Source organism: Helianthus annuus, chromosome 11, assembly GCF_002127325.2.
Source record: "Helianthus annuus cultivar XRQ/B chromosome 11, HanXRQr2.0-SUNRISE, whole genome shotgun sequence".
In the NCBI taxonomy this organism is placed as follows: Eukaryota; Viridiplantae; Streptophyta; class Magnoliopsida; order Asterales; family Asteraceae; genus Helianthus; species Helianthus annuus.
Genome location: NC_035443.2, coordinates 3,895,593 through 3,965,140, shown reverse-complemented (window position 1 = coordinate 3,965,140; position 69,548 = coordinate 3,895,593). Strand labels below are relative to the sequence as shown.

Here is a 69,548-nt window from a genome sequence, read left to right as displayed (position 1 = left end):
AATAATTTATTAACTTGAAATACAAGAACAATAACAGAATTACAACTGAAAAGAAATACAAGTACAACTGAAAAAGGGAAAAACAAAGACAGAAAACTCGAACAGACGAAACTGTTCTTGGCTGAGGATCGTGTTAGACACGGGTCCCTTAAAACAAATTTCGTGTCTCCCAGGAGAACACGTTTGTTTCCAGGATACAACAGCCTCAAGCAGTTGCACTGCCGGTCTTGACTTCAACCCGAACAAGTACCTTGCGCTGTGACACCCCGTACTCTCGATCCCAATCATCGAGAGGAGAATATTCGAGTTTATTATTATTACTACTATTATTACTATTGAGATTATTATTATTATTTACTAAAATAATAATTTGGATTACTGATATGTTATTTTTAAATAACCGAGCCAGTATGATTGAGCAAGACGCGTAGTTGTTTAAACGGGTTTATGCACTTGGGCTAGGCCCAGCCCAACTAACCTAAATCTAAACCCTACCCTTTATATTAAAACACCCCCACCTCCCTCATAATTTGGAAAACCTCGAAACCCTAAACCCCTTTTGCAAGATTTCAGCCACACACCCCTCTTTTCTCTCTTGTGCGATCAGAGGAGTCCGGTGACCAGAACCGTTCTCCGGCAACCTCTCCGGCGTCCACACCTCCACACCACTCCTCCTTCTTGTATCTCCCTCGCATCACCTCATCTTTACACAAATGAAAACCACTAAATCCAAACACCCCCTCACCCGCTACTCCCTCTCTCTCATAATGCCCTGAGCTGACGATGATCGGTGCCGGTTAACCGGTGAGCCGACGACACACCCACATCAGTGAAGCCCCCCCAATCCTACGTACACCTCAGCCGCACAACCCCTTCTCTCCCTCGTTTAGATCTCCGGCGACGTCACAGGCAACAAACACCGCTCACGACGGCGACTGTTCAGGCGACGACGCTGGCTTGGAGGGTTCTCCGATGAACCCACTCATGGCAGAGGATAAAGATGTTGACGGTAATGGCAGTCGGCGGCGACTGTGGAGCAGAGGTGGTGGTGGAGCCGACAACAGCGGCGGCTGCCGGAGCTCCGGTTCGTGCACAGCAGCCGTGGCATCAAGAAGTCTCCTCTTATCTCGAAGTCTCTATGGTCAGTGAGTGTTATCTATGAAAATCTTGTCTGTCTTGAAAAGCTTTATTTCTTTTATGTTGATGAACTTGGTTTTAGCAGGTTATATATATACTTGAATATAGATGAGTTGTTAGTTGAAAAATGTTGGTATGAACCATTTGGAGAATTATGCTGTTTGTTTGATAAATGGTGGATGCACTGTTTGGTATTGCCGTGTTCTCTCGTGCTTCACATTAGACACACATAGGGATTTATTAGTATGATCTTTATAATATATGTGGCTAATTGTTTTGATAGAAACTGTAAATTGTAGTGCTCGGCCATTTTGTTTGTGAGTTTTGAATCGAGTCACTTTTGGTTGCTATTTCTGTGATGGATGATCTGTGAGCATAACCTAAATCTGTTTTGATGATGATATTGGAAACCCCAATGATGAACTGATTGAAGATCTTGAAATATTTGAAATTTGTTGTGTTTGATCTAATTTTGTAAATGTACGGAGTGCAAAACATGTTAGTGAAATATGATTGGATAGCACTATTTGGATAAGGATTCTAGAAGCATCTCCATAGTTTGCGAGTCGACACCTTACAGTTGCGACTCGAGACCGTTATGATGACAACTCGAAACCAGGCACTTCACATGTAAGGACTCGAGACCGGCACGGTTGCGACTCGAGATCTCATGATCTCGACTCAGGCCGGACTGGAGACCTCATAGGTTGCGACTCAAAAGTGCACCACTCGAGACCCCCTGCATGCGACTCGAAACCACTTGGTTGCGACCCGAGACTTCATGATCTCGAGTCGAGACCATCCGGTTTCGACTGGACTGCCTGGCTTAGTTATTGGGCCGCTTAAGCTAATGCTGTGAACTTTGTGCTATCGTAAATATTTAACTGTTACTGATTATCTGTTATATGCTCGTATGGGCCCAATAGCATGTATGCTGGTATGATACGTATTACCGTTACCATTTCTGAACATTATGCAACGTATGTGTATTACATGAAATGTGGATTTACGTGCTACGTGTTAGATACATGTAGGACTATACGTGACTACGTGACACTACTTGCATACGAACCTAATAAATATTTAATAACCATAATAGGGTATGGTTGACCAACGTAACACAAGTAAATGTCAACCGAGCAAAGCAAAGGTGAGTTCACTACTTTTTACTTAAAGCATGCATTCCCGGTGGTTGGGAAACGGAACGAAACAACTTTTCCTGGTTGGAATTGCTTACTATCTCCTTATGAGGGATGCGGTATTTCTATCTCCTTGTGTGGGATACAGGTAACAACATTATCCCCGGTGAGGGATACGAACTTACTTTTCTTCCCTTGTTACTGGGAACTTTTAGTTAATTACTGTTTATACGGAAATGCAACGAGCAACACTAAACGAAACTCTATCACTCAAGTCCCTACTACATAATACCGATTAGTCGCCGGGGCCAGGCGAACGGGTTATTAGTTGATAGCGCTATTTAGGTTTTACCAACCTCACACCGTGCCATGGTATGGGATCGGTCGTGAACTAATGTACTCAGGCATCCGTCAATGATGATAGAACATTGACATCGGGGCATCCTGCGGAAACGCAAACGGTTACCTAGTGTTCGGTATTGGAAAAACAGTTTAGTCGCTTACTTATGGGGTAGCTCCCCATGGCATGTATAAACGGGTAAATTGACTGGTTAAAACAAGTTTTTGGAATTAAAACTGGAAAACTGCAAACACGTGAACTCGCCAACGTTATGTTGACACTCTACTGCATGCTTTGCAGGTTGCTCGATGCAGCTTTGGACGGACGTTGCAATCGGATGGAGTGCGTGGTTCGTAAGTAGCATGTTAATAAACTTGTGGTTTCAATTATGATGCGTTTTCTTCCCCTTTCCGCTGTAAACTTAAACTATGTTTTGAAAAATTTAAATTAGGTCACTAATTATGCTAATGTTTATAACAATAACTAACCCGTTCAAAATAATTAGTGGCTAAGATCCTGGTCGTCACACGCCTCGCGGTAATATTCCGCGTGTGGATTTTGAGGGTGTGACATGCGCCTTGAGAGAAGATGATAAATTCTGTAGAGAGAAGATTGTATGAAGCTTGTGTAATACGGTGTCCTGAATCTGCCATAGGAACCCCCTATTTATACTGCAGGTCTCGAAGAAACTGAAAAACGAATTAAATGGGTGAATTAAACGTCTTTAATGCACTTTAATTCGTCCACTTGGCTCAAGTCCATGCGCGCGTGCGCCACGTCACCTGTGAGCCTATACGAGCACGCCACACAGTCGCGCCGTATTGGCTCACTCTGGTGCGCCGCGCACGACACAGCAGGACCCATGCACCATGCGCGCAACCGCGCCATGTGTACTCGCGCGCGCATGACTGCCACGTCATGCGCCGCATCACCGACCACTTGGTCCTTGCAACCCTTGTGCTCCACCACGCGCGCGCGGTCAAAAATACAAAGGCGGCTCTCAAGCGGCTCGCGGCGATGCGAGCGTGCGAAGTGCAAAGTGCAAAGTGCAAAGTGCAAAGTGCGCCACATTGCGCCTCATCGCCCACGCCACGCGCGCGCACGCGAGCGTGTGCGCGTGCGAGTGCGAGTTAGGGTGCTCTACACCCTTCGCGAGGACACTAGAGTGTGCTTCCATGAAACAATAAGGATGGAAAGATCCTACTTAAATACCCCTTTAAGTTCCATCTCTCATCCTATGTGGGACAAGGTGCCACTTTCCCACTTATTTCAACATTCAAGTTTCAAACACCAAACTTTGAGCATCGATATCTCATTCATCTTAGCTCCGTTTTGGACGTGGTTTAGTTCGTTGCGAAGCCCTTCCAACGTAGAACACAAACCCACAAATAAATACATAAAACCCGCTCATTTTATTATATTTATTTTTAGTCCAAAATTAGGAAAAAATCGTTTTCCTAACAAAATTTCCAACAATCCCCCACATGAATAGAAATCGATCTATCAAGTTTCAACGATACACGTTCAACAGTTGAGCATTGCAAGATAGGTAGGTGTAACCTTTGAACCTCCTTTTGTGAAGCATACTTAGCCTCCTAGGGTCTTGTAGACGCGGTGTCCTTGAACAATCCCCCATTTATGTAGGCGACAATATACATTCACACAATACTCTCCCTAGTCGAGTCAAGACCTCATGGTTGTGTCCGTTTATGGTCATGGAACACGTTCCTGGTTCTGCGAGAGCTCTAGGATTTGTGCCTCCCCACAAATCCATTCGAAGCGACCCCACTTCTCTCTAACATAGGTGATTCCTCTGAATCATTAAAAGCATCATGGTTAATTTGGATTTCCTCAAAATCCTTAACCTCAACATGCTTAACCTTTCCTTCATGTCACTGATTAGAATGGACTAGGAAGTATACAAACTCCCTTTATTGATTTTTGGGGCACCCCCCACAGTGACTCCCTTTGGGTTTATGATTAAGTTTGCCTATTGAACCTAGATCTTGGGATCTCCAGTCAACTAGGTTAGGTTTCCCTCATATTCCCTTCATCTATGGGCTTTAGTCCCATTCCTCTTGACAACCTATACACCTTATCTGTGCTTAAGCCTTTTGTTAACGGGTCCGCAATGTTCTCATTTGACCTCACATAGTCAACTGAGATAACACCCGTTGAGATAAGTTGTCGTACCGTGTTGTGTCTACGTCGAATGTGCCTTGATCTGCCATTGTACATCATGCTTTGTGCTCTAGCAAGAGCAGACTGATTGTCACAATGTATGCAAATCGGCGTCAATGGTTTTGGCCATCTTGGAATATCTTCCACAAATTGACGTAGCCACTCCGCTTCTTCCCCGCTTTTATCTAAAGCGACGAATTCGGATTCCATCGTAGATCTAGCTATAACCGTTTGCTTGGAAGACTTCCAAGCTATAGCTGCGCCAGCAAGTGTAAACACATATCCACTTGTCGATCTATGATCTTTTATATCCGATATCCAGTTCGCGTCAGTGTATCCTTCGATCACTGCTGGATCACGGGTATAACGCAATCCATAGTCTCTCGTGTATCTTATGTATCTGAGCACCCTCGTGATAGCTTTCCAATGATCCTCGCTCGGATTACTGGTGTATCTACTTAGCCTGCTCACAGCATACGCTAAGTCGGGTCTAGTACATGTCATTAGATACATTAGACTACCAATGATCCTTGAGTACTCTAACTGAGAAACACTCTCGCCTCTATTCTTCCTTAGGCGTTGGGTATTATCAATTGGGGATCGAGCTACACTCGTATCATCCGAATTGAATTTCCCAAGGATCTTGTCCACGTAGTGAGATTGACTCAACACAAGACCATTTTGGGTTCTAGTGATTTTAACTCCAAGAATCACATCCGCGAGACCCATGTCTTTCATGTCAAACCTCGCTTTCAACATGTCTTTCGTTGAGTTGATCATCTTATCATCACTCCCAATGATAAGCATATCATCTACATAAAGACATAAAATCACATAACCTCTTGGTGTGTCTTTAAAATAAACACACTTGTCGCACTCATTTATTTTGAAACCATTGTCAATCATGACATGATCAAACTTTTGGTGCCATTGTTTTGGAGCTTGCTTCAAGCCGTACAAAGACTTGACCAATTTACATACTTTACCCTTGTTTCCAGGGTCGGAAAAACCCTCAGGTTGTTCTATGTAAATTTCTTCTTCTAAATCGCCATTTAGAAATGCGGTCTTTACATCCATTTGGTGAACTTCCAAATTTCTTAGAGCCGCAATTGCAAGAACCAATCGTATAGAGGTTATTCGCGTCACAGGCGAGTAAGTATCAAAGTAGTCTAGACCCTCCTTTTGTCTAAATCCTTTGATTACTAACCTTGCCTTGTATTTATCAATACTTCCGTCAGCTTTCATCTTCCTTTTGAATATCCAACGATATCCAAGTGGTTTACAACCAGGTGGAAGATCTACTAACTCCCAAGTATGATTTTGCAATATAGAATCAATTTCATTCTTAATTGCTTCTTGCCATTGAGGTCCTTCTGCGGAGGTAACCACCTCGCGATAGGTATTGGGCTCACCCTCAACCATGTAGCTCATGAAGTCAGGACCAAAGGATTTTTCAACCCTTCGTTTACTTCGTCTAAGCTCACCCTCCTCGACCTCAGGTCGTTCATGAGTTTCATCTAACCTCGTAGACGAACTCGGAACTGCCTCATCTACCCATGTAGATGAACTTGGACCTGGTTCATCTAACCATGTAGACGAACTTGGACCTACTTCATCAGCCGCTGCTGATGAAGTCCCTTGTGTTTGACCTAACATAGGAAACACATTTTCAAAATATGAGACGATATTAGAATTTGCCTCCATGATAGTGTGTTTGTGTACCCATCAAAGCGCCACATTGCGCCTCATCGCCCACGCCACGCGCGCGCGCGAGCGTGTGCGAGTGCGAGTGCGAGTGCGAGTTAGGGTGCCGCACCCTTCGCGAGGACACTAGAGTATGCTTCCATGAAACAATAAGGATGGAGAGATCCTACTTAAATACCCCTTTAAGTTCCATCTCTCATCCTATGTGGGACAAGGTGCCACTTTCCCACTTATTTCAGCATTCAAGTTTCAAACACCAAACTTTGAGCATCGATATCTCATTCATCTTAGCTCCGTTTTGGACGTGGTTTAGTTCGTTGCGAAGCCCTTCCAACGTAGAACACAAACCCACAAATAAATACATAAAACCCGCTCATTTTATTATATTTATTTTTAGTCCAAAATTAGGAAAAAATCATTTTCCTAACAAAATTTCCAACACAATTCTCGACACCAAAGAACCAGAGTTTTGTTTTTTTTATAAAATTGGATTTAATATTCAGAAGGGGTTGTGATACAATTTGTTACTCGTTTACCTCTATTGTTATGTAATTTCCTTGATGTACAAAATAATAGAGTTTTTTTTTTTTTTGGTTTTGATAATCACATTTGATCAAATATATATTTTGATGATTTTCTTGATATTTTTATTTCATGTGTTTATTGATGGTGAGTAACATGTCAATATGGTCCAACATGTCCACATCTTCATCATTATCAAAGCCCCAAAATGGTAATTTCCGTTCTTTCCACCTCAAAACCATACATATTCGTACAAGTCCTACATATATATTTTTTGTCCGACAACTTTTATAATTGTTCTTTTCTATAATATAATGTTAGTTAAATTATTTTTTGAATACATATATTTTAGCGGTTTTAACTATTTGAGTCTAAATCAAAATGTTTAATATCCTTAGTCTCTAGACGCATTTTTTATAACATTTTGAGTCCTTTTGAGACCATTTTTTTTAACCTTTTGAGTCCAATTTTTTTAATAAAAATGGACTCAAAACGTTATAAAATTAACAAAATTGGACTCAAAACGTTATAAAATGAATGGTCAGGTACTCAGGGTGTTAAACTTTTTTATTTTGGACTCAAGTGGTTAAAACCACCAAAACCCAGGGACTCAAAAAGTAAATTACTCAACTTTTTTCGGGCTTCAATTTTTTTTGGAACACGAATTTCTTGTGTTAGGTCACTGCACTCTCTAGATTGGAGAGCTCTGTTGCCCCACCTCCACATAAACTCCATCTCGTCACATTCCTCTTCCCCTTCAACAAGAAATGGTTTCCAAGTATAAAGAATTATGTTATCCTAAATTAGTCATTATTACATAATATCATTTCAAAATAAATAAAGAAATTCATAATTTGAGTGTAAGATTAAATATGTTACGTATTAATATTTAATCTATAGCCATCATAATCATTTACATTATAGAGATCAAAATATATTAGAACCTATTATTTAATTAGTTGGTAATTGTTGATGGACCATATTACCCTTAGTAACTAATTAGGTTTCCTCCTGGGTGCTTATATAAGGAGAATTATGTGGAGGTTTAAGGGTTACTCAGTTACACAATTCACACACCCCATTAGCCATAACATCATCATGTCGACCTCCTCTCCTAACCGATACCCTTTTCGGTTTCTAAGTCCCCATCATCAGTTAGCACCCTAAGGAGGAACCAGATCACCTTGACAAAGATGTCGAACTCCATGTCGTCTTCTCTCGCTGGATTCTCCACTGCCCTGTCGGCCATAACAGGTATATGTTTACTGTTTTCCTTCATACACAAACAGAACTGAACCAACATGTGGTATCAGAGCATATGTTGATTAGTCAGTTCTGTTTTCGTATCCATAATTCTGGGATTAAAACTTGGAAAACGGATTTTGTAACTTTAAAACCTTAACAGCCGTTTTCGAGTCATGAATATCGACTCGAGATCATTGTTTTCGGAAAAGATCAATCATATGTTTATTCGAAATTAACTGGATTATAATTTTTTAGCCGAAATCTGTTTAGAAGTCTTAAAAGTTTCAGGTTTCGGATTCCAGAATTTTATTTTTATGATTAGGGTTCATCGCATGTTCTTATGAAAATTCGAAAATTCTATTATGTTTTGGAATATGATTCGGATTATTAAGTGTTTTTCCTGTTTTGATCTGTTTTTGTCCTCTAAAGATTTTAGAAAACTTTTATTAGATAGACGGTTACAATCTTTTCGAAATATGTTGATAAAATTAGATCACTTTAAAACAGGAAATAATATCTCATAATCCCTTAGATTTCGAATTTTCAGTTATGTTATCACAATAAACAGCTGTAACAGGAAGTTTCGAGATCATTAGTTTGCGACTAGAGACCATAAGGTCTCGACTCGAAATCATAAGGGAGCAAAAGGTCTCGACTCGAGACCATAACGTCATAACTCGAGACCGTGGTTGCGACTCGAGACCATAACGTCATAACTCGAGACTGTGGTTGCGACTCGAAACCTCATTATTTTAGGCTGTTTAAATGTGAACTAAAGAAAAATAGCTTGCTATTAAATAATTGGTTTTGTAATTTTTTAGTTAAATAATCAGAATCAGATAATGTAATGTTTTGCAAAACCAAAATAGCTTAACTTGAATGAGCTTCTGATGCATCATTTCTGGCCAAAGCTGACTTGATACATCTACTTATCGTTCAAGTATTACGAAAGCTATGTTAAGTGTGCATCATAAGCATGAATGTTTTAATATCTGGCCCAAGCTGATTTAATTCTTTCATAGATGGCATACTTAACAAGTGCATAACTAAAGTGATTGTTTCAATTTCTGGCCAAAGCTGATTTGTTACAACCACTTTGCACATATGCTTAAATGATTACATTCTGGCCAAAGCTGTTTTGTCTTCATTTAAGTAGAATTTTAACTAAGTCTATTATTTTGATGTTAGTAATAGACATTATCACAGCTTCATTATGTAAAATGGTCATTATTTTGCCTGCCTTAGTTTAACGTGCCCTTAGATCACCTTAGGACTTCTTCCTTAGTATCATAATTTTTGCTCATCTTTTTCCCACTATCAGCGCCCAATCAGGGAATTCCATCTTTGACTGGTGATAACTTTGCTGCATGGAAGGATGCTCTCATGCTTACGCTTGGGCTGCTGGATTTCGATTATGCTCTAAGGGAGAATAAGCCAGCGGACCTTACCACTCAGAGTACTGCAGCTGAGCAGATACTTCATGAAAAGTGGACTAGGTGCAACCGCATGTGTCTCATGTTTATGAAGCAGTCCATAAGCAATGCTATCAGGGGAGCTATTCCTGATTCTGAAGATGCTAAAACCTACTTGGCTTCTGTGGAGGCGCAGTTCAAGGGGACGTCTAAAGCACACGCTAGTACCCTTATTCTCAAGCTGGTGACAACTAAGTATGATGGGAGGAGCGACATTCGCGAACACATCATGATGATGAATGACATGGCCAATAAGCTGAAGGGGCTGGAAATGGAAATCAGTGATTGTTTCCTTGTTCATTTTATCATCACTTCGCTTCCTTCGTCTTTTGAAGCATTTAAGATCAACTACAACACTCAGAAGGAAAAATGGACGATGAGTGAGCTGGTCGCCATGTGCGTACAGGAGGAAGAGCGTATGAGGATGGATCGCACTACTGTTGTTGCCAACTTCACTACCTCCAATTCTAAGAAAAGGAAGAACAATTATCAGAGGAAGGATGCTTCAAAAGTCCAAAGGCCTAATCCTAACTCTAATACAAGTGCACCTTCCAGCTCTAAGAACTCCTTAGGCAGTATCCGCTGCAAGTTCTGTAAAAAGACAGGACACATGCAGAAGGAATGCCCTGACTTTAAGGAGTGGCTGGCTAAGAAAGGTAACGATTATTTTATGATACTTGAGTCCTATAATTTAAGTGTTCCTGCTAATTCTTGGTGGTTTGATTCTGGTTCTATGGTTCATGTTACCAATTCTACTCAGGGATTCCTTTCAATCCGGAAGCTGGAAAGAAACCAAAGAACGCTTAAGGTTGGGGATGATCGAGAATTAGAAGTGAAGGCTATTGGAACATTACAATTAGTTATGAAAACTGGTTTATGTATTAAACTTTATGATACCTTATATGTTCCTGAGGTAACTCGGAACCTTGTATCAGGACCAAAGTTAGACATGGACGGTTTTATTGTTTCCCATGGTCATCGCAAACTCTCTATCCTCTATGATTCTGTTCTTTATGGTACTGGTATTCTGGATGGTGGTCTCTATAGATTAGAACTAGAAGATAACTTTTCCAAATCTTTGTTGTCATATAACATTAATGAATCACTCACAAAGATGGAAGAGAAACGAGACTTAGAGACTTCATCCATGTTGTGGCATCAGCGTTTAGGCCACATTTCAAAAGAACGATTAAATGTCTCGTAAAGGATGAAGTCTTACCTCCTCTCGATTTCTCTGACTTTGGAACATGTGTCAAATGTCTTAAAGGTAAAATGACATTAGCGAATAAGAAAGGTGCCACTAGGAGTTCTAATTTATTAGAACTTATTCACACTGACATTAGTGGTCCCTACCAAATCGCTGGCATAACAGGACATACTTCATTTATCACTTTTATTGACGATTATTCTCGTTACATGTACTTGTATCTTATTAAGGAGAAATCTGAATCTCTAACAACTTTTAAAGATTATAAGGCTGAAGTTGAAAAGCAATTAGATCGTCAGATTAAAGTTGTGAGATCAGATAGAGGCGGTGAATATTATGGAAGACATACTGATGTGGGTCAAGCTCCTGGTCCATTTTATGAGTTTTGTAAGGGCCAGGGGATTGTGAACCAATACACCATGCCTGGTACACCTCAGCAGAACGATGTCGCTGAAAGAAGAAACCGTACCCTTATGAACATGGTGCGCAGTATGTTAGCCAACACTAATTTACCATTATTCCTCTGGACTGAAGCGTTAAAAGCAGTTGTTCATATACTCAATAGAGTTCCTTCTAAGTCTGTCCCTAAAACTCCTTATGAACTTTGGACAGGAAGGAAACCGAGTCTTAAATATATGAAAGTATGGGGCTGCATTGCTGAAGCAAAACTTTACAATCCTTTCATAAGGAAACTTGACCCTAAAACAGTTACCTGTTTCTTTATCGGGTATCCTGAGAACTCTAAGGGTTATCGTTTCTATTGTCCTTCCCATGTCACCCGTATTGTTGAAACCAAGCGTGCCGCGTTCCTGGAGGATTTCAAGGTCAGTGGGAGCAGTACCAACCCTTACGAAGAATTGCAAGAAGTACAAGACGCGGGGGGGAGAGACTCGTCGGTTACCATTACTCCGATTACTCCTCTTGTACCCAATGCAACTACTGTACCTGAAGCTACTGCACCAACTCCAAATTCACCTCCACAATCAGAACCCATTATACCTCATGACAAAGGCACATCAAACGCTCAAAACCAAGACAACGCTGTACCCGATAATCCACTCAGGAGGTCATCCAGGCAAAGAAGGCCTCCTAATTGGGATGAATATGTTACCTACCTGACTGAAATGGATCCCGGAAAGCTCAATGATCCTATCTCTTACAATGAAGCCGTTAGCAGTGATCAGTCTTCTGAATGGAATAAAGCAATGATTGATGAGCTTGAATCCATGAAGAAAAATGACGTTTGGGATTTGGTAGAATTACCCAACGGAGTCAAACCCGTAGGATGCAAATGGGTGTTCAAAACAAAACTGGATCTGAATGGGAACGTTGAACGCTACAAAGCGAGATTGGTTGCAAAGGGCTACACTCAGAAAGAGGGAATTGATTATCAAGAGACGTTTTCACCTGTCTCTCGTAAAGATTCATTAAGGATCATCATGGCCCTAGTAGCTCATTTTGATTTAGAGCTGCATCAGATGGACGTTAAAACCGCTTTCCTTAACGGAGATTTGGACGAAGATGTTTACATGAAACAACCTGAAGGCTTTAAACCTGAAGGTCAGGAGCATCTAGTCTGTAAGTTGAAGAAATCCATTAACGGGTTGAAACAAGCATCACGTCAGTGGTACCTCAAGTTTGATGAAGTCATGAAGAGGCAAGGTTTTATGAAGAATCAAGTGGATCAATGCACCTACCTCAAGATGAGTGGGAGTAACTTTACTATACTTGTCCTTTACGTAGATGATATTCTATTGGCAAGTAATAGTTTAGACATGTTGCATGAGTCGAAGCGGTTACTTTCGCATAACTTCGACATGAAGGATCTCGGAGATGCTTCTTACGTCATTGGCATCGAAAATCACCGAGATAGACACAAAGGGATTTTAGGATTGTCCCAAAGGGCCTACATAGATCGTGTCCTCACACGTTACAACATGCAACAGTGCAAACCCTCCGTCGCTCCAGTAGTTAAGGGAGATGTTTTCGGTTCATTCCAGTGTCCGACAACAGAGGTTGAGAAGGAGCAAATGAGCCAGATACCTTACGCGTCAGTAGTCGGGAGCTTGATGTATGCTCAAGTCTGTACTCGTCCAGATATAGCTTATATTGCTGGAATGCTAGGCCGTTATCAGACTAATCCTGGCCTAGATCACTGGAAAGCAGCTAAGAAGGTACTTCGATATCTGCAAGGGACGAAAGACTATAAACTGACTTATAGAAGAAGTGATCATTTAGAAGTGGTGGGCTATTCTGATTCTGACTTTGCCAAATGCAAAGATGACAAGAAATCCACTTCGGGCTATATCTTTATTGTCACACCCCCAAAATCCACCTGCGGATAACACCCGCTTCGAGGGCGTGACTGACCAGGATCCAGCCACCAATTATACTGAATAATTAAATTGATAGCAAAAGTGATACTTACTAACCATAAGATTAGCAAATATTAAGTTCAGAGTTTAAGGTTTCAAGTTCAAACAGTAAATAAGTAGCGGAAGCATAAGTAAACAGTTTTAAACAATGTTCATGAGGTAAGCATGATAAATGCCCAACACACGGGCAGACGACCACTACACATCCCCAAGCGGCTGCTCCAGTCACTGGCCACCTGCAAAGCATGCAGTAAGGGGGGTCAACAATAATGCTGAGTGAGTTCACTAGTTGTCCAGTTTTAATTACCAAAAACTCGTTTCACCAGTTAATTTATCCGTTTATACATGCCATGGGGAGCTACCCCAAAAGTTAGCGACTAAACTGTTTTTCCAATACCGAACACTAGGTAACCGTTTGCGTTTCCGCAGGATGCCCCGATGTCAATGTTCTATCATCATTGACGGATGCCTGAGTACATTAGTTCACGACCGATCCCATACCATGGCACGGTGTGAGGTTGGTAAAACCTAAATAGCGCTATCAACTAATAACCCGTTCGCCTGGCCCCGGCGACTAATCGGTATTATGTAGTAGGGACTTGAGTGATAGAGTTGCGTTTAGTGCCGTTTGGTTGCATTCCGTATAAACAGTAATTAACTAAAAGGTTTCCCAATGACAAGGGAAGGAAAAGTAAGTTTGTTCCCAATAACTAGGGAAGGAATGTAAATGGTATCCCCTTTACAAGGGGATAGGGTTGTTTTAGTCTCGTGTCCCAAACCACCGGGACGCATGCTTTTAAGTTGTGAACTCACCTTGGGTTGCTCGGTAGATATTTTTACCCGGTCAAGTATGTTGGTCACCACGTCCTAGCATGGTTACCAAGGATGGGTCAAGTCGGGTACCAGTAATACATAGCGAACACGTATAGCAAACACATATAGCAAACACGTATAACATGCGAATACACAAACAGTTGGGTTATTGGGTCAGCCCTAACATACAATCACATAGCCCAGTCAACAGAAAGTCCAATCAGTCAAAGCCCAATAACACCAAAGTAGTCCAGTCGAGACAAGGGTGGTTACGACTCGCAACCGAGGTTACGACTCGCAACCGAGGTCTCGGTTCATCACGTTTTGGTTACGAGTCGCAACCAGAGGTTACGACTCGCAACTAGCGGTTCCGACTTAGCAGCAGTGGTTACGACTCGCAACCGGATTCGACTCGTGTTGATTGCGACTCGCAACTGGGAGGTCTCGACAAAGCTTGATGTGGTCTCGAGTAGCAACCAAAGGTTGCGACTCGCAACCGTGATTACGTGCACTGAGGATCTTCTAGAACCTGAGCAGATGTACTATCCACTAACATTGCATTTTCATGAAATATTGTACTAACCAATGAAATTGCATAAACATGTTTTGTTGTCTAACCTTTGTCTAAAACAGATCAAACTCACCAATTTTGAATATTCAAGCAACCTTCAAACTGTTCATCTTTAATCATAAATTGTTCATCATGTTTTAGACTTTTATATCCAACCCGAAACATGCATACCCAGCCCTTCATTCGCAATCTTGGAAGTATTTTTGTTGCTAAGTATCATCATTAATCCAAAACATCCGAAACATGTTAATCACTCAGCTAGATCACACAATATTCACCCTTCTATTTTTAGCATGTTACAAACAAGAACATTCAAACACATAGTCATCACAATTTCGGCTAAAGCTTTTATAATGTGCATAAAACTTAATCAAGCACTAACCAATAACAATGCTATCTAACATACCACTAATAATCAACCGAGAACCATATTAACCAACAAAACACTAACCGGTTGATGTTGAGGGTGTGAAGATCCGATGAACCGACTTTCGGGTGGTGATCTTGAGCTCGATCCGGGGGTCTTGGTGTCTCCGGTTGGTTCCGAGTAGGAAGAGGAGATGAAAGGAGGTTGATGATCTTAGGGTTTTAGGGTTTAGTGAGAGGAGATGAGGGTGAAAAATGGAAAAAGGGTGTGAGGGTTGGGTTATATAGGATCTCGAGTTGGGGCTAGGGGGTTCCGGGTTGGGTTCTCGGTCACAAGGCCCTAACCGGCCCAAACCGGTCCACGTTCATTGTTCACTCGAGACCACTCCGGGTCTCGAGTCGGGTTGAGGTTTCGGCTCATATATAACTCACACATATATATATATATATATATATATATATATATATATATATATATATATATATATATATATATATCTATACGTACACATAGGCACCCAACACGTAATAACAAGCAATTCATAATTTTTCACTTAATAGTTTACGTACACACATGTTACATCGAAAGGTTGTCCGGGAAAATCCGAAGTGTCACATTTATGTTAGCAGGCGGCCCTATCTCTTGGAAGAGTCATAAACAACAGTTGACCACAACTTCCACAATGATGGCAGAGTACATTGCTGTTTATAACGCAACCTGTCATGGAATGTTGCTTAGAAACCTGGTCACTGGACTCAAAATCGTTAATTCCATTTCTAGACCATTGAAGCTTTACTGTGATAATTCAGCTGCCGTTAGTTTCTCGAACAGTAACAGTTCGACTGGAGCTGGTTTATATCTCGATACGAAATATCTATTTGTACGTGAACGAGTTGAGGAAAATAATCTTTGTATCGAGTATATTAGTACTAAGGATATGCTTGCGGATCCGATGACTAAAGGTCTCCCTCCTAAGGTTTACGAAGAACATGTTCGGAATATGGGATTTAGTAAAGACCTTATTTGAGCATATTGTACTAGCTTATGTTTTATGATTAATGAAATTTCCTCAAGTTTGATTTTGTATGTCTGTTAGAATATGTTCAACCGGTATAATGGCATATAGACAAATAAAAGTTACAAATCAAACAAAGGGCTTACGCGTATTTTGATCATGACGATTAGGTTTTAAATTAAGGCTATAGTATGATTAATGGGGGTCCTGAGTCGCATAATGATTCAACGGCTGTATTTTTCTGCTATAGTACTTGTTTAAGGCTAAAATGAGTGTTAACTCCTGATCAGGCTTATCTAATACTCATAGTAAATGATTACTCGGCTAAGTGGGAGAATGTAAGATTAAATATGTTACGTATTAATATTTAATCTATAGCCATCATAATCATTTACATTATAGAGATCAAAATATATTAGAACCTATTATTTAATTAGTTGGTAATTGTTGATGGACCATATTACCCTTAGTAACTAATTAGGTTTCCTCCTGGGTGCTTATATAAGGAGAATTATGTGGAGGTTTAAGGGTTACTCAGTTACACAATTCACACACCCCATTAGCCATAACATCATCACGTCGACCTCCTCTCCTAACCGATACCCTTTTCGGTTTCTAAGTCCCCATCATCAGTTAGCACCCTAAGGAGGAACCAGATCACCTTGACAAAGATGTCGAACTCCATGTCGTCTTCTCTCACTGGATTCTCCACTGCCCTGTCGGCCATAACAGGTATGTTTACTGTTTTCCTTCATACACAAACAGAACTGAACCAACATTGAGAAACAATTAAAACAACTATATAGCTTCTTCTGTAGTTTAACATACAAGTATGAGATAACGGTGGGGATAGGATAGGATGGTACTAAATTAGTATTGTTGGACTTGTTTTGTATATTAAAAGCAACCTTTGATTGTGGCTTTATTAGTATTGCTGGACTTGTTTTGTATATTAAAAGCAACCTTTGATTGTGGCCTGAAAAAGGCAATTGCTTCACTCGTCTCTCGCTTTCTCTTTCTATATAGGATTCGACTGTTAAAAACCATCTTAAGTTGTAAGAAATTCTATTTCTCGTGTGAGTTTTGTCAACAACTTTTACATAAATATAGATGAACATGTAACAAACGCATTTGTAAAAAAATTTGCCAAGCCGGTAGTTATTCACCATTTAAACTGATGTAAATTTGTTTTATAAAATTGATGATGTCACATAACTTTTTTTACGGTGATGTAAATTTTCAGAGACGACTTTTTTTTTTCTGAACCAGTTTTTTCTGCAAAGTTATGGACCGGTATAAAATAAATCAAGGTAGGACCGAATGGTTTTGGGGCAGTGGCAACAACCTGTCGAGTGCAGAGCTGGAGAATGAATGGGACGAGTGTATTACAGCCGTAAACAATGTCAGCCTTCAACCGAGATCAGACGTATGGTTATGGAAGATGGGTTTAGAGAACGTTGAATTTCTTGTCAGCAATGTAAGGGCGGAGCTAGATCAGATCAACACAATAAATGAAACAAAGGTACTCAACTTGCTACACTGGATTCCTAAAAAAATGAACTGTTTTCTTTGGCGTGGCGTACTTGATCGTATAGACGAAAGAAGCACTCCAGATTCGACGTATTCAATTACCTTCCACGAATTGTGTTCTCTGCAATAATGCGAGGGAATCGGTCAACCACCTTCTTATCACTTGTGATTCGGCTCAACAGGTATGGATTTTGATCTTTCAATGGCTGAAAATACCTTTACCGCGTTACATTCTGAGGGTGGTGCAACTGCTGGAATTCATTGACTCATACAAATGCGAGAAGAAAATAAAAAGGTCAGTGTATATAGTAGTGGCGGCAACTTGCTTGATCATTTGGTTAACGAGGAATTAAGTCATATTCAAGCAAAAATCTCCCATAATCGCAAAATTGATTGGAGACATTAAAGCAATCTCGTACACTTGGGTCAAGAATCGAGCGGGGCTCTCGGAAATAGTTTGGGAGAAATGGAGAAGTTTTAGCTTTTTAGTGTAATTGTAATGTCTCATTGTACCATCTCTTTTTCTTCTTTGTACTCTTCTTGAGCACCTTGCTTAAGGTTTTATAAAATTCCCGCCCTTTTTCAATTTTTTTTAAATTGGGAGTTTTTTTGTGAAACCCTTTTATTGCCTAGTTCTGACAACTCAAGTTGGTTCTAATTTTATTCTTTCCCTTGCTTGAGAACTAAATGAACCAATGTGCATCATTGATTAAAGTGATCAAAGAATTTAAATGAATGACAACATTAATATAAAAACATGTGCACCGTTACTATATCAGTAGTCTCTCTTCGGCTCCTGCCTCGGTACTTGTCAACGGGTCACCAACCACGGAATTCAATATGCAAAGGGGGGGGTTGCCAATGCGACCCACTTTCACCTCTTCTAACCATACTCGAGTATAGTACACGGTATCCAAACCCCAAACAATGGGCCGGTGGTTTCCCACCTCCTTTACGCAGATGACGTCCTCTTTATTGGGGATTGGTCGACTGTAAATTCCCAAAATCTTGCAAGGATCCTAAGGTGCTTTTACCTATCTTCTAGACAGGTAGGGATTATGATGGATTAATATCTCTATATCTCTATACAAGGAATAACTTTCGTTTAATAATTTCAAGTCTAACATATTATTTGTGTGGGTAGGGATATGGTAAAAAGTGTCTAAAATGTAAGAAGGGTAAGAAGTGTTTTAAACCATTGGATATTTGATCTAATGGTTGAGATCAATAGGGTATAAAAATGTAAATTGTGTTTTAATTAGAGGGACCTTATGTAAAATTGAAGGGCAATAGTGTCTTTTTCAATGTTTGAAATATGGTAACCATATCATACACGACCAAAAACTCCTACATTCACTCCTTTTTCCTTAAATATAGGAATTAATGATTCACCTTAATTGTAGGAGGTCTTTGGTTACATATTCGTCATACATTATCATAAAGAGAACTGTAATCAGATTCATGGCGTGGTGTTTTAAAACAACTGGATAAAATTGACTATGATTCAAGTCATGGTGTTTTATCTGGAGACATTGTTCATGGCGTGGTGTTTTAAAACATCTATAATTCAAGTCATGGTGTTTTATCTGGAGACATTGTTCATGGCGTGGTGTTTTAAACATCTATAATTCAAGTCATGGCGTTTTATCTGGAGACATTGTTCATGGCGTGGTGTTTTATCAATACAAAACATTCCCAGATTTTAAAACACCATGACTATGATTCAAGTCATGGTGTTTTATCTGGAGACATTGTTCATGTTGTGGTGTTTTAAACATCTATGATTCAAGTCATAGATAAAACACCACGCCATGAACAATGTCTCCAGATAAAACACCATGACTTGAATCATAGTCAATGTCTCCAGTTTTTTAAAACACCAAGCCATGAACAATGTATGATTCAAGTCATAGATAAAACACCACGCCATGAACAATGTCTCCACATAAAACACCATGACTTGAATCATAGTCAATGTCTCCAGTTTTTTAAAACACCACGCCATGAACAATGTATGATTAAAAGATGTTGCGATTAAAAGATGATGAAGAATATAAAACAATCAGATGTATAATGTTTCCTAAAATTTCTCCTAATTCAAAATTCGATTCAAACCTTAAAAAACTCATCGGCAGTTTTTTTTTTTTTTTGGCAGTTATTCTTGGAAATCAATTAAATGATAAAAATGTCAAATTAATAATATACCCTTTTGAATTAATTAGGATTTACACTTCTCACAAAAGTCCCACTTTTTACAGGATCCTCTACCTATATATGTGTATTATAATAAAAAACTATATAATTTCTTCACTGTTTATAAATAACTATTTGCATAAATGGACATCATTTAAAGTAAAATACTACATTTGATATAATACTATAAAACATATTTTAAGTGTAGTTGTGTACTTATATAAAAAGACGCATACTATTTTGTATAACATAGCTCATTTGTAAAGGTATGCAAATTATTCCAAACCAATAAATCGTCATTGACAACCGATTGGCAATCTCGAATATCAAAACCACGCAAGCTACCACGAAATCTATGTACGACCCTTGTAACACCTTGAAAATTCATGTCCAATAAAATAAAGACACGTGTCATGTGAGACAAACGTGTCAGGAACCCGGATCAAATAAGGATGTATGGTTAGATTTGAAAAGGGCGTCATGTTATTAAAATACCTCTGAACGACCAAAGGGAGACATGTTATTAAAATACCTCTGAGCGACCCAAGTGATAAATCCCAAGAGCTTAAATCATTATGATAAACATTTGATATATTATCCGGTTGTTTCTAAATAAACAAAATTCCACTTTTATGGAAAATTTGAGTCTTAAAATATTACTACAAGGATTAGGAAATTGCAACACTTGATTAAAGGAATTGAACTTGAGCTAAATATGCATTCTTGAGAATTTCGTCATTCCAAAGCTTGCCATAAAGATCCAAAATGTAAAAGTTCATGCAAGGCATGCAAAGGCCTGCCCACATGGTCCCCTGCTGCAGAGAAATCATGAGAATTCGGACACTACAACTTTGCATGGTCAAAACTTGGAAGTTTGCAAATTTTTGGTTTCTGGTCATCGGATACGGACCGTATGGCCCTAGGCTTACGGTCCGCAAGGAGCATATCTGGGCGTATCAGACCAGGGTCGGTTACGGACCGTAACCATATAAGTATACGTTCCGCATGAGGAGCATACGGACCACAAGGGACTTGGCTTACGGTCCGTAAGCCTGTCGCTGGCAACAGGAAATGGACAGCTGCCTGTTCAGCCAGTTCCACCGCCTTATAAGTGTGGTATTCGAATTCAGGGGCTTGATAGGCATTATTTAGCCACATAGGGGCACCTGGGATTATCTCACAACAATTGTAGACTTCCTTGGCAAGATCTTGTGACATTTGGTGCACTATATAAGAAGAAGAAGTTGTGAACTTTGGACTTGCTCATTTGCAAAGTATTCCAAGCATTCTCTAAAGTTTCTCTGGACAGCAATCAAGTTTCTCTTAAGACCCCAATAATATTTAGGACCATTGTAAGTGTTCCTAATCACTCTTAGTTCAGTTTAGCTTAGTAATTAGCTAAAAGTCAAACCATCGTAATTAAGGTTTGACTTCGAGATTAAACAATAATTACTCAGTCAAATATCGAATTAAAAATACCTATAAGTAGGTAATTATGTGGGTAATAAACCCATAAAAGGGTATTCTCAGATTCCCACTCTAACTATGTCAATTGTCGGGTCAAAGCTTACTTTAAAAAGTCAACAGAATGCTTTATTCCAAATTAATACATAATTAGCAATGTAGGATCTATGTAACCTGTTTTATCACTAATATAACTTGGTAATTAATGTAAGAACATGTCTAAACATGTTCAACTCGACAATTTTCAGTTTAGGCTCGGTTTGGAACCGAAAGTCGCATAGTTTGACTTTCGCTTTGACTTTCAGTTCTGACCCGTTTAAGCCAAGATTAGGATTGCCTTAGAGCTCCTTTTGGACCTAGTTACATGTTAGTATAACCCTCTGTGATTATACGGCTTGGTTCACTAGTTGTCTAATTACTATGCAAGTTTCCGTTAAATGCTCTTATGTTGACCATTATGCCCAAATGACCTTAAAATGTGATTTTTGAAAATGTAAAAGAGTAGACATCTTAGGTACTGATTTATAAACTTGTACCTAAAATTTGACACCAGTTTGAGGTCTAGATTAAGAGTTATGCTCATTAGCGTAATTAGAAGCATTCTTAGTAATTAATTGGCGTAATTAGCATATAGCCTATCTAAACCCAAATTTTAATATCAAACATTATACCCACTGATATATAATAATATTTTGGGATTTTTAGAGATTTTTATTTATTTTTAGGCTGAGCATAACTTAGAGTTTTAAGCTTAATTCGGTTATTGCCGGTTTTGCCCTTTTAGGCTATAAAATAAGTTTTATAAATCCTTTTGACCTCAAACCTTTTTCTACTGATCTAATATGATAAATATATTATTTTGAGCCTTCTGGAATTATAAAAATATCAGCTTTTCTTTCAAAACCCGGAAATGCCTCCAAATCGCCTTTTTAAGCATTTTTACGACATAGTATGTATCAAAACTAGTTTATATATATAAGGTTTGATACCTACTGATATATTCAGTAAATTTTTATATTATAACAGTAAACAAAGGTTTTAAACTCAGATTTCCAGTTTTAACCTTTTAGGCTTATGTGAAATTACCAAAATGCCCCTTCGATGCATAATAGGTTTTTAATTAATAAATTTCACATATATATGATACCCTACTATTATAACTTATTAAATTAAGTATATTTATTAAATAAATCAGACCTGTAACTCAGATTACAAATTAAACTCTTTTATACCCTTTTAAATGACCAAATTGCCCTTATGAGGCATAGTTTATGTTTAAAATCACTTTGGGCATAATAGGAGATATCTTACTGATATCACAACATATTTAGTGCATATTAACTCAGGGAACTTGTATATGATTCATATGGTTACTCGTTGCGCACTCTCCGCGTTCGGATCGGCTTATGTAACTAGTTTACACATATTAGCCGAAACGGGTCAAACCATATCATTTTTGGCTCAAAATCCAGTATGTGTTTAGTTTACCCATGTTATACAAGTCTCCAAACTTGTTGGGTCTAAATCACATTTCTTTCCGGTCTTCGCCTTCCATGCGATTGAACCGTATTCATTCTTTGAAACTAACCGGTCTAAGCTTAGGCTAAATTAAAGACCCGTTAGGATTCTAATAGGTTATTATAAACCTTCGTTCCAGAATAGGAGATCCAGTAAAAGATATTTGCACTTACTTATTGTGACTATATTTGCTCAGGTAAATACTTTTAACTTATTTTCCCTTATACGGGCTTGGGGTACGGTATATAAAATACCGCTTGGTCGGGCATTTGACCTTAATCGATTAGTGGTTAAGTATTATCAAGATGACCCGTTTAAAAATTTGTTTTGTTTTTTAACACCTTTGGGAGTTTAATGACCATGTCCCGGATATCCTTGGCATCATTCAAAGAATGACCACGACCTTAGCACACGGGTGTAGGCGTACACCCGTCAGTGCATTTACATTTATCAAGGTATAACCGCTGGTTTCTCGCCGCGGGACTACACTATGTGGTGTGTCAATTAACCTTTAACCCGTCATGAACCGGGCTACTGGACGCAAAATAAACATGTAATTCTTTACAATTATTATATTCAAATAATTATTCCAAGTTATAAAAAATTTTTGTGCCATGTGCATTCAAATAAATTTTCAAACCTTTTCAAAATGAGTCAGTTAAATTGTATTTACCAGTGCAAACTGACGTATTTTTCCAAAAAGATTAAGTGCAGGTACTACGCGTAATAGGCTGGCCTCTCCTAGCATCAAATAGAAGTCTCGCGAGCTTAGATGCCAGATTCTGTTGAACTATATTTCCTCTTTATTTTGATCCGCCTGTGGATCCGTTTCAACTACATTGTGATACTTACGTATTACAATATTTATTCGGTTGAAATAAATCTATCTTTTAGCTTCTGCTGTGCATTTTAAATTTGTGTTGTTTGATTATGATGATATCAACTACGTCACGATATTCCCCACCGGGCCCACCGGTGACACGTGGAAAATAGGAGTGTGACAACCCTAGTCTTGAATGGACATATTTTATCACGAGTTTCAAGGATGACACTAACGCAAGTTTAAGGTATAGATTCGTTACCCTTTTTCTTTTATTATTAAAATATTTGCTTTTATATTCAATTCATTTGACCTTTGAACATTTGTTAAGTTCTTTCAACATTCACATTCTGACTTTGTTGTGCATGACCTTTGAAATCCGACTTTTAATTCAATAGTTCGAACCATTATTCAAAACCTAAAACTCAAGATTTGTTTAGTTATACTCATGTTTGTCATACCATTCTTCCTTAAATTTTCGTAACTCGTTACCTTGAAACGTTGATTGTGGGAATTTGATACCTCTTAGTTGATATGGTCCTCTTAATAGATATGCCCTTCTAATCTCATCTCGTTGATTCACGTTATATGATTCTATCGGCTTGCGATCATAAGGATCTGAAGGAAGAGTATCCACATCAACGAATTTGGAAGATGTATCAACTTTCCTCTTGAGAAATCGCACCATAACGTCCCTACTCATGGTTCCTATCACAGACATATTGATCCATAAGTTCATTGTTCAATAACATAATGTTTCAATTTTAGTTTTCAACTATTCAAGCCCTAGAATCATAATGTAAATCACCCTAAAAATCATCTAAACAACACAATCACCCTAAAAGTGATCTAAACAACGTCAAAACACACAAAATTTCAAACCTATTTAACAACTTTATTGCCCTTTTTTCTCCTATAATATCAACCAAAATCATCAAAATAACAAAGAAACTTTCACGTATTCGGATTCCGGTTGGATTGGTGTCGAATGGCGGAGGTATGGTGGCTGATTACGGTGGTCGCCGGCTGCTGTATTTTTGTTCGCTGGACGCTGCCAGTGGCAGGAACGCAAGAGATTGAGGGAGAGCGGGAGAGAATTCTAAGGGTTTTGGGCTTAATTATTTTATTATAGTTTGAAATATTATTGGGTTTGGTTAATGGGCTAAGACTTAGTGGACTAGTTAGTTAGGTATTATAAGTGGGTAAAGGTATTGGGTATTTGGGTTTAGTTAGTTAGGTATTAACAATAATATAAATTATGTAGTATTTTTTTTTTAAAATAAGATTTTACTAAAAAATAAAATATAAATTGATAACACTTTTTACCTAAGGGGTGCAGACGGAAAATTCCAAAGGGTGCGGACGGGATTATTCCAAGACTATCGACGTTCATGCGTTTCGACTACAAATCTGATGTTAAGTTCTGACCTATTAAACATACGGTTTTAGAATACGGATAATAATCAAACTCAATCCGATGTTTTCTTGTTTACTAGTTTTGTAGAATATGGATAATAACTAAACTTAGACATCTGTTCAATCAAGTTTTAGAACAAAGATTCAGATAAAACATGGGAGTATGTAACTTGTCAAAAGACGAAAAGTGTTGTAACACCCCAAAAATGTTTATCATGAAAATAAGTTAAAATACTAAAAACTTAACTTAGTTAGTTAAAAAGGAAAATGTGTTGTAAATATTAGTTAAGTGATGGAAAAGGGTCCTAATTAAAAGAAATGTAAAAACTAGAAGGGCTAGATGTGGATGATACTAAAATAGGGGTATTAGAAGGTGGAAACCCAAAAACACACACATCTGTGCGTGTCTGGGGTCGAACAAGCAGGGGGAAACAAGGGTGAAACCCTTGTTTACTAAATTCAATCAATTGGATAGGAGATTTGATGATAATCAACTGCATGAACTCGAATTTACACTCATCTAAACTCGATTATTGAAGTGGTAAGTTTAATTTTCTGAAATCATGATTTGTAGAATGAGGGTTCAACCCAATCTCGAATTTTTATGTGTAAATGTGAGAAATCTGAGTTAGGGTTACCTTCTAGGACAAGAATCATGTTGATTTTTAGGTTATTTGAAAGATTTTGATAAAACCCCACTATGTGAAATTGTGGTATGAATAGGATGATCAAAGTAGCTATAATCATGTGGAATCTTGAAATATGATGATGTAGTAATGCTTGAATCTTAGAAGATTTATGTAGGATAAAAGAAGGTTATGAACATGGATTGATTGTTGATGAATTATAAGATAAACTAGTAGGAATTCATGCTTTGTATACTTGTACATAATACTAGTAAATACGATGCCCACCAAGTGTTTGATGAAATGCTTAAAAGAATAATATGTATAATTTGGAAGGTGAATGAATGAGATTTAGTTGTACTAAATAAACGAATGAATGTGTTGTTATAGGCGTGAAAGAAGAAGGTTCCAACACTAGGAAATCGGAAAGTTCACAAGATCGAGGTACGTTAGTGTACACCCTATTTCTATTATGATATTATATGCATAATAATCTCAATCGAATTATGTTGTTATGTTAAAATTGTGAGATTTGAATTCTATGATTTTTCGAAAGTAAAAGTAAGATCCGTTATAACGGATTATGAGGAATGAAGAAGTTATGAAAGATAATGCATCATATTCGGTTCTTTTAGTTGAACCGGGTATGGGAAGTTAAGTATGTAATGTATGAAAGTCTACTTGATCTGCCTTTCTCGGATTGGAGTATGATGTATGAATGTAAAGAATATGTTGTTCGTCATGAACGAATCGAATGGAAGTTATGTAATGTTACTAGTATCCGTTCATAGCGGGTATGTTAAGAAAAGCATGCTTAGTCTCTACTTTGAGGCAAGCATATAACAAACCGTTTAACGGTTAGTAAAGTATTTGAATGATGTTATACCGCGAAAGTGACGAATCGGTTTATCGTTTAAATGTGTTAGTAATGAAATACTAAATTATTTGTTTATGTTGAATGTAGGTAAATCCTCACTTTAGACGACTTGGCAATTTGGAGCGAGCTCATGCACACGTTATGACCATCAAGCGCTTTCTCGTTATTCTGTATTAATGTTTTGGGTCAAAATGCTCGTTTTGTGTAACTTGTTAGTCGTTGCACTTTTTAACACTTGATGTTATGGTTTTTAGTCGTGTCTAGTCAAACGGGTTGTAGACTTATTTGTTTTGATGATGGTTAAAACAGGGATATGCTCGTCTTATGGACGGGTCATGCCCAAATTTTGTTAAAATCGTGCATAAATGATAATAGTAATGTTGCCCTTTTTAAATTGAGAAAGATTTGTACATTTTAAAAGTTTATGTTTCTAGCGTCTTTTGGATGTCATTTCTACTAGACGCAAATGCGGGCTTTACAAGTGTAAAGAAGTATATATGTGTAATTTTATTCAAAACTAATCAATCTGATTGAACTATGCAGTACAACTGATTGAACCGTTTTTAGCCCGACCTGACATGGTATAAAACCTGGGTTTCTAAACATTGGTTATATTTTAGTCTAAAATTCCCAGGTTCATGCCGAGTTTGACCCACCAACACTCATGAAACACAAACCATATAGTACTCATTTAAAACATTGGTTATATGTTCGTCTGAAATTGATTGTACTCGTGTGGTGTTTGTTTTTTCAAAACGGAAAATATGATTAGACTAGATGGTATGGGGAGCGGCCTAGGGCCGGCGACGCTCCGGCACACTGCCCCTAGGGCCGTCCCCGTCCTCAACTTCCTCCCCACAATGTTGGCGTCGATCCTCTCTCTTCTTCTTTACACACACACACATATATTTATGCTCATCCTCCACGCTCTAAGTCCATCCCATTTAGGCGCATCCTCACACCCGCTTACATGGATGCCTACGTGACGAAGCATCCTTTGAGAACTACCATCCTCCACACCAAGTAGTCTTAGAAAGGCTAAAAGGCATCACAATAGTGGAACCTAAAACTGTACAAGTTGGTATTTAAGCATCAAAGATCTCATTTACTCAACATTTTTAAACAATATATCCGTCATTTAATCATCCTTGCCTTTTTTTCTCCTTTTTTGGAACGGTGAGAATCTTTAATTGTTGTGAGAGAAATCTCACACCCTCCTAAACAAATGACCATAACCCTACTCTGGTCAGACTATATTGTCTTAACCTGGTCCATGTTGGCGTGAGAGTTTGGCTAACGGCGTTTCCCGGGAAACCATACCACCTACTGCCAGTGACTTACGCCACCACAAGAGAGAATCTATTTGACTTTTTTCCTCCTTAGGGGAGGGGGTGGTCACTAGTGATAGAATTCTATCACTCCCAATATCCAATCAGCTCATGCCATGTCATCACCCAATATTCTATCACTAGTGATAGAATTGTAGTGGGGGTGGTCATCACTAGTGATGGGATTCCAATGTGCAAGTATTAATACACAATGTACAAGTCATACACATACATTCAACAATCTTCAACGCGTTTCAAAAATAACGCGTGACCACCATGGATGCGGCGGTGTGCGTGATGCCATCACTCGTGGCCGGGCGTCTATCACGGACCACCCCGCCTGGCCTTATTACAATCTTTTATATCTACTTTTTAAAAATAATTTATTTCTTATAATAAACTATTTAATTTTATAAACCACATACACCTTCAGTGGTAACACCGAATCTAGTTTCTTATAATAAACTATTTAGTTTTTTATAAGCCACATACACCTTCAGTGGTAACAACGAATCTAAAAACAGTACAACAAAGACTGACACCATTTCAAGCATTTCTCCCATAAGATTTGTCTTTATTCAATGTAAAGTAAACAAAAGAACCTTAACAGTTAACATCATCAAAGATTTGTATGTTGGAAGTTTTATTATTAAGTATGACAAAAAAAGGTGTAATATATATACATTTATAATCTAAATTCAATATTTTTAATAGATATTATATACATTATACACATTTACAATCCATAAAATTATCATTGTTATAAACATCAAGTATACCACATTAATCGTAATTATTCATCTGAACAAAATGATGTACAAAGAGAACATGTAATTTACTATTAGTATACAATGATAATATATATTGAATGCACATATCACCTATATATATTCAATGTAAAATATAAAAATGAATATCAATATATAGGGTAAGGATAATGTAAAAGGGGCCTAAAGTGTGAGAAGTGTAAGAAATGTATTATAACAGTATATATAATACTATATAACACCATATAAACACCGTATAACAATATGTAACACCATATAATACCACATAACACTATGTAACACTATATATCATTATATAACAAATATAACACTATAGGTTGTCTGATAACATGTCTATGATAGAGTATAGTGTTATATTTGTTATATAATGATATATAGTGTTACATAGTGTTATATAGTATTATATGTTGTTACATTTTGTTATACGGTGTTTATATCGTGTTATATAGTATTATATATAGTGTTATAATACAGTTCTTACACTTCTCACACTTTGAGCACTTTTTACAAAATCCTCTACCTCAATATATAATACAACACATATTATCAAAATAATATGTCACATGTAATTAATATAAATTATAACAAACAATACTAAAAATAAAAAATTATATTTTCAAATTTACAACATATTATCAATACATCTGACTGTTATATAATACAACAAATATTATCAAAATAACTAGGTGATAGCCCGTCCGCGTTGCGAAGCGATGACCGAATAATTCTCAACCAATTAAAAAAACATAACTATATTTTTGCTACAAATAAAAAATAAAAAGAGTGTTTAGGCAGCTCTTTGACACGATTTTTAGCTGTGGGCAAAGTCATGTTTTTTTTACTTGGGGGAAAAATCAATTTTTTTCCAAGGGTAAAATCCTAATTTTTAGCTAGGGGAAAACCATATTTTTATTTTGCACTGGTGCAATAACGTAATTTTGAATTGAGGGTGATATCGTAATTTTGAACCGAGTGGAAATTCGTAAATTTTAGCTGGGGGGAAAAGCATAAATTTATTTTGAACTGGGGACAAATACGTAATTTTAAACTGTGGGAAAAACCGTAATTTTAAAGTAGGTATAAAATAATAAACTGGTGTAAAATCGTAATTTTGAGCCGGGGGAAAAACAAAATTTTATTTTGAACTGAGGCGAGAACGTAATTTTGGCTGAGGGTAAAAGCGTAATTTTTTTACCAAGGGCGAAATCGTATTTTTTAGCTCGGGGCAAAAGGGTAAATGTATTTTGAAGTTGAGGCAAAACCGTATATTTTTAACTGTGGGCAAAAACGTAATTTTAAAGTAGATATAAGATAATAAACTGGTTGGTCCAATGGGTATTGCTCGCCGCACCTTTGAACCAATGGCAGAGAAACACTATTCCAGGGAAAGAACGTAATTTTAAAATGTGTATACAATAATAAACTGGTTGATCCAATAGGGGAGGGGCGGCCGCCCATTTGAACCAATGACAGAGTGATACTATTCCCTGCCATGGTCTTGTATATATTGAATAAAATATATATTATATTACTGTTCATTGAGTTTGTTTTTTAATGTATGTACATGTATAATATGTAACATCTAACTAATATAAATTATAACAAACAATACTAAAAATAAAAGGTTATATTTTATAAAAGGAGTTAAATGCTTGGTTGGTCCCTGTGGTTTGCAAAAATTTCATACTTAGTCCTAGTGGTTTACTAATTACACGCGTGGTCCTAAAAGTTGTAAAAAATGAACTCGGTTGGTCCCCAGACCTAAGAGGTGGCGGGGTGGAACCGTTATAGTATCACGGAAAGAAGTTCAACGCGTGATGGGCCACCGCCGGGAAGAAGTTCAACGCGTTATATTTCCACGAAATCCGATTTTCGTTATCTTTATCACGCGTTATTGTTTGGTATTGTGAGTGTAATTGTTGGTTGGGGGGAAATTGTTGGGTGTGGTGGTGAGTGATGACCACCCCCACTAAAAAAGGTTGTGAGTGATGAAAAAATGGTCGATGACATGGCGGAACTTGATTGGTGCTTGTGAGTGATAGATTCTATCACTAGTGAACCACCCCCCTCCCCTAACCTATGTTAAATTTTTCAGTTAACTATATATGAAATGACTATATTACCCTTAAATAATTAAAAAAAATAAAAAAATATATAAAGAAGATGACCCATTACTCATCTTCTTCAATTCCTCTTTCTCAAAAATACTCTAACACCATCACCTCCTCCATGGACCAATCAAGCATTTAACTCTGAAAATTGAAAATGAAAATATCAATTCATATTTCAATTCGATTCAATCAAACATTTCTGCATATCCCCAGCAACACTTTCTCAAACCCAAACCCAAACCCTCAAATCTCCACCAACAAATAAAAACTTCAGAACTCATGGAACCACAATTGCACCAATACCCTAACACAAACCCTAACCCTAATCAGACAACCACCACAACAACGGCGGAAATGGACCGACAACCGTCACACCACCACTCCGAAACCGGCCTCACCCCCGGCGAACTTCCAGCACTCGATTGTAACCTCACGCCGCTCTGTGATCATATTCAATCGGAAGGTTTTAATCACGGATCATTTTTGGATGTAATTGTTAAGGCTATGGGCGCTACGTATCATCTTCATCGTTAGATTCTCTCTCGCAGCTCATATTTTAGGTTACAGATTTTCAGTTTTTGAAGTTTTTGTTGTGTACGGTTTCATTAGGTTGTTGATTATTGTTTATAATTTATATGCTTTTGTTTAGTGTGATTAGTAAGAATTTATACAATTTTTGGTGGAGGTAGTTGCAGGTTGTGAAGGTGGAGGAGGTGATGATGTTATAGTTTTTTTTTAGAGAGAGGGGTTGAAGAAGTGAGTAGTGGGCCATGTTCTTTATATGTTTTTTTTATTTCTTTTAATTGTTAAAGGGTAATATAGTCATTTCACATATAGTTAACTGAGAAATTTAACAGAGGTTAGGTCAGGGGACCAACCGAGTTCATTTTTTGATAACTTTTGAGACCACACGTGTAATTAGTAAACCAGTAGGACCAAGTATGAAATTTTTGCAAACCCCAGGGACCAACCAAGCATTTAACTCTTATAAAAGTTAGTTTATAAACTAGAGCACTTTTAATACGAAACCAATTTTAAATAAAGATCCGGTAATAAACTTGTATATAGGGACACACATATAGTGAGAAAAAAGAACAGTGATATAAATTGTTAATATATATAGGGTTGAGTTATAATGCAAAAGATTTAAAAATAAGAAGGGTAAGAAGTCATCAGAGAGTGACAAATGTCCTATGAGTAATTAAATGAAAAGAGTAATTTTGTCTACAAGAGGAAAGAGAAGATGCACATGCAAGTCACATGTTATTTCCCCTGAATTTTTAAACGTCTGTAACTTTTTTATACATCATTTGTTTTAAAAAAAATTATACCATAAAATCGAGCGTTTTTTTATCTTTAATATGAGTACCATATTGTTATATTTTTCAAAAAAAAATATCAAAAACCCAGTTGCATATTACACAATGGACATGATGTAAAACACAATGTAAAGTAGATCAAAAACACAATCAATGACAACAGATAAAGACACAATGGACAACATACTAAAACAAAATGACCATAACGTATAACACAATGGCGATAACATATAACACAATAAGTATCAGACTAAATAAAAACACAATTGATGACAACAGATAAAAGACACAATTAATGACAACAGATAAAAGACACAATGGAGAGCAGATGAAGACACAATGGAGAACAAACTAAAAACACAATACACAACAAACTAAAACACAATGAACAAAGATAACAAAAAAACTGAACAAGTTATTAAAACACAATGGACAACATAGTAAAACACAATAAATAACATATTAAACACAATGATCTGAACTAATAACATAATTTATAGAAAACCAATATATGACACAATATATAACACCATCTTCATTGTGTCATATATTGTGTTATAGGTTCTTATAAAAACGCAATCGATAGAACCCAAATTAATATTGTGTTACATGTTTTGATAATAACACAATGGACATGATGTAAAACACAATGTAAAGTAGATCAAAAACACAATCAATGACAACAGATAAAGACACAATGGACAACATACTAAAACACAATGACCATAATGTATAACACAATGGCGATAACATATAACACAATAAGTATCAGATTAAATAAAAACACAATTGATGACAACAGATAAAAGACACAATTAATGACAACAAATAAAAGACACAATGGAGAGCAGATGAAGACACAATGGAAAACAAACTAAAAACACAAGACACAACAAACTAAAACACCATAAACAAAGATAATAAAAAAATTGAACAAATTATTAAAACACAATGGACAACATATTAAAACACAATGAATAACATATTAAACACAATGACCTGAAGTAATAATACAATTTATAGAAAACCCAGATATAACACCATCTTCATTGTGTCATTTATTGTGTTATAAGTTTTATAAAAAAACAATGGATAGAACCCAAATTAACATTGTGTTATAGGTTTTGATAATAACACAATGTATAGAAACTATACTGACCAAAACCCAGTTAAAAGACACAATGACCTGAACCTTTAACACAATGCAAAAAAACCCAGTAAAAATGAATTTTTTTTATTTTTTTATGATAATATGGTACTCATATTAAAGATAAAAAAACGCTCGTTATTATGGTGAGTTTTTTTTTTTTAAAAAGAAAATGCCGTATGAAAAAGTTATGAACGTTTTAAATCGATGGGGGAATTGGCATGTGCCTTGCATGTGGAGAGAGAAAATTCATAAATATAGGATTCCCTTTATGCCCTTTTATTATCTTATTTTCCCTACAACTAATCTCAACCCTCCAAATCTAAAATCAATGGACTAAAATCCTTCTTACCCTTCTTATTTATTTTATCCTTTGTATTTTATCCTAACCCTATATATATATATATATATATATATATATATATATATATATATATACTATATAATAAAAGAAACCACTTTAGGGACACTTGTCATCATATTAGGCCATCTCATATAGATAATTATTATTTTAGTTTAATATCTTCTAATTAATTAATTAATTATAGATAACACTCCTTCTTTAAAACAACTAAAACTAAAAATCAAATTAAATTATAGAATCAAAACTACTCCAAAATAAAACTATATCAATTATTTATCTATCGACTATTTTTAGATGATTAATGAAAGAGTATTTATTTATTATTTTTATTTTATTTTTTAATTGTTTGTAAACGATTAATGGCATATGCCTAGCTTCATTTTGATTTTTATTGGAGCATAATCAACAATACATATATAATTTTTTTTACTCAAATCTATTATTTTTAATAGCTAACTAACTAACGTCGTTTTAGTTTTTTTTTAACTGTTGTAATTATAGCTATTTTCAAATATATTTTTTGTTTTCTTTTATAATTGTTGAAGAATAATCTTTTATCACGTATATTTTGATTTCAAGTATATTGTTGCGGCATACTTATATTTATGTATTCCTTGAGATAAATTTTATTCAAATCAAGATAAGAACAAAGTTGTACAAGTAACCGAGCAAAAACAGTTAAAGTATAACCTTTTATAACATTCTGATTTTTAGTGTATCGTTGCGGCATGCTTATATTTAATTTTTTGCATTAACCGAACGGGTCAAATACAATTTATCTATTTCTATATTGTTCGATCGATGTAAAGCACGTGTTTATATCCTTTTGAGCATATCACGACTTTATTTTTAGATACTAAAACCATAAAGAACCAAACCAATATCTAGCGAATTCACGCTGCAATAATCTTAAAAGTAAAATGGAATCCGGAAAAAAAAATCGTTGGAGGGGGAGATAGATTAATATAACTATAATCTTAAAAATATAGCTATGTGAGTTTTACCATTTAAAGAGAATAATAAGCTTATGTAATCAGGTCGTATAATTTTTTTTTAACATTTCAAATAAAGTTACTAAATTATATAACCAATTTTATCCAAAGTTTGGTTCAGATTAAATGCTTATCAGTTATTTAATTATTTATGTATAGAATTAAAAATAAGATTTTTTTATAGGGGTAGAGTTTGACAACTTCAAAGCTATTTATTTTAGAAAGGGGGTGTAAAAAGTAAAAATGGGGATGCATTTAGCTAAGCCCTTTAGTTTAATATCTTATATTATAAATAACCCTCCTACTAAATATTATTAGTTTAATATCTTATCGATAATTATTATTTAGTTTAATCTCCTTTCCATTTATAATATTATTTATTTGAATTAATTATATTTGAACGTTTTGTTTAGTTTGGTATCAAATAGATTTTACGAAACTTAAAATAAAATTAACTAATATTATTTATCATTTATACATTTACGAAGTTTTAAATAAAGGGTTAAATTTTTTGAGACTTCGTTAACAAATTTTACTTTGTATTAATATATTAAATATTTTTATTTTCACTATACAAAATTACATTTACTCGACCCATGTAATACATGAGGTTTTTTAAGATATAACTTTTTTATTATTTGATATATAAAATTAGATTTATTCAATTCGTACAATACACGAGGTTTTTTAAGGATATATATTTTTTATTATTGAGTACAGGAAATTACATTTATTCAAACCGTATAATGTGCATATTTTTAAAAATGTAATTTTTTATTATTTGGTATATAAAATTACATTTATTCAACCCGTGTAATAAATGAGATTTTTTAAAGATGTATTATTTTATTATTTGGTAAACAATATTACATTTATTCAACCCGTGTAATACATGTGGTTTTAAATATATAACTTTATTATTTGGTATATAAAATTACATTTATTCAACCCGTACAATATGGTTCTTACAGATATAACATTTTATTATTTAATATATAAAATTATATTTATTCAACACGTACAATAAGTGAGGTTTTAAAGATATATTGTTTTATTATTTAGTATATAAAATTTATTTATTCAACCCCGTGTAATACACGGGGTTATAACCTAGTATATATATATTTGAACGGCAACTGCTTTATTAAAATAACAAAGCTCACTCACAAGCTAGAGAACAAAGAAGATTTGGTTACAACATAGAAACTATATGTTGTAACCAAATATTGTTAAAACAAAAAGGTATTAATGCAATATATTGTTCTCGTGAGTCCATAATTAAATTTTAGTTCTACATGAAACAGTAGGATAATAGGAATAATCAAATACCATTTTGTTTCAAAAATATTGTTAGAGAAAAAATATTCTTAAATACAAAGTAACTTTAGTATTATAGTTTATTCTTTTACTTAAGAAACCCTATTTAAATACAAAGTAACTTTCGTATTATATTCATGGTTGCAAGAGTCGTTATGCGCTCCCTAGTCGGTCGATCGGGGAGTTGAGAGTACTCGGCATAGGCGGAGAGTACTCGAGGAGTACTCGGACAAGTTAAATTATAAAGAAATTAGTTTTCAAAAATTAAATATATATATATATCTAATAACATAAATTTACTAATATTTATAACAAAATACGTGAAAATGATATTCATTATTTAATATGATAGTCATATAAATTATGTTTTATAATTTTTTTAAGTCAAGCTCGGCCCGAATTGACCTACTAGATCCGATTTTGGCTGAGTTTGACTGCGTTTGATCGATTCCGAGTAATTAGGCGGAGCTAGAGAAAGTCGCATCGGCAACCTACCTTGTAGCGACTACTCGGGAAGCACTCAGCGTTGAAAACCTTGTTTTACAACCATGTATATTTTATTTTTTTACTTAAGAAACCCTATAATAAATGCGGGTCGTCTTCCTCGTACAATAAAAGAAACAAATTATATAATTTATATTTATATTTTGTCTTGTAAGAAACCCTATAATAGACGCGTAGTCGTATTCATCGTACAAAAAAAGAAAACAAATTATATAATTTATAAACTTTATATTTTGTCTTGTAACGAGATTTTCTTTTGAAGATAAAGATAATAATTGCTGGTGGGCCAGGTTCGATGTAGAAAGGTGACTGCTGATATCACTCAAAAATCTTTGATATGTAATATTACACTCATCTCCCTTGTATTAGAGCAAGTTACAAAATTAATCTTGAGGTTTGCTCATTTTGTCACCTTCGGTTAAAATGAAACTTTTTATAACTGAATGGTTTCAAATTTTTTTTATCATTTTCATCCAAATTACTAAAATAATTAAAATGTATCAGTAGCTCACATGAACGCTTTTGACAATTCTTAAACCTCAGAGACGATTTTGACACTTTCCCACTTATCCTTTTGTTTCTTAATTTTAAAATTTTTATTTTTATCTTTAAATAAAAAACAATAAAAACAATTATAAATAATATATATGTATATATACACACACGTACGCACACTTATATATTTACACTTATTTTTTTTAATGTTTTACCTTTAAATAAAAAATAATAACAAATTGATAATGTTTAGTATGACGGGAGGGACATGTGGTATTAATGTTTGGTACGACGGGACAACAAGAGGAGATGAGGTACAAGTGTCAAGAAAGACAGGGTGGTTATGGCAGCGGTCCTGGTGGTGGTGGTGGAGAAGAAAGAAGGATATAAGAGAAAGAGTGTGTATAGAGTGGCAGAGCTTGAATGGGGGTGGACTCTTAAAATCCAAATCGATGGGGGGTTGACTCTTAAAAAATCCAATATTTTACATTACAAAAAATCAGAAATTTCGGTAAATTATCACTACGAGCAAAAAATTGGTGTATACAAATGTGTGTGTATATGTAAATCATTTCAGAACTCTGAATATTACAGAACTTTCAGAACCGCTAATAAAGAATTATTTGATTTACATATTTTTATATTTAACATTATTTAAGGATATATTATATGTATTTCTATGATTACATATATGAAAAACCAAATTATTTTAGCGTAATAACTAATTTACACTACAACCCACCACTACCATCCACCACCACCACCACCGCCGCCCACCGTCCACGTCCACCACCACCTACCACCACCACCCACTGTCCACGTCCACCACCTAGCACCACCGTCCACCACCAACCACCACCGTCCACGTCCACCACCTACCACCACCGTCCACCACCATCGTCCAACACCACCGTACACCACCACCAGTTTATTTTAGAAGTATACATACGTTAAAAAAACAAACGGCCTTCTTCTTGCAGCCTGCATTGGTTTGATTCACCTCTTCTTCTACAGATGTCTGCAGATGTGGTCCGCAGACTGCAAATATTTTATCTCTTAAAAACAAACAACACCTAAGAATATTGGATTTTAATAATTTAATCCTTAAAATATGGATTATTTGACGATAATAATTTATATTGTGTATTTGATCAATGACACCGGTAACTTTCACTTTTGTCATCAATAACAATCTCGCTTTAATGAAAAAGTAACCATCTGCGCATAATAAACAATTGTTTGATGTAAAATAATCTGGAACATTGTAAATTGTTTTGAGAAAACACAAATGGAATTAAGGTGCATATAAAGTTAAAATTCCATTAAAGTGTGATTGACCTTTGCAACAAAAGTGAAAATATAAGGTGTCATTATCAGCCATAATTTGAATTAATAGAATCTAAATTGCCTTTGTTTTAGCTATTATACCCTAGATTTTCTTGTAACTATGGATGTTCAAATATAGTTCACACTATCGCCTATTAATTTGGATTAAACTCATGATAATATGAGTTGGATCAACATGACTCATAATCTTTAATCTGAGTTAGAAGCTAACCTCATCTATTACTCCTATTAAATTTGAGCTAACTTGTGACTTGATGACCTGACTCGCTTTATTGAATTTAAATGATGTATTATGTATATTATATAGATATTAAATAATAAATTAACAAAAAATGAATTTATACAAGTATTATACTACCAACACATACAACAACAATCAAGATTGAAAGTCAATTCGAGTTACTACCTTGAATTTGAACCCAACTTGAAAATTTTACGAAGCAAACTATCTTGAACAAATTTGTTTGCAAATGGGCACTAAAGTATGTTGTAGTACATGTCAGTGGCGGATCTAGGAATTTTTCTATAGGGGTGCGAAACCCCTAGGTATATAAATAAAAAAATCAGTTCGTATCGGGTAGGTTCGGGTCGGGTCATGTAAAACAAAAGAAATTGCGCCATAACGTCCCTACTCATGGTTCCTATCACAAAAAAATTGTTGCATAAGTTCATCGCTCCATAAAATAATGTTTCAATTTTAATTTTCAACTTTAGAAATCGTGTGTAATCACCCTAAAAATCATCTAAACAACATAATCACCCTAAAAATCATCTAAACAACCATAAACAACGTCAAAACACATGAAATTTCAAACCTATTTAAGAATTTTGTTACCCTTTGGTTTCGGACGGCGGTGGTTCGCGGCTGCTAATGACGTGCTGTTGTGGTTGCTGTTGTGGTCGATGATCGCTGGTAGGAGACGACCCAAGAGAGGGAGGGCGGGATGAATTCTAAGGGACTATTGGGCTTATTTTAATTATTATAGTTTGAACTTAGGTTGAGTTTGGTTAATGGGCTAGTAATTAGTGGGCTAATTATGTTTAATGAAATAGTGGGTTAAGGTATTGGGTATTTGGGTTAAGTTGGGTAGTATAAGTTTATATAATTTAGGTAGTTTTTTAATTAGAGTTTACTAAAAAAATTTAAAATATAAATCGAAAACATTTTTTACCTAAGGTGTGTGGACGAAAAATTCCAAGGGGCGCGGATAAAAAAATTCAAGGGGTGCGGACGAAAAAATCCAAAGGGTGCAGACGGGATTTTCAACGGAAAATAACACTAATTTTTTTCCGGGGATGCGCCCGCCCACCTTGGGCTATATGTATGTCCGCCCCTGGTCCATGCTTAACCGGATGATGGCAATGAAACATGTTTGGAACGAGTATTGTAATCCCAATCATCTACTCGATTGTAAATTGTATCTCATACCTAGTTCGATACGTGTTTGGTAATTACCAATCGATATAGGGTATACCCGTTAGTTTGTTAAAAATTACCTGTCGAAATTCCATTTTCTTAATATTTTATTTTTTATATAATTTTAATATTCAAGAAATATAAATATAAAACCCTAAAGTTAACGAATTTAGTAGTTTATTCTAGAGTAAATTGTCATTTTAGTCCCTGAGATTTGATCAAAATTGCCACTTTAGTCCAAATAGTTTTTTTTTGCCATTTTAGTCCAAATAGTTTTGTTTTCTGTCATTTTTAGTCCCTGACTTTTGCCATTCTTTGCCTTTTTCATCCAACCCACTAACTCCATTCAAAAAATTTAGTTAACTTAGGTGAATTTTGGTCAAACCACATTTTCTTTTTTTCTTTTTTTTTTTGCAGGTGTGATGGTATGGGGATAGTGTTGTGCCGGTTTACAGTGAAGATGATGGCGGTGGTTGTTGGTTTTACGATGATGGTGGCGGTGTTGGTTGATGACGTGGGTCGTGAAAAAGTGGACGGTAGGGGTGGTGATGGTGGTGGGGTGGGTGGGTGGATGGTGACGGTGCAGACAGGTGGTGGCGATGATAGAAGGTTGTGATGGGGTAGGCGGTGGGAGGTGGTGGTGGTCGATGAAAATGACAAAAAATGACATAAGTCAGGGACTAAAATGACAGAAAACAAAACTATTTGGACTAAAATGGCAAGAAAAAAACTATTTGAACTAAAGTAGCAATTTTAGTCAAAGCTCAGCAACTAAAATGACAATTTACTCTTTGTTCTATTACTAAGGACAATATATATATATATATATATATATATATACACACACACAAAGTGGGGATCCTGCGGAAAGTGTGTTTTTCCTAGAAAGTCTAGGAAGCGATCTGGGCTATCCGATGGGTGTGTTTAATGGTTGATATCATCTTAGTGGCATTTTGGTAATATGTGTGTGATAATGATTAATTGATTTAATAGATTGGGGGTATTTTGGTCATTCAACGTGTTTTAAATCAATTAACAAACCGTCAAACATTAACCCACGTCCTACATTCACGCGATTTTCTCTCTCTCTAAAACACCCACTTCCTAAAACCCTAATCCATACCAAAATTCGCTAGTTTCATGGATAAAGATAACAAATTCGAAAAAAAATACAAGCGTTAGTTGCTATTTAACTTGTTGATTGTGTTCTAGAACTCAAATTTTTATCATCTGCGTGTTCTTTTTCGTGTAATTTTGAGGCAAGAGATTCAAGATTATTGAACCAACGAAGAAGATTGATATTCCGATGTGTTCCAAAAAAACGTTCCAATCAGTCGTCGTCGATCATAGGTGCGTTTTTTATGTATTTTTCAAAACTAGGGTTTCAAAATTGTGTTTATTGTAATCGATCATTGCTGGCTGTTGATACCAGTGTGTTATATGGAAATATGAATTGTGTGTTTGACAATAGATTTTATATGGGTGTGTTTTACAATTATAATGACTTGTAGCTGTGTTTAAGGTAAATGTGTTTTACGGTGTGTTTATGTTGGTGTGTTTTAATGTTTATGTGTTTTACCATTTTAATGTTAATGATGACAGTGTGTTGAAGACGAAGACACTGGGTTGTGTTGAAGACGAAGAAACTAACAATGTGTCTAGCAATCTGCTTGCTGTTAAAACGCAATGTCAAGAAATCTGCTTGCTGTTAAAACACAGCGTCAAGAAATCTGCTTGCTGTTAAAACACAATGTCCAGCAATCTGCTTGTTGTTAAAACACAGCGTCAAGGAAATCTGCTTGCTGTTAAAACACAATGTCAAGAAATCTGCTTGCTGTTAAAACACAATGTCAAGAATCCTCCATCAATCTGCTTGCTGTTAAAATTCAGCGTCAAGAAATCTGCTTGCTGTTAAAACACAGCGTCAAGAAATCTGCTTGCTGTTAAAACACAATGTCCAGCAATCTGCTTGTTGTTAAAACACAGCGTCAAGAAATTTGCTTGCTGTTAAAACACAATGTCAAAAAATCTGCTTTCTGTTAAAACACAATATCAAGAATCCTCCAGCAAATCTGCTTGCTGTTAAAACACAACGTCAAGAAATATGCTTGCTGTTAAAACACAATGTCAAGAATCCTCCAGCAATGTTTAATCCTTTTTTACGAATTCCTGTGAATATGTTGTACGGATTGTATGATTTAAATTGAATATGTCAATTTGAATTAAATGGGATATTTAGTTTCCATAATTTTCTGGTTAGTTAGTTATCCTAATTAAATAATCCATAATTAAAATAATATTCAAATTTCACAATTGCCCTTTTACTTAAAATCCTTCAATGCCACATGTCGCGTTCTTATTGCTTCCTAGACTTTCTTAAAAAACACAATTTCTACCCAACTCCTACTCTCTCTCTCTCTCTCTCTATATATATATATATATATATATATATATATATATATATATATATATATAGGGTAGGGTTCCAGCGTGAACCTAATCCCATGCGTGAACTGCGTGAACTAATCTGGACCATTGATTTTCTTTTTAGTTGTTAAGGGCATGATTGTAATTATATAAAAATTAGATTTAAATCATTATTTTAATAATTGAATTAAGTTACATCTTTCCTATTTTAAATTCATTATCCATATTATCTTTTATTTCATTTTTATTTTTTAGATTTCACCACCAGAATTCGGATTATGATTTTTAAGATTCACGTAACCTTCATATTTCAACGGTATACACATGTGTACTTGGATATGAATTGACCAGTACACATGTGTACTCAGCATGGTACATATGTGTAATTAGCTACATAATACATACATATAAACAAACAAAACCTGTAAAACTATTTTATATTAAGCAAATAACAAGTTACATAATGTTTTCCAAACAAAAAAAAAAAACATACAATTACAAGTTGCAGATTCGTGAAAACAATAAACGCAACATAATCGGAAAAATAAAAAAGACATAGTCTTTTACAACTATTCGCCACGTTGTATGCTGAATCATCCTTATCGACCAAGCAAACAAACATACGTGAATCATCCTTATCGACCTCATACGTGAGTCATCCTTATCGACCTTTCATCTCCACTTTTCTCGTTTACGACATCTCCTATAATAACACAAAAAACTCAGCAATTAGTACTTTGCATAATTCACAAGTGTACATCAACTACTTTACATATTCAATACACAAAAAAATATGAGATATCACAAAAACATACGCTACACATGTGTACATCGCATTAAAATCAGAGCAAAAATCAGAATACACATGTGTACATCGCATTAAAACAGAGAAAAATCAGAATACACATGTGTACAACGCGTTAAAACAGAGCAAAATAAAAAAAAATTGAACAAAAAAACTGGGACATCACAAAAACAGACGCTATACACATGTGTACATTGCATAAAAAACAGAACAAAATCAGAATACACAAGTGTACATCGCATTACAAACAGAGCAAAAAAAAAAAAATGAACTCCAAAAAAAAGCTAAACAACTTTCTGATATCATTTTCAAACTAATACAAATTAAACACATTCCTATCGATTCGAATGTCAACAAAACCCTAATTCCGTAAAACAAACTGAATCTAAAAGAAAAAAAAGCAACGTATTACGCATCAGTGCAACGAAGGCTTATTTCCCTAAACCTTTCAAGCAATACAAAAATTGCTTACACGTATTCACTGATAAAACCCCAAAACCAAAAAAAACTTTCATTCAAACCAACAAACAAAGGAGTCTCACAGCATCACAAATCGCTTCAAGTTCAGAATAGCACAACAAAACAAAAACCGATCATCAATACTCGGTCCAAAACAAAGCGTCTTAGATCGTTAATCATTGAAATAACAATTGCATTCTCATTAATTCACATTTAACAAACCAGAAACACGAATTAATGTCGATGAATCATACACAAACATTCATATTATAAGCTACTGCTTTAATCAAACACACTTTCCAAAACCTACAAAGCCTAATTTCCACATATCCACTGATAAAACCTAAAACCTAAAAATTCAAAAACAAAATCTTCATTCAAACATCATAACAAACAGCTTCAACTTCAAACCAGCACAAAAACATCAAAATCAACCAATCGTACGGACCGAAAACCCCCAATCTTAACCAGATCTAAACACAATCACCAAAACTTCAAATCACACACATTCACCAACACAATTAACCAATTAAACAACCAACAACACATAATCAAACGCAAATTTCACAAACTAACCGAAAAGTCGTAATAACAAGCTCGATTAGCCCTAGGTTTAGGTTTCTGACGATAACTTACGGAGAATAAACGCGAAAATGTGAAATTAATTGCACAGAGGGTTTAATACCTTCTTCTCTGCAACAAGGGTTTGAAAGAGGGATGAAGAAGGAAACTGCGTGAATGGGCAAACGAGAATAATTGAAGAGAGAAAGATATGTGTGGGATTTGAAACCTAAATGTGAAGAGAGAAAGATATAAACGTGATTTATGCAATCAAATTAATATGGAAATTACACAAATACCCTTGTTCCCTTAATTAATTAGTAACAAATAACCAAATAATTACCATCATGCCATTAACTTAAAATCTCAAGATCAAAAAAATCAAGGGCCAAGATCAGTTCACGCAGTTCACGCTGGAGAAATTGTTCACGTTTGAACCTAATCCTATATATATATATATATATATATATATATATATATATATACGGTTTGGATAAACATGCATGTATCTTTCTTGAAAAATGGTTGGTATCATCTGTTATCATACTTGTAAATTAAAACTAATCCTATCAGTGACGGATTCAGGAATTTTTTCCAATGGGTTCACTTTGTTAAATGTTTCAATTTTGTATGTCCGAACATTAAAAAGTCCGAGTCGATTCGACAGTTCGGGTCGGGTAAGGTTTATCAGATAATAAAAATTCGATAAAATAATGAAAACACGTAATATAAATAAGATGGTCTCTATGAATAAAAAAACATACATACAATTGTTCCCTACGAGGTTCAAACCTACAGTTCTTTGCTTCGTCTACACATGATACTTGTCAAGTGAGATGCATCTTTATAGATCATTAAACATTTTGGCACAAGAGAAAATAACTCACTTTGTGGTTTGAAATGGTAAGACACGAAAACTTATGGCTCGGACCAATTTGAATTGCCATAGCAACATTGGTTCCTGGATCATGTTCTGACTGATATTAATGGTTTTGTAACCTTTGTTTTGTTAAGGATTTTCACTTGAGATCGAGAGCCATAAGTGTTTGTTATAATGTGGTTCATCATAAGTTTAATTTGTACTGAACATCTTCTAGATTAAACATAACCTTCATTCATTTTCATCAAAATGTATTTATAAATTTCGGACGCGTATCATATGTGATATATAGATCAATTGGTTAGGAAGAGTTGACCCACGAATTAGATCATTTGAATGATTCAATGCTCAAGTAGAGAGGTAATTTGGGTAGTAATTCTTCATAGAATACAAAAGAAAATTAAAGAACACAAAAGCAAATTAAACTAGCAAAGGTTCCACAAACGATTCGAGACGAGCTCGAGCTTTATAGGACTCAAGTACTTTTAGCTAAGCTTGATGTCAGCTTGACTGCATTATGTGCCTTCAAGGCTTCAGCCCGACACAATGAGAACTCAAGATCAATTTGAGCTCGACTCTAAAAGATTGACTGTCTACCTTAAAAGTATTTTCAATACAATTTGTATTTCATATCATAACTCATTTCAAACTAAAAGACACAAGAAAATTGAGTTCAAACTGAACACCATTTAAATATTCATTCTGACAATAATGAAAGCCAATAATAACATCAGTTATTTGCAAGTATCGGTGTTATATATTTATATATGCCCATAAAGATAAATCTAACTTATGAATCTTAAAATAAACAAATTAAAACTTAAAATATACAATTTAAAGAGTACAAACAAACCTCAAGAGAGTGAGAGAAGGCCAGGGCTGGTGCATTAGGGCTGTAAAGTGCATAAAACTTAATACCTAAATTCGTTTTTCAGGTGAAAAGGGATTAAAAAACGCAATAAAGGGAAAAAAATAAACTGCGCTTACAAGAATTTAACTTGGAACCTCAACCTTATGTACCACAAGCATTACAAGTACGCCACTAAACAAATTTAGTTACGGGTTCTCTACAAAATAATAAGGGGTTTCTTCAGAATTTTTTATATGCTTTTACACTATAAATTACAAACGAACAGGTTCCTAGGAACCCCTATTTGATTCTAGATCCGGCCCTGAATTCTATGACCAAATAACTTCAGAGTTTATTCGTTGAATTTAAATTTATTTGCCATCCTTAACGGCTTAACCTAAAGCTAAGTGAGAGGAAAGTGACCCATTTAAGTTTTGATCATATAGTGAATTTTTTTAATCATATAAGAGTTATAGATTTGTTTAAATTTATTATTATACCACTATTAACTAGTTTTATTAATAGACTTTTAATATAATTATTCGACCCATTTTATTCTTATTCGTTTTTACATAGTTTTAAAACTATTATATATATATATATATATATATATATATATATATATATATATATATATCCTTACCCTATATATATATATATATAGGGTAAGGATAGTGTAAAAAGGGCCTAAAGTGTGAGAAGTGTATTACAACACTGTATATAATATTATATAACACCATATAAACACCGTATAACAATATGTAACACCATATAATACCATATAACACTATGTAACACTATGTAACATTATATAACAAATATAACACTATGCATCTATCATAGACATGATATCAGACAAACTATAGTGTTATATTTGTTATATAATGTTATATAGTGTTACATAGTGTTATATGGTATTATACGGTGTTACACATTATTATACGGTGTTTATATGGTGTTATATAGTATTATATATAGTGTTATAATACACTTCTCACACTTTGAGCACTTTTTACAGGATCCTCTACCTATATATATATATATATATATATATATATATATAGGATGAGGATCATTACAGAACACTAACTATTGCGAGAACGAAAAGAACAACTCTAAAACACTAAATTTTGGGTTTAGGTTTCATAATTTTTTTTTTAAATTTTATGCTTCTTACATTCATATGTATATTGTATATACATAAAAAAAACATATTTTTTACCTACACGTAGCTTACATATATGTTGGTAATTTAACCTACACATAACCTACATATGTGTAGGTTATACAAAAAGTGAAAATTTTCCATATTTTTTTTTTGAATTCTAGTGTAAGAAACTATAAATCATACATTTGCAACATTTTCATTTACTTTTTAGGTTTTTAGGATTGAAAAAAACAAGTGATTCATTGTGTTTTGCGTGTTCTCGCAATATTTTGTGTTCTGCATAGAACCTTCCTCTATATATATATAGGGGATGGTTCAAATGAAAACCACTTTTATTGTGAAAACTCGAAAACTAACTAAAAAAAGCCTAAAAAGCACACAATTTTTTTTTTCAATTTCTTTTATAAAAATCGCCGGTTTTTATATATAAAAAAAACTTTTTTTCAAAAAAAAAAATTTGTAGTACACATGTGTAATAATACACATGTGTAGTACACATGTGTAATAATACACATGTGTAGTACACATGTGCAATATTACACATGTGCACTACACAAATTTTTTTTTTTTGAAAATTTTTTTTGTTTATATAAAAAAACCTGCGAAATTTGATTTGCAAAAAAAAAAAAAAAAAAAAAAATTTTTGTATGTTTTTTTGGCTTTTTTTAATTAGTTTTCGAGTTTTCACAATAACTAGTGGTTTTCATTTGAACCTTCCCCTATATATATATATATATATATATATATATATATATATATATATATATATATATATAGTGGAGAGTTCAGATAAGAAGAATTTTTTTGTAAGAAGAAAAAAGAAGAAGTTTCAACCAACAAGAATGCTTCATTTTACTTCATTTAATATTTGCATTTAATTTTAATATAAGGGTATATTGGTAAAGTTACATAAATCATTAATTTGTATTTTTCCCCTTTAATAACTAACTAAATTAAATTTGTAATACCTTTTCAAAATATATATACTTTTTTCAATTGAAAAATAGGTTAATTTAAAGTGTAGAATAAACTACTAGTTGTGTAGGATATATTTCGAGGTGTATAGGATAAATTTCGACTATGCAGGGATAAAATTCTATAATGTGTAGGTTATATGTAGGAAAATTTTGATATGTATAGGTTTTGTAGATTATATGTAGGATAATATTAATGATTAGTTGACTAATTAATTAAAGAGAAAAAACGAATGATATGAGTTATAAATGAATTAATATTTTACTAATATGTCATTTCTTTTTTTTATTCTCACATTAAATTCCTTCTCAAAAGAACTTTCCCCTATATATATATTTGGAATGTTATACTAATTAATTGACTTGTATATATGTGTAGTCTGAGAGTTTAGTTCAAAATTCATAAAAAAATGTAAGGTATAGTAACATACTACAAAAAGGAACAACACAATATATATAAGCCTATATATACCTTGTTTTGTGTTAATCTCAATAAATTATATTCAGTTCTTTCTGAAAATAGATCTTTTATAAATTAGAATACTAATAACTAGAAAACACAAAACATATGACACTAGTGTGGAAACATACTAGAATGATTTGATCCGCTTCTCTTTGTATGTATGAATTTGTCCTAACGAGTATCTTGAACGGTTGATGTTTTCATTTTATTTTCTTAGAAAAATAATAAATCATGAAACTTGAGAGATGCGAGTTCAACTCCCACTTAGTGCAGAGTAAGGCATTGGTGGACAATGATAGGAGACCCAGGGAAACCTGGGTTCGATCCTTGAGCCAAACGGGTTTTACCGGTAATTTCACCGTCGTGCCTATGAGCAGGTGGGTTACCGGGTTTTCCCCGGAATTGGTGGTGGACTTGGGTTACTCTCGGATACTCTCGAAGTACTCCGTTTGGTCCAGTGAGTACCGCGAGAGTGCTCAAAATTGATTCTGTTGGCCGTTAAAAAAAATCATAAAACTCACCCACTCCAAATAGTTAGATTCAACATGATGATTTTGAGCACAATGACTTGGTATCACATAGCAATTGGGAAGAAATGATATTCTCCATTCTTCCACTACTTTTGGTTGGGTAATCTTTTCATTTATTATATGTGCGCAATACTATATTCACCATTTAGTAATTTAACACTTGGTTAATCTTTAACATGGCAATTGAGAAGAATCTCATGATATTCCATTCTTCCACAAGATTACCATGGGGGCGATATCGGTGGGTTGAAGAGGCGGGGTGGTAATTGTGGGTTGGTGGCGAAGGTTGTGACAATGACCGGTATCTGGTGACAATAAAAGTGCTCACTGGATTGGTTTTACGTTATTCGAATTTAAATATTTTAAACTTGAATTCGAATTCGAAAAACTAAGTTGAATCACAAGTTTTAAATTTAAGTTGTTTGAGTAACCTGAATTATGAAAAAAAAAAACAAGAAAATAAATATATTTGATAGTCCTACGGTGGGGTCTCTAGGTCAAAGAGGTGTTGATAATCCCGAGGAGGGTTCTGTTAGTAATACCAATGTTAGGCAGTGTCTTCGAAAGGTTGCTGATGGTCACTTTACAGCTGCAGTGAAGGTGTTATGTTCATCCGGTGTTGCTTCGTACAATGATAATACCATACAGGCTTTAGAGGCTAAACACCCGTACAGAGAACCTCCATCTATGCCAGGTACTATATATTCTGAGCCTCCCCTTGTAGCAGAGGTGGATAGTGTTCTTTGCTGCATTAAATTGTTTCCAAAAGGAACCTCATGTGGGAGGGATGGCTTGAGGGCACAACACATTTTGGATGCTTTTTGTGGGGAGGGGTCTGCTATTGCCACTGATCTCTTATGCGCTATCACGACGGTAGTCAACTTATGGCTAGGGGGAAATGCCCATCGTGTTTGGCAGAGTTTGTCGCGTCTGCTCCCCTTACACCGCTTTTAAAACCTGACAATGGGATTAGGCCTATTGCAGTGGGTACTATATGGAGGCGTTTGGTTTCTAAGGTTGCTATGAAGGGTGTTGGTAAAGAAATGACCAAGTACCTTAATGATTTTCAGTTTGGAGTCGGCGTGTCGGGTGGCGCTGAGGCCATTTTACACAACGTCAATAGGGTTCTAAGTGAACGTCACACTGATGGGTCTCTTGCAATGCTTACGGTAGATTTTTCTAAGAGTAAACTGCCATTTTGGTCCCTGTGGTTTGGGCACTTTTGCCATTTTAGTCCAAAGGTTTCATTTTTAACCTGTGGGTCCAAAAAGGTTTCACAGTTGCCATTTTAGTCCACTGGGTTAACTTCATCCATTTTTTCTGTTGAGAAGGCCAATTCGGTCATTTTATATGGCTGAATTGCCCTTTTAGTTAACAGAATTACATACAAAATGACCAAATTGGCCTTCTCGTTAACAGAAAAAGTGGATGAAGTTAACCCAGTGGACTAAAATGGCAACTGTGAAACCTTTTTGGACCCATAGGTTAAAAATAAAACCTTTAGACTAAACTGGCAAAATGACTCAAACCACAAGGACTAAAATGACATTTAACTCTTTTTCTAATGCTTTTAACCAGGTGGATAGATCAGCCTTACTTCGTGAGGTCAGGATGAGGTGCCCTTCTATTTCTTTGTGGGTGGAATTTCTATATGGGCAGCCAGCAAGATTGTATCTTGGAGATTGGCATATTTGGTCTACCACGGGAGTTCAGCAAGGGGACCCATTGGGACCACTTCTTTTCGCTCTTGTTTTGCACCCCCTTGTGCATCAGATTAGAGACAAATGCAAACTTCTCCTTCATGCTTGGTATCTTGATGATGGGTGTCACACCCCGAATTTCCACGTGTCACCGGTGGGCCCGGTGGGGGTAACGTGACGTAGTTGATAACATCATAGTCAAACAACACAATATATAAGTGCACAGCGGAAGCAGAAATAGATTCATTTCAACTTTACATAAACGTAATATTTAATATCACAAGTAGTTGAAACGGATCCACAGGCGGATCAAATAAAATAAGATAAATGTTCAACAGACTTTAGACGCCTAGAACTTGCAAGATTCCTTACTAACGCCCTGAGCAGCTTCCAGCCTATTACGTACTTGTACCTGTCACTTAGACTTTGGAAAATACGTCAGTTTTCACTGGTAAATACACTCAACTGACTCATTTGAAAAGAGTTTATGAAAATTGGTTTAGGCGCACAAGGCACAAAACTATTTTGACACTTGATTAAGATGCACAAGGCAATATTAATCTTTTATACTTGGGACAAACTATATCTCATGTTATCAGTTTTACATAACTTGCTCTACATACGGGGCCCGGTCCTATGCCGGTTCAAGATTAACCGACACACCACTATTCCCTTATTGGGAATCCCATATTGGGTATAATCAAGTAATAAGCATAAAGCATCTGTCAGGTGTATGCCTACACCCCGTGCTTAGGTCGTGGCCATTGCAATTTAATGAGTCAAGGATATCCAGGACACGGTCGCATTAACCCCCAATGTTTCAGTCAAGCAATACGAATTAAAACAGGTTATTTGAATTTCCCGACACATTGGTCTTCGAATCCCATACCTGACCATGCGGTATCTATATTACCGTATCCCAAGCCCGTAATAGGGAAAATAAGTTAAGAGTATTTACCTGAGCTAGCTCCTGTCTTAAATAGCAAGAATTATAATAACTCAGCCGTATTCACTTAAGTAAGCGTAGGTACAATTTACCGGAAGGCTCTAGTCTGGAACGATGGTATAAATAACCAATTAGAATACTAACGGGTCTTTAATTTAAGCCTAAGCTTAGACCGGTTAGTTTTAAGGAAATATACGGTTCAAGCGCATGATTAAGCGAAGACCGGATAGAACGTGATTTAGACCCGACAAGTTTGAATACTTGTATAATATGGGTATACTAAATACATTCTGGATTTTGAGACAAAAATGATAACGTTTGACCCGTTTCGGTCAATCTACGCAAACTAGTTACGTAACCGAACCGAACGCAAAAAGGGCGATACGGGTAGTCAAATGATTCAAATGCAAGTTCCCTGATATAATATGCTTTAATTATGATATAATATCAGTAAGTTATGTCCTATATTGCCCGGAATAATTTTAAACCCAATTTACGCCTTAAAAGGGCATTTTGGTCAATTAAAAGATAATAAAAGAGTAAAGTTAGAAATCTGAGTTTCGGGTCTGGTTCATACAGTAAATATACTTAATATAACATATTATATCAGTAGGGTATGACCCATATATCAAATTTACCATTTAAAACCAAACTATGCACCGTAGGGGTATTTTAGTAATTTCACAAGGGCTAAAAATGCCAAAACTGGAAGTCTGAGTTCATATACTTATACTTACTGTTATTATATGAAAATAGGCTAATTACATCAGTAGGTATAAGTCTTACATGTTTAAAACAAGTATAACGCTTACTATGCGCTTAAAACGCTAAATATGCGATCTAAGGGCGTTTTCGGGTTTTCAAATTAAATCTGAGATTTTTATATTTCCAGAATACTTAAAATAATTTATTCATCATATAAAATCAGTAGAGAAAGGTTTCGGGTCAAAAGGATGTGTAAAACTCATTTTATGGCTAAAACGGTCAAAACCGACATAAGCCGAAATGACTAGGCGATCTAGGATCCGTTCAGCCAAAAATTAATTAAAAATCATCAAAATTCCCAGAATATTATATTACTTCTGTTGGTAAAGAGTTTCGTATCAAAACGTGGCCAGAAACGGGTTCTACGCGAAAAGGACCGTTTATGTAAATTTATAATATAGTTTTACGCTAATGGCCATAACTCACAATCTGGACCATCAACTGATCCGAAACTTTCGGTGCAAGTTTATATAATAAAAATAAAGATTTCTACTCTTTCACTTTTCCAAAAATCACGTTTTATATCAAAAAGGGCAAGGTAGTCAACTTTATGCATAAATCGGAAACATGCATTCGAATAGGCTAAGCATAGACTTAATCAATGAAAATTCCAGAAAGTTTAACCAAAATAAAAATGGTCAAAAATGCTTTCCAATACAGATCTCGAACATGCATGTATGAATCCGAATCGATAGTCTACGAAATAATCGTTTTACAAGACTTTCGGTTCCGATTCGTGGCTATACTATAGATTGTCGAGTTGATGATGATTAAAACACATTCTTATATGTATTACAAGTTATTTATGATGATCAATCAGATTGCATGTCATCTATATCATTATTCATGTCATTTTTCACAAAGATCGCTTCTGTTGACTTTTTAGAAATAGGTTTGACTCGACATTTAGCATGCATGTAGTGGGAATCAGAGAGTACCCTTTAGAGGGTTTGTTTCCCACATAACTACCAATCTATAACAAGTTTCAATTCGAGAAATGACTGAAAGAAATCCGTTTAATCAGAAAGTCAAAGGTTATGAACACCCAGTTTGACTTTTATCAATAATCAAAGTAATAACGGATTAGAGAACGAATTGAAAGCTTACAAAGGTCCTAAAGATGTTTAGTGAGCACTAGAATTCGTCCTTGATGATCAGATTAACTCCAGAAAGCCTGCCTTGAAAGTTCTTGATAGAGAGAGCTTTTGTTTACAAATGCAAGTGCCAAGAACATTGATCAAATTTGATTTAAAGCCATAAATTCGAGGTTACTGTTGTAGTAGCCATGCAAGGAATGTTATTGGTTCAATTGGAGGTGCAAATGAGTTGTATGGCACTTGAAATTGGACCCAAATCAACCATTTTCGAATTTCTGCTCGCTGGGCAACCCACGCGGCCCGCTTGGGCTTTCCCAGGCAGGTCGCCTGACCCTGGTTCAGCAAAACAAGTTTCATGTATTGACAGCTTTGACCCCTGAACTTGTACGCGATGTTTCGGCTACTTTTCTCGACCCGTAAACCCCCAAACTTGGTTTTTAAGAACCTTAGGACTTTTACCAACATGGTAATGTCCTCGGATAACTTTGCGCTCAACCGAAAAGCCCTGAAATTCGACGTTGACGCTTTTAGTCCCTTAAGTACGGTTTTGGCCATAACTTTCTCATACGTTGACGAAACTTCATGAAATTTTTACCACATATTCTAGTGAGTATATTTTAGCTATACAAAGCTTCGGGTCTGCCAAAAGTTCACTCAGAGGTATAAATTAAACATGTTGACACTTTTGGCCCCTATAGTTTGAAATACTTCACTTTTGTGCAATTTCCGCGTCGTATGATCCATGAACCATCCGTTTAAGGTTATAAACATTGTGTAGGGTTATCATAGAGTCTATTTATCCATTGTTGACACTTTGGACCCTTACGTTCCATAGTTTTCACTGTTTGTCACTTTTAGTCCCTCTAAAGTATGTTTTCACATAACGGAACCTTATGACACGTGTCAAGACATTATTGGACGAAATTTTTTCGAGGTGTTACATCCTCACCCCCTTAAAAGAAATCTCGACCCCGAGATTTATTCAAACAAATGGGGATATTTTTCTTTCATCGTGGATTCCACTTCCCACGTGTATTCGGGTCCTCTACGGGCATCCCATTTGACCTTAACAATAGGCACGTGCTTCCTTCGAAGCTTCTTTACCTGTCGATCCTCAATCGACAAAGGTTTTTCCACCAACTTCAAGCTCTCATCTATGTGTATATCTGTATGCGGTATAACCAGTGATTCGTCAGCGAAACACTTCTTCAAATTACAGATGCGGAACACATTATGTATAGCGCTAAGTTCTTCAGGCAAGTTTAACTTATAAGCGACTGCTCCGACACGTTCGATTATCTCGAAAGGTCCTATGTATCTCGGGCTTAGCTTGCCTTTCTTTCCAAATCGCATTACACCTTTCCAAGGTGATACCTTAAGCAACACTTTTTCACCCACATCGAAGTGAAAATCCTTGCGCTTAGGATCCGCATAACTTTTCTGCCTATCCCTGGCAGCTTTCAAACGATCGCGAATCTGCACGATCTTGTCCGTCGTCTCAAAGACGATATCTGGTCCTGACAATTGGACATCTCCAACTTCTGCCCAACAAATGGGCGATCTACACTTCCTACCGTATAAGGCCTCCAAAGGCGCGGCCCTAATACTAGTATGGTAGCTATTTTTATAGGAGAATTCTGTCAAGGGTAGGCGGTTTTCCCAACTGCCACCTAAATTAATCACACATGCTCGAAGCATGTCTTCCAATGTTTGGATGGTACGCTTACTCTGTCCGTCCGTCTGCCAACCGTTATGTGATAATGCTCCTTGACTTATTGGCGGAACATATCCTTAAATCCTTAGGGTGTAATACATCGCGAGCTCCATCAAGCTCCTTAAATAGGTTTTAGCTCATAAGTTATTTGATCTTGATATATTCGATTACCTCGAATGATTTCATATATTCAGAGCTTACTAGCCTGACAATTAACAGCTTGGCACACCTTTCCAGGGTGATATCTTTTGTTGAACCTTATTTCTTAGCAAGAACCTAGAAGGTTTGCTATTTCCATGAATCCTTGATTCTCTGCCGAATACTGGCAACTTATAGATGGTTATGGATTTGTTCGATCTTATTCGTTGTTTCCAAGGCAACTTTTAGATCCCGATAATTGGACTCACCAATTTTCTGTCTAGCAATAGATGTTTAACATCTTATCTATACAAGGTCTCCCAAAGGAGCAGCGTTGATACTTATACAACAATTATTACCGAAAAGCTTATCTTAAGGCGATATGGTTATTCCAATCACTGCTTGACTAATCTCAAAGAATAGTTGTTCCTTACAGCTAGTCGAATAAATCGACGATCCTGGCAGCAATTTGGGGATTTCTAGTTATTGCCTAAATAGGGTTGCGGTAATCAATGCATAAGCAAGATGAACCGTCTTTCTTATTTACTAAAATCGGAGTTCTTAGAACCTTGAATTTTGGCTTTACAAAACCTTATCCAAAACTTATTTATTTGGCTCTTAGCTCTTCCTATTTCGTTTGTAATAACAGATATAAGATTCTTACAATAACTGCAGCCCTAAGCGGGATGTTTGTCCTAACATCCTCTTGCCTCTCAGAAGGTAAACATGGTAATTCTTATAAAGAAGCTATTTATGACACATAGAGGTGTCAGAGATTTCTGCATTCTCAGGCTTTGGCTCATCTATCGCTTTCGGTGTCAGATAAGTGACATATTCCCTTTACCATTACAAGGATGCCCTAAGTAGAGATACTTATAAGGACATTTTTATATTGGATATCTCCTTTGAATACTACTAGTCGACTTTAGTACAATATGACCATTGGAATATCTTCGGGGATCCCATGCATTAAACCTCCATACTGATCAGGCATGGAAGCAATCTATGGGACACACTAGGATACGCAAATCCTCATATGGTACTCTTATCAAACATGGTTTGGCATTCGCAGACGATAGAAAACAATGAGGAAAAAATAATAAAATAAAATAATTAGTATATATTGTCGTACTCCTTCTGGGGAAGAGTACTCCAGATTCTTATGAAAGGATTATCTCCGAGGATGGGAGAGAGGTCATTAAAGATTCCATTGGTAAATTATACCTCATATTTAATATATGAAGTCCTTATGAATGTAATCCAGAGTTTGCTAAGCTTATGGTTTGCTAAAGATTTATTATCCCTTGCATCAATGCAAAAATACTGGGCAGTCATTATCAATGCTAAATGGTATAGGACGTACCTATTGCTATTATCGATGTGCACTGTCTCAGGTATTCAACCGGTAGTCTAGGCGGTTCCTTTCTTATCCTTTCCAGACCTAGCTGCTCCTTTCTTGGCAGCCTTAGGGCAATTAGTACTGATGTGCCCCTTTTCACCACAGCTGAAACAGTTTGCATCCTTCATGTCCCTACATTCGTGGGACTGGTGGCCAGTTCTTTTACAGATGCCACATTGCTTTATCTTTTGGCTTAATCGACACTGCCCCCAATGTCTTCTTTTACAGGTTTTGCATGTAGGCTTTTTGTTGGAATCCTGTTGGTTGTTGTTGAGCTTGGATTTGCTCTTCTTAGAATTCTGAGAGTTATTCTCCTCCCTTTGTCTTTTGTCATTAGTTTCCTTCATGAACGACTTTTGTCTCACTACATCTTGAGTGAGAGACAAGGATAGATCTACAGCCGATCTGTAGTTGATTGGCCTTGAAGCCTTAACATCCCCTTTTATTTCTGGTGCTAAACCACCGATGAAACGCGCAATGCGTTTTGGTTCCGGGGTAATTAAGTAGGGTACCAGTCTAGATAGGGAGTTGAAGTCGGTAACATATTGCTGACAATTTAGGTTTTTCATTGTGAGATTTAGAAAATCTGTCTCCACCTTTTCCACTTCGTGCTGTGGACAGTAGTTCTCTTTGATAAGGTCCGCAAACTTGGACCATCCCATAAGGTATAGGGGAATTTTCCCCGTGGACTGCATCATGGCCTTCCACCATACAAGAGCCTCTCCTTTAAAAGATTGTGAAACAAATTTTACCACGTCCTTATCAGCACAATCGCTGATGTCCACAACCGTTTCCATTTCCTCAAGCCATTCCATAGCATCAATTGCTCCTTTTTCGCCATTGAAATCTCTGGGTTTGCATGAGACGAAATATTTGTAGGTGCACCCGCCCTCAGTTGAACGGGGCTTATCATAGAGTACTAACTCCTGAGGTTCGCTCTTTTCATCTGAAGAGTGAACGAAACTCTCCTTTCGAGCTGATGTATGCGTTTCCGTATGGATCTTTGAGTGAGTGACACTCGGTTCCTTTTTGTTCTCAAGCACCTTATCCACAACTTCACTAATTGCTGCGCTAATCAAGGCCTGAAGAGTAGTGCCATTAACATTTATATTTATACTTGCATTCTTGTTTTTAGCCGCTGCACTGCCGTGCGCTTCTTCGGAAACCTCCATTCTGGAGCTTTGGTACTAACACCAAAAATAACGTATGCTTAGATGCAAGTTATTATGAGATCATCGTAATGGATGATTTATAAAGTCATGGTATTACTAAACCTTAATGGCTGTTTGGTTTATAACTTCCTTATAGTATGCTACTAGAAAGTATGTCAATTATATTTAGCCTAGGTCAAAAAGGACCATCAATTGCGTTCATGGTTTGGACCGAGTCCATTACCTTTTGACTGGGAATCACAATGTCACAACTGTCCTTGTCATAACGACAATCTTTAGATAGTTGGAAGGCTTGCCATGAAGGACATTAATAATCATAGGCCCGAAGGCCTTGTCACAAGGGACATACAAAATATGGCACTTAAGGCATTAATATATAAGCCGCAATCTTATTGGATCAGAGATCTTAGGGTTCGAACATAGTTCTTCACCTTTGGACAGAGAGTCAAAGACTACAACCGTCATCTTGTGGGAGATAATTTATTTGCCACAAAGGCTAGTCAATGTACATCATTCTGACTAACTAGATGATTGTGAGCCCCAGAGGAGTCAGCCATGGTGAAGCCTTGAAGGCCAACTAACCATGAAGTAATAGCTTACTTAATTATAGGGAATTGTCGAACTTGATAATTTAAATAGCCATGGTGCAAACAAACCATATAGGCCAATAGATAGTATTTAGTCTATTTGATCATGTATTGCCTAGATTTTTAAATAAACCATCTTTGGCGTTTTTAAGTGGAATAAATCCTTTATACTTACTAGACAGGGGACATAAGTCACGACTGTCAATGTCATAGCGACATCTTATATAGCACAATGGCTTGTCCCATAGGACTTTTCGATGGCATAGATGCCTTGTCACTAGGGAAATTTTAAAACATAACCAATGATTCCTTTGGATCGGAAAATTTCATAATTCATTGTCTTGACAAGAAGTTATGAAATATAACTATCGTTTTCATGTATGCATCTTTGCCCGTAGGTATACATCCCAGGTGGATGTTTAGATGTGTACATCATGTTCGACGTTTATTAGCCATGATTCCTATCGATCATATAGGCTAATTAAGGAGTTTGGAAGTTCCTAATATAGAGGTGACCATCGGGATTTTATCGCATCACTGTTGTCGGGAGTGTTAACACGTTTTCAAGTGTCAATCAGGATCTGAATCTCTTCTAAACAGGTCTTACCATCATAGCCAGGTCCCTAACGACATTCAAGCTAGGTTATACCCCTTTGAGACTCTTTTCAATATAAATACTGGCAGGAAAGGAATGATATTTATTTTATTCAGGATTATAATTATCCCAAATTTATTGAAAATTTAACGTTGGCATAAAAGCCTAGTCACGTAGACAAGTTTAATTTATAACCCATGATTTCTGAGAATCGAGGCATTACAATTTATCCTAGTTATAAATCATTACGGATATTGAGGTGGCACCAAGGCCTAGTCACAAGGACATTTATAAATTATAAGCTAGGATTTCAGAGAATCAAAGCCTTGAGGTTTGAACCTAGTTCATTACCTTTTTCTGACAGGGAGTCATAGCTACCACTGTATTTATTAAAATTTCTGGCCCGTGGGCCTATCAATTAACATCTCGTAAGATGTTAAGAAATATAGTCATTGTACTGATGATACGTTCAGCGGTCAAAGTAATGACATGACGCCATGATCAGTGTCATTAATTTAATCAACTGTCGTTCAGTGGTCATAATGATTAACATGACGGCAGGATTAGCACTTAATTTATATCAACTGTCATTCAGCGGTCATAATAATGACATAACGACAGGATTAGTACTTAATTTAAATCAAATGTCATTCAGCGGTCACAATAATGACATGACGACCAGATTATCGTCTAGAGGGCTTTTGAGCATAGCTCACCCCCCTTAGGACAGGGAATCTCAAAAGATTCACAACTGTCGATGTCGCAATCGGACAGTGTATTATAGCTCGTGGCACTTCATCCTTAAGGGATGATTATTTTACTTACAGGGAATTTTAAATAAGTCCAAATTTTCAAATTTATTACCCGTAGGCACTTCATCCTTAAAGGATGGCTATTTTACTTGCAGGGAATTTTAAATAAATCCCAATTTTCAAATTTATTACCCGTAGGCATCAAGTCATTATCAGACTTGTATACAGATATAATCTGTAGATAATTTATAAAAAGAGTGGCTTGTGTGATTTTACGGTCACGCTTAGCCAGGAGTGTTAACATGTTTACATATGTTAACAGAGATTTGAATCTTTTCAACCAGGTTTTACCATATTGGCCAGGCCTTTATTAAGACATTCAAGCTAGGTTTTACCTTACTAAGATTCTTGTTAAATGGCAAATCAAATAAAAATTGATATTTTCCATTTATTTAATATTTCTTATTTAGAATGAAAGTCCAAACGTAATCATTCCATTATATAAAAGTAAAGGTATAAAGTTGCCCTAAGCGGGACTTGAAAGAAATAATGTTGTCCTCGCAGGGACTGAAAGATAAATATGTCCTTATAAGGACTAATAAGGAAACGATCTTCAGTACAAGGAGCTTCTTCTTCATTTTATTTCTGAATGCTTTCTCCTTGGATGTTCATTTCACTTTAGCCGTGGTACGAAGCTCAGCATCTCGGGACTCCGGGTGTGGAGAACTCCTATTACGGCTCCTTCGCTTGGCGACGCATCCAATATATAAAATAATTGGAAGCAGTAAATTCCAGATTAGAATCGGGAGTATTCCTATGTTAGGTCTAGACTCAGAAGGTTAATGAATGTGCTATTGTGTCATTGAGATTAAACACAAAAGGCTAGTGTTTAATTCACTGAATGTTGGCTCTGATACCAACCTGTCACACCCCGAATTTCCACGTGTCACCGGTGGGCCCGGTGGGGGTAACGTGACGTAGTTGATAACATCATAGTCAAATAACACAATATATAAGTGCACAGCGGAAGCAGAAATAGATTCATTTCAACTTTACATAAACGTAATATTTAATATCACAAGTAGTTGAAACGGATCCACAGGCGGATCAAATAAAATAAGATAAATGTTCAACAGACTTTAGACGCCTAGAACTTGCAAGATTCCTTACTAACGCCCTGAGCAGCTTCCAGCCTATTACGTACTTGTACCTGTCACTTAGACTTTGGAAAATACGTCAGTTTTCACTGGTAAATACACTCAACTGACTCATTTGAAAAGAGTTTATGAAAATTGGTTTAGGCGCACAAGGCACAAAACTATTTTGACACTTGATTAAGATGCACAAGGCAATATTAATCTTTTATACTTGGGACAAACTATATCTCATGTTATCAGTTTTACATAACTTGCTCTACATACGGGGCCCGGTCCTATGCCGGTTCAAGATTAACCGACACACCACTATTCCCTTATTGGGAATCCCATATTGGGTATAATCAAGTAATAAGCATAAAGCATCTGTCAGGTGTATGCCTACACCCCGTGCTTAGGTCGTGGCCATTGCAATTTAATGAGTCAAGGATATCCAGGACACGGTCGCATTAACCCCCAATGTTTCAGTCAAGCAATACGAATTAAAACAGGTTATTTGAATTTCCCGACACATTGGTCTTCGAATCCCATACCTGACCATGCGGTATCTATATTACCGTATCCCAAGCCCGTAATAGGGAAAATAAGTTAAGAGTATTTACCTGAGCTAGCTCCTGTCTTAAATAGCAAGAATTATAATAACTCAGCCGTATTCACTTAAGTAAGCGTAGGTACAATTTACCGGAAGGCTCTAGTCTGGAACGATGGTATAAATAACCAATTAGAATACTAACGGGTCTTTAATTTAAGCCTAAGCTTAGACCGGTTAGTTTTAAGGAAATATACGGTTCAAGCGCATGATTAAGCGAAGACCGGATAGAACGTGATTTAGACCCGACAAGTTTGAATACTTGTATAATATGGGTATACTAAATACATTCTGGATTTTGAGACAAAAATGATAACGTTTGACCCGTTTCGGTCAATCTACGCAAACTAGTTACGTAACCGAACCGAACGCAAAAAGGGCGATACGGGTAGTCAAATGATTCAAATGCAAGTTCCCTGATATAATATGCTTTAATTATGATATAATATCAGTAAGTTATGTCCTATATTGCCCGGAATAATTTTAAACCCAATTTACGCCTTAAAAGGGCATTTTGGTCAATTAAAAGATAATAAAAGAGTAAAGTTAGAAATCTGAGTTTCGGGTCTGGTTCATACAGTAAATATACTTAATATAACATATTATATCAGTAGGGTATGACCCATATATCAAATTTACCATTTAAAACCAAACTATGCACCGTAGGGGTATTTTAGTAATTTCACAAGGGCTAAAAATGCCAAAACTGGAAGTCTGAGTTCATATACTTATACTTACTGTTATTATATGAAAATAGGCTAATTACATCAGTAGGTATAAGTCTTACATGTTTAAAACAAGTATAACGCTTACTATGCGCTTAAAACGCTAAATATGCGATCTAAGGGCGTTTTCGGGTTTTCAAATTAAATCTGAGATTTTTATATTTCCAGAATACTTAAAATAATTTATTCATCATATAAAATCAGTAGAGAAAGGTTTCGGGTCAAAAGGATGTGTAAAACTCATTTTATGGCTAAAACGGTCAAAACCGACATAAGCCGAAATGACTAGGCGATCTAGGATCCGTTCAGCCAAAAATTAATTAAAAATCATCAAAATTCCCAGAATATTATATTACTTCTGTTGGTAAAGAGTTTCGTATCAAAACGTGGCCAGAAACGGGTTCTACGCGAAAAGGACCGTTTATGTAAATTTATAATATAGTTTTACGCTAATGGCCATAACTCACAATCTGGACCATCAACTGATCCGAAACTTTCGGTGCAAGTTTATATAATAAAAATAAAGATTTCTACTCTTTCACTTTTCCAAAAATCACGTTTTATATCAAAAAGGGCAAGGTAGTCAACTTTATGCATAAATCGGAAACATGCATTCGAATAGGCTAAGCATAGACTTAATCAATGAAAATTCCAGAAAGTTTAACCAAAATAAAAATGGTCAAAAATGCTTTCCAATACAGATCTCGAACATGCATGTATGAATCCGAATCGATAGTCTACGAAATAATCGTTTTACAAGACTTTCGGTTCCGATTCGTGGCTATACTATAGATTGTCGAGTTGATGATGATTAAAACACATTCTTATATGTATTACAAGTTATTTATGATGATCAATCAGATTGCATGTCATCTATATCATTATTCATGTCATTTTTCACAAAGATCGCTTCTGTTGACTTTTTAGAAATAGGTTTGACTCGACATTTAGCATGCATGTAGTGGGAATCAGAGAGTACCCTTTAGAGGGTTTGTTTCCCACATAACTACCAATCTATAACAAGTTTCAATTCGAGAAATGACTGAAAGAAATCCGTTTAATCAGAAAGTCAAAGGTTATGAACACCCAGTTTGACTTTTATCAATAATCAAAGTAATAACGGATTAGAGAACGAATTGAAAGCTTACAAAGGTCCTAAAGATGTTTAGTGAGCACTAGAATTCGTCCTTGATGATCAGATTAACTCCAGAAAGCCTGCCTTGAAAGTTCTTGATAGAGAGAGCTTTTGTTTACAAATGCAAGTGCCAAGAACATTGATCAAATCTGATTTAAAGCCATAAATTCGAGGTTACTGTTGTAGTAGCCATGCAAGGAATGTTATTGGTTCAATTGGAGGTGCAAATGAGCTGTATGGCACTTGAAATCGGACCCAAATCAACCATTTTCGAATTTCTGCTCGCTGGGCAACCCACGCGGCCCGCTTGGGCTTTCCCAGGCGGGTCGCCTGACCCTGGTTCAGCAAAACAAGTTTCATGTATTGACAGCTTTGACCCCTGAACTTGTACGCGATGTTTCGGCTACTTTTCTCGACCCGTAAACCCCCAAACTTGGTTTTTAAGAACCTTAGGACTTTTACCAACATGGTAATGTCCTCGGATAACTTTGCGCTCAACCGAAAAGCCCTGAAATTCGACGTTGACGCTTTTAGTCCCTTAAGTACGGTTTTGGCCATAACTTTCTCATACGTTGACGAAACTTCATGAAATTTTTACCACATATTCTAGTGAGTATATTTTAGCTATACAAAGCTTCGGGTCTGCCAAAAGTTCACTCAGAGGTATAAATTAAACATGTTGACACTTTTGGCCCCTATAGTTTGAAATACTTCACTTTTGTGCAATTTCCGCGTCGTATGATCCATGAACCATCCGTTTAAGGTTATAAACATTGTGTAGGGTTATCATAGAGTCTATTTATCCATTGTTGACACTTTGGACCCTTACGTTCCATAGTTTTCACTGTTTGTCACTTTTAGTCCCTCTAAAGTATGTTTTCACATAACGGAACCTTATGACACGTGTCAAGACATTATTGGACGAAATTTTTTCGAGGTGTTACAATGGGACTGTCATTGGAGGTTCAGAAGAGGTGGCTAGAGTGTTGGACATCATTAAGGTGTCGGGTCCAACATTGGGTCTTGAACTTAATATTAAGAAAACTGAGCTATTTTGGCCTTCTTGTGATGGTAGCAAGTTTCGTGAAGGGTTATTTCCTAAGGACATCGGGAGGCCATTAGTGGGGGTGAAGCTTCTTGGGGGGGGGGGGCTGTTAGTAAAGACGCAAGCTTTATTAGTGGGTTGGCAAAGAAAAGAGCTGCTAAGACAGTAGATTTGATGCGTTTTCTACCGAAATTAGGTGACCCGCAGAGTGAACTACTCTTGCTTCGATCCTATATGGGCATTGCCAAACTTTTTTTTGGCTTGAGGACATGCCAACCTGTACACATGGGAGATGCAGCGTTGTTCTTTGACAAAGGGTTGCGTGAAGCGATTGAGGAATTGGTGGTTTGTGGAGGTCCTTTCTTTGGAGACCTCCAGTGGCGACTTGCTTCTTTACCTATTAGGTTTGGAGGTTTGGGGTTGTATTCGGCTGTAGAGGCTTCATCCTATGCTTTTGTGGCCTCGAGGGCCCAATCGTGGGTGCTACAGGACCACATCTTAAGAGACAGCGGCATATGTGGTATGGATTCTGATTATGTTTGTGCTTTGGCTTGTCTTCGTGATACGATTCCAAGCTTTGACTTCAGCGGTTTCACTAATAAGGACACCGCCCCCCTAAAGCCCAACATGCATTGGCGAGTGCTCTTTTTAGTAAAATTGTCCACGAAATTGAAGTACAGTTTGACTTGACCGTTAGACAAAGAGCCGTTTTTGAGTGTCTCCAAGCACCGCATGCACAAGATTTTCTTCTTGCTATACCTATAGATGGGTTAGGCCAGCATATGTCGCCGGTGGAGTACCGCATTATCCTTAAGTATTGCCTCATGATTCCTTTATTCCCAGTTGATGAGGTATGCCCGGTTTGTCATAAGGCGTGTTTGGATTCTTTTGGTGAGCATGCAGTTCATTGTAGAGAGCTCCCGGGGTTCAAATACCGACATGATTTGGTTAGGGATGTTCTTTTTGACATATTCAGGTGCGCTGGCATTTTTGTTAAGAAAGAGGCACCCGTTAATTTCTTAACAGACCCGTTGGAAGGGAGATCTACCCTTCGACCAGCTGACATTCTGGTCTTTGTATGGATAGGAGGAAAACACGCCTGTGTGGATCTAACAGGGGTTTCCCCGCTTGTGGGCTTAGGGAGTAGTGCTTTCACAGTGGGTCAGACTGCTTTAAAGGCTGCTTCGGGTAAAGTGATCAAGCATGAGAAAGCGTGCCTTGACAACCAGCACGTGTTTATCCCATTTGCTTTTGATACGTTTGGTTTTCTGGCGCCAGAGGCTGTGGACCTACTTAGTCGAGTTCAAAGGGTCATGCATAGTAATGTTATGACCCCGAGATCTATGGACGTAGTTTTTAAAAGGCTTGGTTTTGTTATTCAAAAAGGGGTAGCGGCGCAGCTTGTAGCCCGTTTACCAACTATCTCGATGTAAATAAAGCAAAGTTTAGTATATATTAAAGTTATGAAACACAACAAAAAAAAAATAAATTACAAAATATAAAAACCTAACTAACTAACTTATATATATATATATTATATATATATATATATGTGTGTATCTTTTAAGAAAAGAATAAAATTATATAAATCGAATTTGAATATTTTGGTCCAATCGGCTCGAAAAATCACAAATTCAAATTCCATTAAAAAACCAAGTCCGGAATTTTATCTGAGAGTTAACTACGTGTCTACGTAGATGGTCCTTGTGGTTTATCAAAAGTAACACCGTTGAGTACTAAGGTTTTTAAGTACCTGATTCAGGTTCTATGGTTTCATTTTATAAACCTTTGGGTTAAGGCTGACTGCCGTTGTATTTATACACTATATAAATTATCAACTTTTGTGTGCATTAGGAGTTGTAAACTATGTTTGGGAGTTTTTCAAAAAAAAAAAGTTAATTTTATACTTTTGGTCCAAAAGCATTTGATGTGTTATTTTTAACCCAAAACTATTTGGGTTACAACTTTTAGCTCTAAACTTTTTATCTTTTCAGTTTAACCTAATAACTTTTTTACTTTCAACTTTGGTCTCCTATACTTTTCATATTTTGCAAATTTTTCGTTTTACGCTTCGTTCTAAATTTTGCAAGTTAACACGGCGCAACGTGCGTGTGTGGTTCAATATTTTTACGTTCCGTTTTACGCTTTGTCATAAGTTTTGCAAGTTAATGAGATGCAATGTACGTGTGTAGTTCAACGTTTTTACGTCGTCTATTTTTTTCCTGTTTGACAAGTTCGTCATAACGTGCGGGTCCTAAATCAACTTAGTTATTATTTTCTATGTTTTACGTTTCAGTCTCATTTTTTCGCCGCAAATTTAGTGTTGGTGGTCGCTGGCGATGGTATGACATTGATGCTATTTGTCATGGTTTTATGCCCCCCGTCGCAACGCGGGGGTGTTTTTTCAAAGAAAAAATGGTTATGCATATGGTTGTTGTAACCTTATCTTTGAGGGTTTTTAAAAAAAAATTAATTTTTTTTACTTTTTACTCAAAAGTATTTCATAAATTACTTTTAACACAAAACTATTTGTTTTTTTTTACTTTTAACCCAAAACTTTTTATCTCTTTTGCAATTTATCCTCACAACTTTTTTTACTTACAACTTTAGTCCTTTATAGTTTTTAGTTTCCGCAAATTTTTCGCTTTATGCTTCGTTCTAAATTTTGTGACTTAACACATCGCAACGTGCCTCTTTGGTTTAACGTTTTTACGTTTCGTTCTAAATTTTGCGAGTTAACACGACGCAACATGCGTGTTTGGGTGAACGTTTTTACATCGTCTATTTTTTCTCGTTTGACAGGTTCAACATAACGTGCGGGTCCTAAATCGACTTAGTTATAACTAAAGAATCCCCGCCGCATTGCGGCGGGTCGTAATTCTAGTTTTTTATTAAATTGTAGGGCATTTAAGTCATATAACGTATGAAAGTCTACTTATGTAACTTTTTAATAATGAGGGATTGTTTATGTATTTTACCCAAAAAAATATTAGGGGTTGTGATGACAACTACTATTGTTTCCAAGAACCTCCTATATTAGTTCTTAGTTCTGGCTCTTTCTTCACCAGTTTAGGTAGTCATTGTAAAAGCAGTATTGTCTTCAAACAAACTCGTATCATTGCCCACCGATTGTTAAATACTCATAGTCGCCACCAATTGAAAATCCCTAAATAAACTAGTAGCAGTCGAAATCGCCGGAGGAACGCTAGAAATGTTACCGATCTTGCCGATTGAAGCACATCAGTACCAACAACCTTGTTGTTTGAACGAACACCCAACAAATTTTTGTTGAATCTCATTGCTAGTGTAATAATCAAGTCCCACAGACGACAAAGATTAAAAGAAATTTGTTGTTAGAAAAAAAAATTACTTAAATTATTCTAATATCAAAGGGGAATTTTAGTCATTTTACTTAAAATTAATAAAAAAATCTAATAGCAGTTAGCCTTAGCCGTAATACCAAAGGTGTTACAAAGGGAAACCGTAGAATCTGAAACTATTATTATAAAACTTTAGTAATCAAAGGTGTTACTTTCAGTAAATCACAAGGACTAAATGGTGTAATGAACTCTTGATTTAGATGCTAACCTGATTCAAAAATTCAAGTTCGTAATTCGAATTTGATTCAGTTCAAGTTTTTTTTAAGTATGATTTGAATAATGAACATCCTTAGATTTGCTATGGCGACCTGTGCTCACACTTGTAAAAGATTCCAATTTTTACCAATTTATTTTATAAATTTTTGTTCCTTAAAGTTTCCATAGTTAAAAGTTTTCAATTAAAATCATTGGAATTCAATTTCTTTTAAAAAGAACTTCAATGAGAAAATCTAACTAAGCAAATATACTTTAAGTTATTTATATTTTAATAAATCTTTGACATGTTAAGCTAGCTATATTGAAATAAACGTATAAGTAACGATTAAGTTAAGAGTCACCTAAAAAAATCAAATGATTGCTAACATCTAAATTGTTTTAAATAGATCAATATATTATTTCAATACTATGAAAACAAAACAAACTATAACATTGGAATATATATAGTTCAACTTAACTTCAATCGACCTCTCTTTGGTTGTTATGTTATCTATTTGACCCATTTATCTTGTCATCTGCAAAGAGATAGGTTATATGACGGTTTCTCTAATTCGATGAATTAGACGGACACTTGTCGTTGGTGTGGCATTCGAATGAGCCACAAAAATGTTAATATATTTTAAAAAAAGGTGGAGGACTCTCTCAACCCCCCCCCCCCCCCCCCACATGTTAATATATTTTTTTAAAAAGTGTGCTTAAACGTGGATATAGTATTCGAGAGGAAATGAGTATGTTCAAAATACAAATGGACATATATTGAAGGATGGTATCTAATCGTTTTAAATCTTGTTTATTTGTATTTAATCATCATTTAATTTGTTGATGTAACTAAATTCACACACTTGTAACTCTTGACAATATACATGTTATGGGTTAAATTTCTGATTAGGAATCATGAGCTTTGATTAGGAATCTCGGATAGGTTCGGTATCCTAAACTTATTTGCGATATTTTACGAATATATCCTACATTGTTTCATTTGATAATCGCATGAACAGTTAAAGACTTAGTCACACCCAAAGACTCAGACTTATGGTTGATATACATGTGATGGAATGCATTGAAGTCGTCTACAACGGTTATAAACGGATATTACATATCCCGAATTTAGCTCATAGATTGTTATTTCTTTTTTGTATAAAAGAGAGGTTGTTCACATGGTAGGATCGGAATAAAACGGACTTAGGACATCATAGGCCTTTAAGAAGTGGACTCGCAAATTTCAAAGCTTTTTCTTGACCAAACAGTTTCCAACCTATAATCAAGGTTCGTTACCTGCATTTTAATCTTTTGAAAATACGTCAGTTTTCACTGGTAAAAACAATTAACTGACTCTTTTTGAATATCATTTTATAAATCATTTGATATATATCTTATGATAACCCGTGGGTAATCATTTAATATTTCTTGGGATAGATTTCTTGTCACCAATTTTACATCCTTGTCAATAGAGTCAGGGACCAGAAATCTATGATGGTACTTTGATCATGGTACATACCATCTTTAATATAACGTCTTCGGGGTGTATACCTACTACCTCGTGCATATTTTATATGGCTATTCCTAATTGTTAGTGCATTTATGTCTATCGCCTCCGTCAATCCAGTCCGTAGCAGAAACTGAAGAAAACAAGCTTTATATTGTTATATTTTAGTAAAAGG

At 35.8% G+C, this 69,548-nt stretch overlaps 1 long non-coding RNA gene across 1 annotated transcript; it reads left to right on the top strand.

Moving 5' to 3' along the window:
- Window positions 1-25,442: 25,442 nt before the first annotated feature.
- LOC110935247 lies at window positions 25,443-26,896 on the top strand. Its single transcript, XR_002588983.1, has 3 exons — window positions 25,443-25,570; window positions 26,046-26,099; window positions 26,620-26,896. It is a non-coding gene; the product is annotated as an uncharacterized LOC110935247 (long non-coding RNA).
- Window positions 26,897-69,548: the final 42,652 nt, after the last annotated feature.